Source organism: Nelumbo lutea, chromosome 2, assembly GCF_056320005.1.
Source record: "Nelumbo lutea isolate HS-2025 chromosome 2, American lotus-T2T, whole genome shotgun sequence".
NCBI lineage: Eukaryota > Viridiplantae > Streptophyta > Magnoliopsida > Proteales > Nelumbonaceae > Nelumbo > Nelumbo lutea.
The window spans coordinates 29,861,343-29,932,686 of record NC_142685.1 but is presented as its reverse complement, the minus strand read 5'-3'; the positions used below and the strand labels follow the sequence as shown (position 1 = coordinate 29,932,686).

General features: G+C 35.7%; 5 protein-coding genes and 2 long non-coding RNA genes across 10 annotated transcripts in view; 4 read left to right on the top strand and 3 right to left on the bottom strand.

Moving 5' to 3' along the window:
- Nucleotides 1–4,065: 4,065 nt before the first annotated feature.
- On the bottom strand, nucleotides 4,066–5,752 carry LOC148869547 (uncharacterized). Its single transcript, XM_088971800.1, has 5 exons — nucleotides 5,424–5,752; nucleotides 5,284–5,333; nucleotides 5,085–5,166; nucleotides 4,631–4,695; nucleotides 4,066–4,519 (listed from the first exon to the last, which is right to left on the bottom strand). The coding sequence occupies exons 1-5, from the start codon at nucleotides 5,476–5,478 to the stop codon at nucleotides 4,307–4,309; spliced, it is 465 nt and encodes a 154-aa protein (XP_088827926.1). The 5' UTR covers nucleotides 5,479–5,752; the 3' UTR covers nucleotides 4,066–4,306.
- An 8,789-nt stretch (nucleotides 5,753–14,541) lies between these two features.
- On the top strand, nucleotides 14,542–15,879 carry LOC148869546 (uncharacterized). The gene is made up of 3 exons (XR_016107038.1): nucleotides 14,542–14,839; nucleotides 14,923–15,006; nucleotides 15,322–15,879. It is a non-coding gene; the product is annotated as an uncharacterized LOC148869546 (long non-coding RNA).
- Nucleotides 15,880–23,803: 7,924 nt separating this feature from the next.
- Nucleotides 23,804–31,178, top strand: LOC148869545 (E3 ubiquitin-protein ligase MBR2-like). The gene is made up of 7 exons (XM_088967541.1): nucleotides 23,804–23,919; nucleotides 25,149–25,347; nucleotides 26,754–27,413; nucleotides 30,101–30,199; nucleotides 30,280–30,420; nucleotides 30,510–30,720; nucleotides 30,820–31,178. Exons 1-6 carry the CDS (start codon nucleotides 23,885–23,887, stop codon nucleotides 30,666–30,668), a joined length of 1,293 nt encoding a protein of 430 aa, XP_088823667.1. The 5' UTR covers nucleotides 23,804–23,884; the 3' UTR covers nucleotides 30,669–30,720; nucleotides 30,820–31,178.
- A 112-nt stretch (nucleotides 31,179–31,290) lies between these two features.
- Nucleotides 31,291–33,347, bottom strand: LOC148869544 (protein CHLORORESPIRATORY REDUCTION 6, chloroplastic-like). The gene is made up of 4 exons (XM_088967542.1): nucleotides 32,887–33,347; nucleotides 32,345–32,461; nucleotides 31,970–32,190; nucleotides 31,291–31,883 (listed from the first exon to the last, which is right to left on the bottom strand). Exons 1-4 carry the CDS (start codon nucleotides 33,092–33,094, stop codon nucleotides 31,677–31,679), a joined length of 753 nt encoding a protein of 250 aa, XP_088823668.1. The 5' UTR covers nucleotides 33,095–33,347; the 3' UTR covers nucleotides 31,291–31,676.
- Nucleotides 33,348–43,461: 10,114 nt separating this feature from the next.
- LOC148869543 (protein RGF1 INDUCIBLE TRANSCRIPTION FACTOR 1-like) lies at nucleotides 43,462–45,053 on the top strand. Its single transcript, XM_088973424.1, has 4 exons — nucleotides 43,462–43,735; nucleotides 43,825–44,070; nucleotides 44,171–44,311; nucleotides 44,535–45,053. Exons 1-4 carry the CDS (start codon nucleotides 43,733–43,735, stop codon nucleotides 44,877–44,879), a joined length of 735 nt encoding a protein of 244 aa, XP_088829550.1. The 5' UTR covers nucleotides 43,462–43,732; the 3' UTR covers nucleotides 44,880–45,053.
- Nucleotides 45,054–56,915: 11,862 nt separating this feature from the next.
- LOC148869542 (uncharacterized) lies at nucleotides 56,916–64,029 on the top strand. Of its 3 annotated transcripts, none has more exons than XM_088973217.1 (10): nucleotides 56,916–57,201; nucleotides 57,312–57,493; nucleotides 57,819–58,000; nucleotides 58,098–58,382; nucleotides 58,482–58,540; nucleotides 58,644–58,680; nucleotides 58,781–58,852; nucleotides 62,395–62,719; nucleotides 62,807–63,211; nucleotides 63,493–64,029. In XM_088973217.1, exons 1-9 carry the CDS (start codon nucleotides 57,048–57,050, stop codon nucleotides 63,179–63,181), a joined length of 1,671 nt encoding a protein of 556 aa, XP_088829343.1. In that variant the 5' UTR covers nucleotides 56,916–57,047; the 3' UTR covers nucleotides 63,182–63,211; nucleotides 63,493–64,029. The 3 variants fall into 3 exon arrangements, with proteins under 3 accessions (XP_088829343.1, XP_088829342.1, XP_088829344.1); XM_088973216.1 differs by having other exon boundaries at nucleotides 63,490–64,029; XM_088973218.1 differs by having other exon boundaries at nucleotides 63,340–63,520.
- Nucleotides 64,030–69,044: 5,015 nt separating this feature from the next.
- Nucleotides 69,045–71,344, bottom strand: part of LOC148869541 (uncharacterized) — a 6,376-nt gene continuing 4,076 nt past the window's right edge. For both annotated transcript variants that reach the window (XR_016108028.1, XR_016108027.1), the window contains one exon: nucleotides 69,045–69,251. This is a non-coding gene — a long non-coding RNA (uncharacterized LOC148869541). The remainder of the gene's footprint in view (nucleotides 69,252–71,344) is intronic.

Sequence of the window (71,344 nt, the reverse complement as noted above, 5' to 3'; positions counted from 1 at the left end):
TAATTGAAATATAATACAAAATTTAATGTCAACCTAAAATCAAACTATTTTTCTTTTTGAGTCGTGGGTTAGTGGTTTGGATCAAATGGATTAATTGATGATATAATAGTTAAATAATAAATATTCAAAAAATAATAAAAAAGTAGAAGTAATCAAAATAATATATATTAATTATGTCAAACAAAAATTAAGTGTGGTAAGTAAAAACTATGAAATATATAATTTAAAATTGATATGAAAGTAAAGCTATTTTCTTATTTAAATGATGGGTCAATGATCAAAGTTTTCAAAAAAATTCATGATGCCATAATTGAATAATAAATATTTAAAAAAAGGTAGAACACAAAAGATAAAAAAGTACAGAGTTTTGTCAAAGACATTTCAGAACATTTCTAATGTTATATAATCATCATATTAAATAAAAATAATTGTTATAATACAAATTATTTTTATTTAAGAAAGAAATGGAATACAAGTAGTAGTAGTAGTAGTAATAGTAATACTGATAAAAATAATTTAAATAATAATTTAAATAATAATAATAATAATAATAATAATAATAATAATAATAATAATAATAATAATAATAATAATAATAATAATAATAATAATAATAATAATAATTGTTATTGTAATTTAAAGTTTCTGCAAATGCACATTTAGTATAAGTATTTATGTTTATTTTAACCATATTATGATATACCTAAAATTAAAGTAGTTAACAGGAAAAAAATCCATAGTGCAACAATGTATGTGCTTAATTACTAGTTATTAGAAAAGTATGGAAAATTGAGCTCTAGCCTTAAACCACAAAATAAAATAATTTCATAATGCTAATCTCTATACTGGGCAAGTTATTCTCAACTTATTTGTCAACGGTTGGAAATTATATAAATATTCTCACCCAAGTTTTAGCATTGAACCAATGAGTTGGATTTTGCTTATCTTGAATCCTTTGCTGCCCGAGCATTGCTCCCTGCTTTTAAAGTAGTAAAGTAGTAAAGTTAATATATGCACTCCATCAGCACAAGAGGGAAATAAAGAAAATTTTGTACTTATGGGTCCATCTTGTTGCAAATGGATTGGATTGGATTTCCGTAATTTGGATTTGGATCGGGAATAAATTTTGGATTTAAATTATTGGGTATTATATATGGTATTTTTACACCTTGTATTTACAGTGTACATATTTGTATTTGCACTCTACCCAAGGGTAAATTAGATAAGAGTGTAAATATAAATAAGTACATCGCAAATACTGGAATTGGCATGCAGTCCTTCAGTGTAGAAGATCAAAAACCTTTTTCTTTTTAGTAAAAGTAATGTAACTTTGGCACCTATATGGGCAAGGTGCTACATGCTAGACCCAATTAACCGGGTTAGTGGGTTAATGGTCGCAAGGTACGGATATGTATGGGCCTATGGGCCCTCTAGCACTTACTATAAAGCTTGCCCTTTTGTGGGTTTGAATCCATGCCTTCTCAAGGGAGGGATGTGGATGACCAATGAGATAGCAGGTCATCGGCTACCCATGTGTTGGTATGCTGTAAAATATCAAAGTCCTTTTTATTTTGTTGGGTGTACAAGTAAGAATACAACTTGGATTGGGCTTTTGTTAAAATTTGAATGAATTGGATCGAAGTTCCGAGCCCTTTCGATCCCACCCGATGCAATATAATATGCTAATTTGGGCCAGCACTCTTGGTACAAGTGACGAGAGTTTGGCCCCACGGGGTGGGGGTGGGGTGGGGGGGGGGGGGGTGGAGTGTGGCAGAGTACATATATAGGCCCAGAGACTTCCCTTCTGTGGGTTTGAATCCATGCCTTCTCATGTGGCATTAAATGTGTTCTCCACAATGTTGATGGGTCACTTCCAAACAGGATCTTTATCACATTTTTGTGAGCCCCACTTAGGATTTGATTAGTTCACTTAATTTTCCCCGGACAGGAAGGCAAATAACTGCATAACCTGCCTAAGCTGCACTGCATGATAGAGCAGGTGGGGGTCCAACTTTGGGCTCATCATTTATCACACCAAGAAACACTTGGTACCCGTTTCTGAGGGCTTTTTACATTGTGGGTTTTGGGTTTGGCTTTACAAGTTGGGCCCACTTGGGGAACTCTGTAAATAATGCTTGGTGAAAATTTTGGAGAGTAAAATTTAATCATCATGGAGCAATTTAAATGGCTCACCTCAAAAAGCCACCTCCACCTTAGCTTCTTGAAAACGGCTGAATCAAAGCATCTACATATAAAAACCCCAAGCCCTTCCAAATGGGCCTTTGAATGCTAAGCTTTTTGAATGCTAATATCTTTCTTTTTGAATGCTAATATCGTTTTTTACCCCCCCCCCCCTTCAAAAAAGAAAAAAGAATGATAAACATTTTACTTAATTGCAACTTAAGTAATGGTTTAAGGCCCATTACTTAGGCCTCATGCTTTAGTTGAGTTACCTAACAATAGATGCTTCCGAGTGACACGAAAGGAATTGCAACTTAGCAATTGAGGTGGGAGCTTAAAACGACAGCCACCTCTGGCTTTCTGTATTTTTCACCAAGAATTGCTTTTGGCCTTTCTCTATCTCAAAGTCAGTGGAAGTTTCAGACCGGCAGACCCCATCTGGTCAGATAGTTGTGCTGTTAGCCCATCAACATGTAAAAGTTGGGTCCATAGTCTGCGGTTGTGGGAATAGGGATCTAGAATTGGAATTGTAATGGTCTATTCTAATTCCAACCGTTTGATTGGAGCAGAATTGGAATCCAATTCTCATTTTTGGTGGAATAGAAATTCTCCATTTGAATTCTCGAATGAGAATTCCATTCCAGTCAATTTCCGTTCTGATTCCCACCATGAACCAAATAGACCCAATATCTGTCTGGATTTTGTAATGCTGATTTTTAGAGCCTTTGCCATAAAGAATGAAAATGAATGTTCTTCTGGAGCATGATATAATGAAGCATGTCAAGCCCTGAATAGCCCTAATTTCCTACTAATATCTCTATGAAAATTCACATATTCATGCACCTTTACCAGAAGTTAAGTGTTGTCCCAACTCCTTTGGCCCATGTTGTACTTGTGTTGCACATGCAAAGACAGGTCCACCGGGTGACTCTCTTCCTACCCAATCTCATTCCTTTGCACCATCAACGAAGTATGGCCCGATAATGTAATAAAAATCTAAATATTAGGTGGCAAGTCCTGACCCGACCCATTTTGAGTTGTTGAATTCGGACCTTATTAAAATACCCATCCCCATCAAAATTGGTCAACCCGAGCCCAACCCAACTTGATTCTGGGTTGTCTTGACCCGGTTTATATATGTCTCAATTTCAATTAGTGTCTCAATCAGGATTTTGTCTCCATTGAACCCGTTCTTACCTAACCAATTGCCACCTCTAACTAAGACAAAGCTGGGAGACCCATGGATGAAGGCGACGCTACAAACAATTGTGGTCCAATAATCTCCAACTTGTGAGGGGACCGGGTTCAACCATTCCATGTAGGAGATACAGTCCTGACAAACATACAATGTCTACATGCATCCTCACCTTTTATATATTACCGTAGGGTGTGCTTCTATATCTAGCAACATCATGAACTAATTACATCCATGATCCATCGTTTCACGGTCCACCGGAATCTCCCGTCGGCAAATCAAGGCACGTGTCACCCGGCAGAGAACATGTGAGCCCGCATATAACAAGGACTACTTGCGGCCATGGAGAGCTAACATGAAAGCCCATCCAAAAATCCTTAATGGGGCTTTGCAAAACAAGTTTCTTATGAGGACCATAATTTTGGGCCTGGACTTATAGCATGTAAACCGTCCAAAACACCCAGATTTTAGGGACTAGCAAAAATTGATAGCTCTCAGGACCATCTTATCATTTCCTTTATGTGCCACCAGTCACTACTGCACAGTGCACAAGCATATTTTTGTTATTATCTCATAGTGTTTATAGATCATAGTTACAGTATACATACAAGCTTAAGCCATTAGATTGCGCCTTAATTAAAAAGCAGTTGAAAGATATCTCTCTCTCTCTCTCCAGAGACAAGAAAACATTGAACTCATGTTATTTTGGCACCTTTCAAATAATATAAGATTTGATGGGTACAGAGACTAGTGAAGCCCTAGATTATTATGTACTCAATCATCAAAACAGTGTATGAAATAATAGAATATATTACTATATACAAGATCTACCCTAACCCTAAAAAAACAACAACATTTTCTTTCTGTGATATTTTCCAAACTCTCTTCTCCTTTTCTATCTAAAGAGCCTTCTAGGGGTGTTGCCAATTTTCAGTTATGAATAGGAGGTTTCCTCCCTGCAGGAGAATAATCCATCCCCGCTATGTCTATGATGTCAGGATAGTGCTCCGGGGTGGCTCCTCCGTGCTCGGCAGGCAGCGGCGATGACTTAAGGGAGAAGTTCTCTTCATTGCCGCCGAACCCTTTGTTGCTGTGGTGCTTCGACTTGGGGTCGATTTCAGTACCTCCATTCTTCTTCACACTCTGTAAGTAGAGCAAGCGATCATATTAAGAACAACGAAAGAAGAGAATGGGTCTTTATTTATTGCCTTTATGTTGCTAGAATCTGAGTTTTGTTTTTGTGACAACACAAACCTTTGAAGTAGTTGTTGTAGATGTAGAAGTAGAGAGTGTTTGGGTCATAAGTTTTCTACTCCTCCCTGCACCAACAGATAGAGCACTGCTAATTAAGATTTGATTCAAACAAGGACATAAATGTTTTGCATGCAATTTCTTATATATTGGTCGGTATTCTTTTCTGGGTTTTGAGAGAAGCTTCAAACAAACTCTCATTCTCATCTGGGAGCAGAAATTGCTTTGTAGAATGTAGAATACATTACTGTAATGGTTTTGTTTCTTGCGAAACCCAGTTATCATCAGATTCAGTCAATCCTAAATGCGAGAACTAGGAATCAGAAATGGAGTACAGTAGAGAGATTTTAATGGTGCTTAGGGCTGTGATTCCTAGGCCCAAGGTAATCTTCATGAATGGTCGGTAGATTGTGATGGGTTTCCTGGGCTACTTTAGAAAATCTTCTCTTCATGGTACCTGAACAGTGCCCGTCTCTACATAGAACGACCTCCCCAAGACCACCGCTACTTGCTTCAATCAACCTACTTTCCATCTCCTCCTGCAACCATACCAAAGCATTTCGCCATTAAAATCAAATCTAGAATACTGAAAAGAAATCAGAAAAGTTCAGAACTGACTTCATTTCATCGTTAAAACATGAAAATTCAATACCCACCTGGCTTTTCTTCTGAATAACTGATTTTAACCCTTGTTCCAACCGAATTCCTTCAAACAAAAAGAAAACCAAATCAGACAAAGTTCAAAGTTCAAACAACAACCACACTCTTCCGTTCTCAAGAGCTAAAGCATACATACCTTGAGCCCCAACAAAGAGCAGTAACAGAAGAGAGACTAACAAAGCAGGCCTCATTGCAGAAAAGCTAAGATAAGAATGGGAGAGGAAGAACTAGACTGGAGACTGGAGTTTCAAATCTGAGAGACAGAAGTTGGGGGGGGGGGGGGGGGGGCGGGGGTTCTTTATTTCGTTTCTCTTTCACTCCAAGAGCTTTGAAATGTTCAATACTCAGTGAATGGCGGATAACATGCCGACTTCACAACTTCAATGCCATATATATAGGCCCTTCTTCCAAAAGTTATGAACTTAATAAACAAATATTTTTGTTCTCAAAAAAAAAAAAAAAAAAAGGAGAGATGTAAAAGAAAAAGTACAATAAGCCTTTCTAAATTTCCTTAAGGGCGGATACCCCTCTTGTCTCCTAAAGACATGCTGCATTACTACATCTCACACCCCCCAAGCCATGTAATTTGTCTCATCTCCACCCCAATCAGCACAAGGCCCCGCCAATTGGACGGGCATGATCAGGTTGATTCAGAATTGCAACAATTCTATTTCCAAATCCTTGAAAATTTCTCACAAGTTGATGTGAAATTGTTTTAGTGCTGTCAATTGGTCGGGTCTGATTTGGGACAGGGTGGACCCGTTCTAAACCGATTATTAATCAGTTTTATATATAGACCCAGAACTGAACCCAGCGGCCGAGCCAAATATATTGGTGGGGTCCTTGGCCCCCAAACTTTCCGTCAAAACTAGCAAGTGGAGGCAGGGTTAAAAAACTAGTGAAGTGGGTCCTTGACGCTTTCAAAACTTGAACTGAAAGGTTAAGGATGACTATCTTCTAATGCTTCTCCAACTCCAAAAATAAAAAAAAATATTTATTTATTTTATAAAATCTATAATATACTCAAACCCTTCCACGCTTGACCCTTCCAAACTAATATATATATATATATAAATTTGACTATGATGCCGAAAAGACATAATATTCAAAAACTTATAATCAATCAACGGACATCTTAAAAATGATAGCTAATGGGGTGGATTTTCATTAACATTCATAAAGAATTTTGATTGATTAAAGCCTTTATAGTATATCATATATTATAACAACTTGAATCTTTAATTTTGATAGTATAACCCTAATAAAAATGACAATAAATAGTAAATTGTTTATATACAAATACAACAAGTATTTTAACCAAAATTGTCTTATATATTCTTTTAAATTTATCCTTTTAAACATAAAATGTAATAAAATAACATATAATTGATTTGGGTCTCACTCTGTTGAAAGAGAAAGAACGAGTCCCGACCCAATAATCAAAAATTAATTTGGACAAACCCGACCCATTGACAATCTTAAAATTGTCAACTGCTGGATCTGACTTACTTATGGGAACTGCAATAAATTAATCCGGAGTTTTTGGTAATTATAAAGCATTTTCTTTGCTCAGCCAAAAATCTAGATTTATGTTTTCATCCGAAGAAATAAAAAATGGAATAATGGAAATATATCATTGGATAAATCGGCAACCATTCTGTATTTAATGGAAATAAATGAATTGTGCCACATCAGCAGACAACGGCTCAGGGGAGGTCGCTGCCCACGTGTAGAAGGGGACAACTGGAGTAATTTGACGGCGACAGACGGCGTTGAAACTCGTCGTTCATGACGCCTTATTCGTGTAACTGTCGCCGTTAACCGAGGCTGGTAGTTTTGTGACTTTTGTCTTTAGCTGCCTTCTTGAACACTCCACGTGGATGTCAATATCTCGTCTCTACAACGAAATGACGTGGCATGACAAAGTTCCACGTCGGCAACGTCGGCTCACGCGGTCTGTCTTCGCTTTGTTCAGCAGGGAGAAAACATCTGGCGACTTCTGTCGCGCCACAGTACAGACTTCTCTCAAATCTAACAGCGACAGCTCTTCTATGGTCCGCTTTTCTCTAGCCATTTGATCATCCTCGTGGCCCACGTGTCACAATCGAATAGATTGATTGCATAAGGCGGGGTCCACATAAGTATGGCAACAACGTGGAGATTGGCTTATTCTCCTAACAGAAAAACCGTTCAACATGATCTCTATGTCCACATCTCACCATGAGATTGAGGCCACATGTCTGAGATGTGCGGACACATTATGTTGGAACGTGTTGTAATGTGTTTTATTTTATTTATTTTATTTTTTTTTGTAGGGGTGAAAATTATTAGGTTAAAATTGAAAAATCGAATAAAATTTCGGTTTTGATTCTTCGGTTTGATTTTTTTTGGGTTTTGGTTAATCCAATTCAATTAATTTGGTTTGTAAATATTTTTATTTCGATTTTGATTTTTAGAATTAGAATTTCGGTTAATCGAATAAATTGAATTAATTGAACTTTAATATATAATATGTAATATGTAAAATATAATATACAATATATTATATATTTATATATTAATATATAATATAATAAAAATTGATTCCATAATATATTATAATATATAATATACATTATCTATTATAACATATATAATATAGTATATATAATTAAAAATTGTTTTTAATCAAAATAACCAAAAACAGAATAAAAAAATTAATTTTGGTTATTTCAATTTTCTTTATAATTCGATTTTGGGGGCAGAATTGGAATGCCAAGATAGTTAAAATAGGCCAATTAGGGTTGAACCCAGTCAACCAAATAAATATGAGTTTTTTTTTTTTTTTTTGGTTTAAGGTTCTCACTACTCTCAGAGCCGGTTGATGAATTTAAAACAAAAGCCTGTCAATCCAATTTTGATACATTTCCGGGTCTTTGATCACCGAACCTTTTATTACCTGGTTCGCTCATCTGGTCCAGCCCGGGTTTATTTATGAATATCAGCAGGAATATAGATTATTCCTAAATTCGATATTGTGTATTTATTGTCGAATCAAGCTGGTCCGATGGTAGAACCACCTCAGTACATGAAACACATGGCCGAGAGATATGGCGCCCTGAACCGGAGTACGGATCACAGCGCTCTCATTGTCAAAATGTTTGCCCAAAAGTCGAACACACATGCTCTCAATTTACAAATATTGGCCGACAGAGCGACATCACATTCTTTAGAGAAGACAATGGATCCAATTTACATGGTTAAATGTGTTTAGAAGAAGCCTATTTTTTATCGAGGTCCTAACTCCAAAGTTCAACAAACTTATTCAGTTCATCTGCGCTGTGGTTCATTCTTCAAACTTTAAATAGGGGAATTATTTATCAAAAAAAAAACAAAACTTCAAACTTTGGGGAATCATTTTTATATGGGAAAGTATCTTGTATTTTGGTTGAGTGAGAATTTGCTCTTCCAACTTTAAAATGTAATAATTCAATATCCAAATTTTAAAATGTGAAAAATTCAGTATTCAAACTTTTAAAGTGTGATAGTCTAGTACTTGTCGTTAACCAGTCCGTTATAAGCCGTTAAGTGATATTTGAAAAGTAAAAAATTTCTTTCAAATGCCATTTAATTCTCTTTATGAACTATCCAAACATTGACAATAAAATGGACAGTCCCAAATTATAGATTCTTCTAAACAATCACCTAACTTTTTTGAATAGAAGATGCTAGGATTTGGGACTGTGTTCAGATTTTTGTCAATGTTTGGATGGTCGATAAAGAGAATTAGATGATATTCAAAGGGAATTTTTGACTTTTCAAATATCACTTAATGGCTGATTAGTGGATTGGTTAATGACAGGTATTGGATTGTCACACTTTTAAAGTTTGGGTACTGGGTTGTTATATTTTGAAAGTTTGGATATAGAATTGTCACATTTTAAAAAATTTGGGGGGTCAAATTGTAATTCGAACCAAAGTATAGGGTACTGATATGGAATTTTCCCTTTTTATGTTTTTTGGTGAGAAAAAAATTGAGAAATTAAGGGGGTGGGGGCAATAAAATGCATGTAGGGTTCACTAATATTTATTAGTGAGATTCTGTACTTGGAAGGACACTGAATGATCATCTTAACTATTTAATTATCAGCAGTTTATTGTTATATGCTAGGCCAAATTAACAGGATTAGTGGTGGTAGAGATGAATGTACAGATCCACTAACATTCGAGTCTGGATCACCTGTCAACAAAATACATTCCAACAGCCTATTAACATGATCTGACACCACACATTTTATAATAATGGGTCATAGTTTCGTGGTGAAATGTAGTGTTAAATCAAGTTGGTAGGGGGTTGGAATGCGTTTTATTGACAGGAAATCCCAATTCCTAACTTTCATTATGGTTGTGTTTGTTTTTAGTGAAAAATTCATTGATGCAAAACTCGATCGATGGATTTAAAATTTTAGTGGACCGTTATAATTTTCTGATATGATTGTCAATGTAAATGGGGAGGTTTACATCGATTATGGATAAAAAAAATTAAGTGATGGGGACCATTATAAATTCATATATAAACCTTACATTGAAAACAAATGTGTGAAACTATGGACCAAAAGTAAAATTTTATACTTGAAAACAAATACGAACTGATGATAAAAATTTTACATCTATTCACATTTACACCGAAAACAAACATAGCTTATATGGAAAGATTACCCTTAAACAGATTTAGAATATCTGAATTTGCTTTATCGATAAAGCATGGCTGGGTTGCATGGCCGGGTCTTCTTAGATTCGAAGTGGGGTGGGCTCCTCTTTGCGTGTGATGGTTTGTTTGGAGCTTGAATACAGCTCCGAATCTTGAAATATAAATGGGTTAAGTTGCTGGCATTCACACCAGCAACAAAAGATGCTTTGTTGAACTACTGTTCTCCACTTGTTGTTAGTTGTTTTCTCAAGCCTCAAGTTTCAATCTCTCTTGTCTTGTCTTGTGTGAGTGTGATTTTGGGTCGTCTTTGCTAGACTTAGCTAGACAGCTTCTGGATCTTGTTTCGATGGTAAATGCTTTTGTGAAGGACCGCATTAAGGTTAACTATGTTTAACTATTTGGTAATTGCCAGGTTGAATTGTCATTAATTACAGTTCTCTCTCTCTCTTACAGGCATGAGTCACCCTATCAAATATATGGTTTAAAATAACGAAATCATCGATATTAACAGTGGACAATTGACTATTGTTTTCATCGTGGCAGTGATTGTAAGTTGTAATGTAACAACTGTTGAGGGGCTTTTTTTCATAATTTTAAATTAAAAAGTGATATTCTAATGTTTGATTAGATAAAAATTATTAAAATAAGTGTTAATAATGGTCTGATAGTCTTAAACTGACTCAAAAGTCGAAGTGTTTATTTATCGGATGGTGGGTAGTGATTCGAACATCCGGGTCAAATGGGTCATTTTATTTTAATGTTTTAACCATATCATTGAATTGAAGATATCTGATGTGACCGTTTCTGGTCACGTACCAATGTTTTGTGATGTAAAAATTTTTTATTAAGTACCTCGTTATTTGACCCGGTGGTGACGTGCCTCGGTGATGAGCTACTTGGTGGTGAACTGCTTTGTGGCGAATTGCCTGGGAGCGAACTGCTTGGTGGCGAAATCCTTGGTGGCAAACTGCCTGGTGGCGAACTGCCTAGTGGCAAACTAACTGGTGACGATCTCCCTGGTGGCGAGTTCCCTGGTGACAAACTACCCGGTGGCGAACTGCCTGGTGGCGAACCCCCTGGTGGAGAGCTACCTGGTGACGAGCTCCCTACTAGGCGGCCTGTGACTTAGAGAATGGTGGAGCTCCCTGGTGTAGCGCAACCTGACTGCCCTCTACATGAGGTGGTCTTCTCTCCTTTGTAGGCAGTGGGAGCTGAGGGACTTACGAGAACTCCATCTTTTCTTCCTCTTTGTAGGCAGCAGGAGCTGAGGGACCTGCGAGAACTGAATCAGAGGACCCGGGGGTATTTTCCCGGCGGGGGCTCTCCGACGCTTAAGTTAGCACTCTGATTGTAGAGAGCTTTGAAGATGATATTAGAGAGACGAGAGAGCTAGAGAGCAGGGGTTACCTCCATTTTTTCCATCCCCTTCCCCTTTGGGGGGTGAGGTCTTTATATACTGGAGTCCTCGCGGGTTAGGTGGGTGAAAAGCCTCCAAACGGTAAGACTCGTCACATCCCGTCAGAACCGGGGTACGGTGGTGAATTCCTCGAGGTTGTCAGGCTAGCGCTTATGTTAGGCGGCCAGGTCGGCGCTTGCGTTAGTCGGCGGGTTGGTGTCTGGGCCAGGTTGTCAGGTCGACACCCGTATCAGTTGACGGGTCGGTGTCTAAGCCAGGTCGTCAGGCAAGAGATCTTCCTACGATACGTCAAACTATTCCTGTACCGAGCTACTCTACAAGTGGCGAGTTGCCTGTGGCGAACTGTCAAGAGGCCACACTTAGTTGGCATGAGGTGCCATGTGTCACAATTCCACTGGAGGGCCAAATCTGCCCTCATCAATTGCCCCCACTCCCGAGCTGAGAGTAACTCAGCGAAGGGAGTAGATTTCTTTTGGCCCGTAAGTCAACGAGCTAGTAAGTGTTGATCCAATTCCTAGTGTGGCCCGTAGGCTTTGGGAGTGACTCGTAGTCTACTCTTCTTTGACTTTTGCCCGTGCCGGAGAGGTGACCGGGTCTTAAGTAGTAATGTGGCCTATAGGCTTTGAAAGTGACTCGTAGTCTACTCTTTTTTGACTTTGCCCGTGCTGGAGAGGCGATCGGGTCTTAAGTAGTAATGTGGCCCGTAGGCTTTGGGAGTGACTCGCAGTTTACTCTTTTTTGACTTTGCCCATGCCGGAGAGGCGACTGGGTCTTAAGTAGTAATGTGGCCCATAGGCTTTGCCTGTGAGGTGTCGAGCTATGATTGTGCTGCATTAGCTTCGTAATGCCGGTCACCCACTCCTACAAAAAGCTACTAGGAGCTCGACCTTCGGGGGCAGCACTACTAACTTTAGGTTGCTAGCTCACACGGGAGCCTTGGAAGGCTTGACTGGTAAGGGCGCCTATGTAGTTTGTTGGCTGCCAACTCTCACGGAAGCCACGAAGAGCTCATCTTTGTAGGGGGGACCTTGCGGAGAGGACTGATGAGGCATTATCTGAATTGAAAGTAAGGTTAGTAGAGCTATTTAGTCCGTTAGCTCCCTACATAGTCTTTGAGTTCATAAAAAATGTAAACTATAAAGCGATAGCTTCAATTTCTAAAAAGTGAGGACTTAGCTTTAGTAAGATGAGAACTTTTTGTAGGATGAGAACTTAGCTTTTGTAGTGTGTTCCCACAGACGACGTCAATTGATGTAACCGTTTCTGGCCACGTACCAATGTTTTGTGATTAAAATTTTTTTGGCTAAGTACCTGGTTATTTGACCCGGTGGTGACGTGCCTCAGTGATGAGCTACTTGGTGGCGAACTGCCTTGTGGCAAATTTCCTGGTGGCGAGCTCCCTGGTGATGAACTGCCCGGTGGCGAACTGCCTGGTGGCGAACCCCCTGGTGACGAGCTCCCTACTAGGCGGCCTGTGACTTAGAGAATGGTGGAGCTCCTTGGTGCAGCGCAACCCGAATGCCCTCTGCATGAGGTGGTCTTCTCTCCTTTGTAGGCAGTGGGAGCTGAGGGACTTACGAGAACTCCATCTTTTCCTCCTCTTTGTAGGCGGCGGGGGCTCTCCGACGCTTAAGTTAGCACTTTGATTGTAGAGAGCTTTGAAGATGATATTGGAGAGACGAGAGAGCTAGAGAGCAGCGGTTACCTCCATTTTTTCCATCCCCTTCCCCTTTGTGGGGTGAGGTCTTTATATACCGAAGTCCTCGCGGGTTAGGTGGGTGAAAAGCCTCCAAACGGTAAGACTCGTCACATGCTGTTAGAACTAGGGTACGGTGGTGAACTCCTCGAGCTTGTCAGGCTGGCGCTTGTGTCAGGTGGCCAGGTCAGCGACTGCGTCAGTCGGCGGGTCGGTGTCTGGGCTAGGTTGGCAGGCAGATGCCCATGTCAGTCGACGGGTCGGTGTCTAGGCCAGGTTGTCAAGCAAGAGATCTTCCTGCGATACGTCAAACTACTCCTGTATCGAGCTACTCTACAAGTGGCGAGCTGCTTGTGGTAAGCTGCTTATGACGAATTGCCTCTGACGAACTATCAAAAGGCCACACTTAATTGACATGAGGTGCCATATGTCACAATTCCACTGAAGGGCCAAATCTACTCTCATCAATATCTGCATATGAAAAGCACGCATTCAAATACCACCCAATTTAATGTTCAGTTACCAAGAATATGATGGCAAAAGGATAAACGAATCATAGTTGAGGGGATCAATAAATGTATTGGTGTGTATCCACATTGGGATGTGTTAGCATTTCATTATTGATCCCTTCAACGGTGCCTTTGCCATAAAATTCTTGGTAAATGAACAGCAAATTAAGTGGTATTTGAATGCGTGCTTTTCAGATGGAGGTTACCGTGTCATCGACATTTTAAATTAGGGTTATACGGGGTGGGGACAAAGCAAGGCCCACTAAGTATATACCATGAAGAGAAATCGACATTAACGACAGTTTTTTAGTTGGCACATGGGCGATTGCTGCTAGAAAGTTTAAGTCTTTAGCCCATAATATTAAACCTCGCAAAGTAAAGGCTTTTTCACCTCTCATCAGCTCTTCTATTTTTTCATATCTCTTTCTCACACACTTATACACACACAATCAGTCGATCATTTCTGCGATTTGTATTCTCTCTCTCTACCGGTCCACTATTTTCTCTTTACTCAAATTTTCATAGTCTTCCCACACCATCAAATAACATCAACAATATCAAACTTCCTTGGATTTGAAGTTCGAGTTGGGATGGCAGTTTTCCCCATTTTTTATGGGAATTCAACTTCCCTGATCCGATGGGTCAAGATGGGATTGTTTTGGCAGGATGGGGACGGGGACGAAGATTATTAGGAATCCCTGAATCCCCATCCCCAACCTCGACTATATATATTGTAAATATTAAATGTACATTACTTATATATCAAAATATATTTAAAACATTATTTATAATTAAAATTTTTTTATTTATTTTAAGTATTTTAAAAAATACTATTATCTAAAAAAATTTCGGGGATTTGAGTCCCCACGGGGAACCCATCCCTATCGTGGATCGAGGATGGAAGACAAATTTTATTTCCAACGGGAATTGGGGACGGGGAATATGATTCCCACCCCGAACCCGCTCCGTTGCCATTCCTAAACTCGAGTTTGTTTCGTGATGCCATCATCAACAATAGACCACTTCTTAGAATGCAGTAAGAAGTGGGAGACCTTGGATCTAAAGCTCAAATTTATTTCCCGATGCAACAGATTTCTCATAATCAGGTCACAATCATCTTGATTCAATGGAGACCCTCTCTCTCTAGCAACTGTGTTGGATTTTCTTTATTTTGAAACAACTTCATCGTCTCAGGTTTTGTGCACATCTCACATCTTTATTCGTTCATCATCATTAGAAGGTAAGATTGAAAGCATCCATGACCTAGGATAGTTATCCCCCTTTTTAGGATGAAACTTTTATCGTTTATGTTGATATTGGTAGGGAGCAACTATTGAGAAGATGAACAATGTTGTCACAGCAAAACAACTCAGAAAGTGCAAGACTTGGTTTAGATAAGGGTGAAAGGTGAAATGTTCTCCATTAACCTACATTACGCAATACATCTATGTTATCCTTCTGGTTAACATTTGAAGTCCTCTTAAGTCTTAACTTCTTACAGTACAACTAACAACCTTGAATATTTCTCACATGTTCAGTAGTTCAAATTTGACAAAGTTTTTTTTACAGGTTTCTATAGTATTTTTTTTTTAAAAACGATTTATTCTAAAACTCGGGAATTACTGAAGTTGGTATTTTTGTATTCTTAAACAACATGGTATTTTGGACATTTTATATGTATGTGGGACTTGGTCTAATAGTTTGATTTCATCCTTTGTGTAGGTATTCATCTTTGTTGTATTTTGGGAGAAGTTTCTATATATCAAGTGTTTTGAATTTTGGGAATGGATGATGTAATTTGTATTAAAAAATTTATCAATTTGAAATTAAGATGTATTTGTTTGGGTGATGGTTGAACTGGCTAAGGATGCCATATGGCTACCTCTATGGCTGTCCCCCTTTTAGGCCACGTCGATGCCACGTGTAATGGAAGAGAACGACTAAGAAGGAGTGTTCCACACAGATAAGCAAGCAAACTCTGTTTGGGAAGAAGAAATCTCTTGAAAACTCAGTGGATGCCCTCATCTCGACAACCCCAAAAGCCCTATCCATTTGGGACACGAACGTCCAACTATAAATAGGTATCTTCTGCTTGAGATAAGAGACTTTTGGAACTTCACTCTTTGAATACCTCTTAACACTATCTCTTCGGCTTATATCAACGCTATTTTAACTTGCTAGTTCTGAACACATCCCTCTCTTTCCTACTTGCTTGAGCGTTGGAGTACCTACCCGGGGAACAACTCCTTGGGCCTCTGATCTTTCTCCTGGTTGTAGATCTCAGTGCGCAGCTTCATCCTTTCACCTTGGCTTTGTCCAATTGTAGGACTATTTGATTGTGTCCTCAGTTCGGAACACCTCGGATCGGATAACATCAGTATTAATTTGTGATTCAAATGTTTTGAATGGAGAATAGACTTTTAAATTGCATTTGTAATTGATGTTTTGATTTTTGCATTTCATTCCAATGTAGATGAATGATTTAAAAAATATAGATTATATGAAAAATTATAATCTATAGATTATAATTTAAAAAATTATAGATTATATGAAGGAAAGTAGGAATAATTTTAAAAAAAATTATAGATTATATGAAGGAAAGTAGGAATAATTTAAAAAAATTATAGATTATATGAAAAAAATATAGAGTTAGTGGTGCTAAAAAATGCATCAGAATTATAATGCCAGTTAGTTTATCTTTTAGTGGCCGTTGCAACTGCCGATAAAGTAGTTTCAACGGCAGTAATTCGTTTTTAGTGGTAGCCACAAGTGGCATTTTGTTGATTGTTGGTAAAATTGTAGCGGCAGTTTTGATTGCCACTAAAAGTCATTTTTCCTATATTGTGTTGAAGGGATGTCCTACAACCAATTCAACTATGAATCATTTGGATAACCATTGTTAAATTGTATGTGAAGAAAATGGTTTGAATTAATTAATTTGAATTTTGGTGAGGTTTGGAGAGACTATTGCTGTTTTTATTTTATTTGTACTAAGGAAATGTTTACAAACTTTTAAATACTAATTCTTATATTTATTATTTTTTAGAAATCCAATAAGGTTATATTTTTATTGATTGGCTCAGTAATAAAACATTTGTTTCTGGTTTAAATTTCTTTAGGGATGTAGAAATAACTATTGACCACAAAGCTTTGCTGGATTTGGATTTTGTTGAATTTTGGACAAGGTATTTTTACTTTTTTATTTATACTTGTGAGAAGCTCCAATTTTTTAAGGAATATTTACAAACTTCTCGATATTAATTCTAGGAAAAATTTATGATATTGGAAAGATATGGTATTAAAAGAGGTTTGATCAATCAAATCACACTGTTAATTTTGATAAATACCACCTGATTGGTCACATTTTGTACAACAGTTTTTCAGATATGATGTTTTTCTGGTATCATAGTTGAACCCTAATATATATATATATATATACACCAACTTTTTCTAATTTGAAAATTATTTATTATTTTTAGAAATGTAATAAAGTTATTTTTTTGTTGATTAGCCAAGTAATAAAACATTCATTTCTGGTTTAAATTTCTTCAGGGATATATAAAATGATTTGGAATTTCTTGAGTTTTGGACAAAGTATTTCTGGGTTTTTTTTTTGTACTTGCAAGAAGCTACATTTTTTTTAAAGAAATACTTACAAAGTTTTAAATATTAATTCTTATATTTATACTAATCGTTTCTAATTTGAAAAGTCATTTATTATTTATTAGAAATCCAATAAAAATATTTTTATTGGTTCAGTAATAAAACATTCATATCTGATTTAAATTTCTTTCTATACCAACCACTAACCAGTGAAATGTGTCATCCAAAAAATTAAATTTTTAACCTGGATTTTTAATTTATTAGATTAGAAACAAACCCTAGTTCTGGCTTCTGGGGCATGCTTGGGTCCCATTCAGTAGAATCAGTACAAGCTTTGTCAAATCTCCATTCAGTAATATCCTCAAACTCATACACAAACAGATGGTAGGCAATAACTTTGTCACGTATAATGGTCTCAACCCGCATCCTAGCCAAACAACAAAATTTATATCTCATATCGCATTTAGCTGAAAAGGGGTTGATCTCCATCTCCATTTCTTTTGCCCTGTCTGTTCATCCCTACCATTGCTGAAACCCTCACATGTTTTCTGGTGTAATGTCACATGGAAATGTGCCCCCACCTCGCCCCCAGCCTCTGTGTGTACAATCCCATCCCATCCTCTCGACAATCTTAGCCTTTAGAGGCGTGGCTTGTCCGGCAACCTTGTTGATGAATTGCCCGACCATGCTTCCGACCATTTCGACGCGACTTGACCCTCTTCCGACCAGCTTGCATATCAAAGACAAAACTCTCCAGGCCTTATGTTCTTACTCTTCAGTCAATGTAAAAAACGGCCATGGCTCGGTTTGTTTCGCTCTTTCGGTGGAAAGATGTGCAATGAATATGTGTGGTCTAGACTTCATTATCAGACTCAAATTCGAGACAGACAACCAGCACTCCCAAGCTAACCAGAGCCACAAGGTGGTAGATGGCCTTCTGCCGGCTGTACCCAGGTTTGTGCTTGATATATGCATGATACCCACCCACCAGGAGGTTGGTTCGTAGTCAGACATTAAAGATCATTACCCAATATTGGTCCCAACTATCTGGGTTCTGGGTTATCGGGAGGGGTAGACTGGATATATATAGTCTTAACCCTTGTCATTTTCTGTACCCAGCAGCTTGAATCCTGCCTGAAATTTACCATTATACAAAGTAATGATCCCTTTTAAGGTTTGTAGCATTGGATTCTGGAATAAACATTTAATATGAGTTTTAATCTTTAATCTTATACCTAAAAGATTAATTTGCCGAGAACAAATGTGATCAGATGAGTCCAATCATGGAATATTATTACTACTTTCTGGAGATAAGCAGAAGAAAAGAAAAAAGCTTGGAGATGTAGTTACATATGAAACATTTAATGATCATCATCTCATGCTCAGTTTTGGCCAAGACAATACTAACTCAATAGAAGTGGTCCTGACCATGTATACATGTGACTCTGTTGAAATGTAGCGCCTGAGAGCCTTCATGTGGGTCCTCAAGCTCTATTTGCAGAAGCATCCCAGTTGAGTTTTCATTCTCCTACCAACCACCTTTCTTGGCCTAGCTCAATGTTTGAGCTTACAGATTAAAACAAATAAATCCGGTGTTGTGGCAAATAAAGGAAATTCTTGCTCATTTAAGCCTTAGGACTGCATGGTGGCCATTATCTCCTAATTAACAACAACAGACAGCCATGGAAGGAGGAACAGAGACACCCGTTTGGATCTCCGACCATTCTCGGCAATCACGTCCCGAACGACATCAGATGTTTAATTTTTCAATGCCACAACATTTGACTTTTATTTGGTAGAAATAAGATTTGATATATTAACATAAGAAAGCATATCAAACAACTTTTCCGTTGATGTGTTGCATTTTTGAATTCTCTTTCAAGTAATTAATTAGGCTGAATATTAATTATTCGGAAATCAACAAAACCTTGCCACTTTTCCATTGATTAATTAATTAATTATTTTCAGATCTCTTTTGGACCTGTGGTTTTTGCTTATGTGACTGCTATTACTGGTATACCCACTGTAGGGTTATGATTTTGGATTGCTAGAAGTTATTTATTATTATTTTATTGCTTAAAGTCTTAAACTGAATTATGGTTCAATTTGTTTTTGCACTATACAAATTCAAATGCATGGGAGCATGGTTTTCAAAATCGGGCTGGACCGGATGGTCGGATCAAAAAACTGGGAATCAGTCAGATTGGTTTCAATTTCTCCCAAAACTGGAATTTCTTTAAAAACCGTTGATTTTGGTTAACAAACAGTTGGTTCGGGCAGTAAATTGTTCGAACCGTTCAAATAATTTTGATCATTTTTAATTTTTTGTTACCTGATAACCGGACCCCTGACTAGTTCGATCTCCGAGTCAATTTAAAAAACCATGCATGGAAGTGCAAACAGATAAAGTGTAAATTCTTTACTTTTTGTTTGAAATTTGATCGTGTTATTTATTTGCTAGAAACAAATAGAAAATAAAATGAAATGATCTCCACTTAACATGAAAGATATCATAAGGAAGAATACAAATCATAATTACAAATAAATAGATACAAAACTGAACTGAGTGCGAAATTTGTATTCAATTCAGATTTACACCGTAAATAAACATAGTCTGTTATTTCTAATCTCTAATGGAAAATAACATATGCATTCATTTTCATCTATGGACTATAGGTTAGCAAATAGGTTAATTCTCTTGCTGTGAGAAATGTGGATGTATTCTTTTTGTTTTGGTGGAAGGGATCACGTCTCGAAAATGACTTGGTATGAAGGTTGAGATATTACATATCTTTTCATCAACATGCTCAATTGTAGTGTTTGGACATCACATGCTGGTAAAGGGTAAACCCTATGCTTTTGTTATGATTTTCAAAACCAGACCGAACAGGATGGTCAGATAAAAAAAACCAGGAATCAGTCAGGTAATCAGTTTCGTTTTCCCTCAAAATTGTTGATTTTAGTCAGTAAACTGTTGAACCGGGTGGTTAATCGTTCAAACCATTTTGACTGGTCTTTATTTTTTTGTCAGAACGGTTAGAGTGTTCGGTTCAAACGGTCAGACCATTCGACCTAGTAATTGGACCCCTGACTGGTTTGGTTTTAAATGAAAGAATGGTAGGATCCATCTAATGGACGCCATAAAGGTTGCGGAATGGGTGGGCGAATTTCAAAAATTTCCTACCTTCTCTCAACTGGGAATCATATTCCCTAAATTTAGAATACAGTATTCAAGGATCCTACTTGAACCATAATCAAAACAGATCTGTACCAAAAGATAAATGGGAGGAATATACCTGATCCGGAGAAGCAGTATCTCCCAAAGTTGGTGTTCACGCCCAAAGAATGCTCCAAGATCCGTTCCTGCTGAAGATGACACAACTGTGAATGGAACAGAACCAGCAGGGTGCGTCCTACACACTGGATCATTCACAAGAATCCTCTGGAAGTACTAAACACTGAATCCTTTTCAGTCTTTCTTGCAAGACTGATGTCAAGAACAGATTTCTTGACTTTCTTTTCTGCAAAGATCTAATCTTGCAAAATGGCAGATGGCGGCGGCAGGAGGAGATCTTCAAAACGAAAAAAAAAGCTGAACTGTTTTTTCTCTTTTTTTGGAGAGTATGAGATCTGATCTGAATTCGCAGGAACCTTTCTTAAGATTTTTCTTGGTTCTAAATCTCCTCATTTCTTCTTGATTAAGAAACCTCCTTTTTAGGAGTTATCCCAATCCAAATCAGTATTTGGATAGGGGATAATCTTAATCATTTCTGCAGATAGAGTTAGCTTACTCCTGATCTTATCAGGAGATTACCAGATTCAAATCTAATTTGAATTTGGTCTCTAAGAGTGGATAAGGCTAAAGGCCCAATCCTTTTACTAACTTTAATCTCAAATTCGCCCCATGGATGGGTGATCATATCAGCCCACCTTGAAATGGGCTTTTGGCCCATTAAGTGTTCAGTGTCTAATTACTTTCCAATCTGCTGCCCAGTTGGGTTTCTTTGTATGGCGTGGGACCCAAGCATTGATCTACACACCAGCCACATGGGTTCGGCCCAGCCTTTAATACAAGGCCCAGCCGAATTCACTGAAAAACTCAATGAACCCCTTGAGTCCATCATATGGACCCTATGGGCCCAACACTTACATTAAGTGGTCCCTGGGCCAAGCCATCTTATAAAAACTCAGGGACTGTGGGCAGATGCAAGATTAGCCCATCAGGTATTATCCTCAATGATCTTACACTTAACCTCTCAGCCCTTAATGATCAAGCACTGCCCGACAAGAGAGGACCTCTCCCTCGGCTGCAAGGAACAGTGCCGCACTCTCCTCTCACATGGATCCCGGGAATTAAAACCATTTGCAAACAATTTGAAACCGTACATATATATATATATATATATATAAATATATTAATTTTGCAAAACAAAATTCTAACGATTGAAATCAACTGCCGGCAGTTTGGTTTCCATCAGAGAGAGTGCATTCCCGATCATTACCCTTTGTCCGACAAAGTGGCTGATTCTTTCACTATGATCATCCACTCAGATGAATTCTCAAACTGCCCCAACATACCCAGGTTTTGATCCCCGCTAAGGATCTCACTGATTGGCATATCAAAGGCAGCCTGATCCAACACCTAGTGAAATGTCATAATCGAGTCTAGGGGTCAGGTGTAACTTTCCAGTTTTGTCGATCTATCTCCAAGGTCCAGGGCAATACTGGAAATCTGGTCCAGTTCAAGGATTCAAGTAATCCCATACTGCATGTGCCTCGGGTCTTACCCTGGTGGCTGAGACAGGCCATCCCAACACTTGGTGGCACACCAGTATCAGCCTTGGCAGGATAAATCTCCCCAGACTTATCCAACGGCTGTGAACATTTAAAACTAACACGAGTCTCTATAAATGTCCAGTTTTAGGGTTTTACACAGAATTAAACCAAACAATATGAATCAAACATGCACTTTATTTATTTCCACTAAATAACAAAAGTACATCAAATCAGATTGAAGCTAAGGGCATACAAAACTGTCTAACATTAAAAACTATGGTTTTTGTGGCCTTTCGGAACTCATCTGAAATCCACCTGAAAAAAATATGAAATAGTTTTATTATTTAGTTTTCTTTGCATTTTGTATGTATATATGTATGTATGTATGCATTTTAGGAGATTTTAGATGTTGATACTATTCGAATTGAGGTCCACAAGCAACATATTAAGTGCTTTGTCGAATTGGGCAAGTTGAGCTGGATCTAATGACCTAAACACATAGAAGGTCAGAAGTCCTGAGGTGGTTCCTTATAGAGGTGCACTCCGACGCTCAAGATACAGAAAATGCCTTTGCTTTCTTAGGGATGCAGGAGCGATGGAAGCAGCTTACTCTCTTGATCGTCCATGAAGATAATTTTACTTTTCTCAATCTCATAGGAAATGACTGAAGAAAATAGAAAGAATTAAAGAAAAACTTGTCAAAAAGTGAAAGTTTTCTAGTTCTGAGATTTTAAGACAAAAATGTCGATTCAATTAAATTAGTTTTACTTGTAAATAATAATTATGAAAAAAATCAAATTAAATTTGAATTCATATTTTATTTTTATTGGAGTCAGCCGGACTAAACCTTGATCGGTTGAGTCTCAACACTAACCTTGAAGCTGTCAATGGGTTGGGTCTATCCAATAGAATTGAACCAATCGAACCGATTATATAAGTTCTGACTTTGAGTTTTGTGTCCTAATTGTAATTGAGTTTTGTGACCCCTCAATCAAACACAAACAACGCTAATCATGCATCAGACTGGATTTCCACATGCCACTGTTAATATAACCAGTTTGTATCTCTTATTCACGAGAATCCTACTGTGCTTCATTATAGCTGTACATGTACATTGAGAATATCTTTCATATATTTACAGGTTATCATTTACGAAGAGATGTTTCCGTCGTAAAGTATCGTGTGGGTATGATTCTTGTAGGAAGGTGATCTGAATTACAATATGATGACTAACGAGGTCACATCTACTTTGGGTATAGTGTCACGACTTTGCAAGGAGTGATGCCATTACATCACATCAAATGCGTATGGCTAGATAATGTTTTGATGTGTTTGGTCCAAATTCTAAAATGCATTTTATGTAGTTTTGGATTTTGGGCTATTTCTAGCCCAGCTACATGCTCAACAATAATCACAGAATCACAAAATCTCAAACAATGTATAAACATTGTTTTCAACAGCTTGATCCCAATAGTCAAACTGTATGAACCATTAAATCATGGGTTTTGATTTACACGTATACCAAATCTTTTGAAGGTCATAATTTTGAACTTAGTGGTCTGATTGGGATGATCTTTTTCTTGGTTACCTTTTATTTTAGTTTATGTTTGGTTTGAAGAAAAAGGTAGAGAAAGACATAAAAAAGACAAAAATGATTTAGCCTCGGGCTTGAATTTTAAAACACTGCATACAAATCACTCAATTCCCAATTTCCGTTACAAAGCAAAGCCGTCGCAACTATAACCGCTAAACCCCAACAAACTACAACTAAATTCCCTCTTATATTGAATTTGATTCACACACGATAAAACTTGCTCTGTTTTTTAAACAAGTCCATTTCTATCGTCAACTCATTCCTTTGTTCTTCACATTCATCTCTGTAATAGAATCCTAACCTTCTCCTCAGATGCCACCTCGAAAGAATCCTCCGAAGCGATTCAGGTATGTTAGTTTTTGATAAGCCCATTAGTTTGATATCCCTGAAAGAACACAGATGCGTCTTATTATTGGACTTTCATTTCTGGAGCATTTTGAAAAGAATTGTGTTGAAACAAAATTACAGACATAGAAATTGTGATGCTTCTGTATTTTATTTTCCACGCTTTCAAGTCAAAGTAGTACAGAATTCAGTGCTTCCCTTAGAGCATATTGCTCAGTATAGGTCAGGTGAATTTTGTTTTGTTTTCCAAATTATTTGCTTTCAGTTTCCCAAATTCAGAGTAGGAACCAATTTATGAGTGGTTGGACAGAATTTTTGTATTGTAGTCAACTTGATTATTATGCTCAAATGTGAGACTATTTGATTATCTACAAGAAATTTATCTAAAAAGCAACATTCCAAGCAAGCACAATTAGACCCGTTGATCAATGCTTTAAAAACTGCGTTCTGACCATCAGTTTTTGGGTTGACGGTTTGACTATTGGGTTCAAACGGATGATACGTTATGACAAAAAAATTATAAAATTAAAAATAATTAAAATAAAAAGACCAAAAAATCATTGAATTGATCAAACGGCTTGACAGTTCAACTATTCAGGTCAACGGGTCATTGACCAATTCAATGGTTTTTGGTGAAGGACTGAATTTGGAGTAAAACGGAACTGGTTGCCTGGATGGTTCCCAAGCCAAATGGTCCAACCATCCGGGTCAATGGTGGTACGAAAATATTGTTGTTGATCGCTGGTTGGGTAGGGCTTTGCCTCATTATTAATTGAAAATGTTCACGCTTGAACCCAAATTAGACCTGACCATATCTTGAGCCTGAGCCCAACCCTTCTTTATATAAAGCCTCAATCCTAGGCCCAAACCCAAAGCCCGGCCTGAACATAAAAAGTCCTACTTATGTGTAATTTAGTAAACTAACATTATATTAATTTGATTATAATTTAATAAACTAATATATTATATATTATCAATATATATTTTTATTATATGTAATATTGTGGGGCTTGGGCCAAGCTTATTTAAGAAAGCCCGAGCTCGAGCGTATAGACCTAAAATTTAAGAATGGGTCAGGTTAGGTGTGGTGCTCTTTGGGCTACCTTGCACACGAACAGGTCCAAGTCCATTTTTTTTTTTTCATTTTATTTTTTCGATATTATTATTGTTTTTTGCATTGGATGAGGAATTGGATTCAATTGCATAAATTGTGTATTTGTTTTACATGTAGACGTGGAAGAATTGAAGAAAGTACCAACATTCCAAGCTGCTCTCATGGCAACAATTGTGAGTCTAGTGAGCCAAAGAAATCTGAAGTTGTTCCTGATCAGCCACTGGGTGGAATATTGGGTTTATTTCGAGGAAATGATGGGCTAACGTTGCTTTATGTTGAACCTGACAAGTCTTTCACCATATGTGAATCTGATTATGTGAGTCATTATTTGTTATTTTCACAAATTTTTGTCTACTTGTTTCTTAAAATCCACTTAACATTAATTAGAAAAGAGGTCCAAGATTCTCCTTCATGGTGTCGAAAAATACACTAGTGTTATCGGGTTCAATACGGATTTGTTTCAACCCTAAGCTGGCCTCAGGTGACCTGATACCGACCCGACCCAACCCACAACTGTTCAATTGTATTTTTTATAACACATTCCGAAAATCTAAAATTCATTAATTTAAGTTGGAACTGGAATTTGTTTTATTGGTTTTAAGGTGTCACTTTTTCCATTAAAAAAAAGAATAAAACCAAAATCAACATGAAAAAAAAATTTAAATGTTAAGGCTATAGAATTAGGAGTTAAAAAATTATAAAAATATCCTGTATATATGCAGGAGTACCATAACCTGGCCTGGTGGGTCTGGGTCAACTAAAATCTGAACCCCATGGGTTGAAGAATCAAAGCTCTAACCTAATTCTGAACCCGAATATGGCTGAACCTAATCAGGTGTACCGTTTAACCCAACCCATTGACATCCCTACCTACAAGTTGGGGGGTTAAAAACCTGGACTTCATACTTTCCAATGCCAAACCGTTTTACTATGTTCATATCCTTAGCTTTCTCAATGAAATTACTAATTAAGAATTTCAGCAACTGAAGTGAATAGTAATAGGGACAAGTGGGCATCCTTGCCTTAAGCCCTGCTTGGTAAAAATCATCAAATACCTCCAATAGATTTGGCATAGTAACATGAGAAATCCATTAAGCCAGGAACTCTATCCTCAACCATGTCAAACACTACCTCCTCGATTTCAACCTCCTCAAACCTTAGAAATGGACCATTCCAACTATTAATCATAGGTCTCCCCTACTAACAGGGCACCTCACATGCACATCTCATCATGCATTGAGAACATCTTTTATCAATAATAACGTGTATAAGTGCATTAAATGCTCCGAATGCATGGTGGGATGTGTCTGTGAGGTTGGTGTGAGGCGCCCTGTGTGAGGAGCGGATCCGGTCTCTTAATTCCCCAACTATTAATCATAGCTGTTTGAACGGTGTGAGCACTGACATGCACTGATCGAAGCCAAATTCTCCACTTTTTATCCTTTAATTCCCTAAATAGCTTTGATCAATTTCCTTTTTTATTTTCTACAAAATTATACTGTAATTACTACAAAATTATAATATATATATATATATATATATATATATATATATATATATATATATATATATATATATATATATATATATATATATATATATATCCCTTCACTATCACTAGACACCAAGATATTTATAATAAAATTAATTAATTAATTATTTTTACTTCATTGAGTCTTTCCACTGACTTTTGGCTTGCTACTTTATATTTGTGTTATGCAGACATGGTCATCCCTAATTGGAAGGTCACTCATAGTTGACCAAACATCAGACATACCCAACACAAGTTCACAGCAAGAAAATTCAGGCAATAGATTAAATTATGAACAAAATATGTTGTCTGTCAGATCATGCTCGGAAAATAGTTCAATGGTCATTATTTCATCAAATGCTGTATCCATTTACAGAAGGGAACGGATTTCATTATCAAAGGCCCATTCAAGGAGATTGACTGAAGGCACCCTAGAAGTCTCACATCTTACATTATCAAATATAATTAAGCATATTGGAAGCATCTTTTCTGGTTCTCATTTTGTATCAAACTCAGGAATTCGACTACCACCATCATCTTTCAACTATATTATTTGCCACCATGTTAGTCTTTCTCGAATCCCTCGTGGGCCATCTGTTGTGGTCCAGACTCCCTTGCTTGCTGATACTGGATATGCCTCCCAGAGTAGAAATACTCCTCTTCAATATGGGCAAGCTGCCTCTTCCACAGATGAAGAAGTTGGGTTACAGAATGATGTTGATCTTTTGACACAACGATATGTGCAGTCAGTGGTCTTTATGCATAGATTGGCTAATGACTTGTTAGAAGCTTCAGCTTTGTTAAGGAGGATAACAGCTAGTGGTCATAGACAATTCATGCTTTCATCTGAGGTTTGGAGTTAATGCCTCTTATGTCATCAAATATTCTCTACCAAGTACATTCATTCTCTTTTGTATTTTTATTAACTATAAATTCTAGAGGCATGTTATACAGGAAATATACTTTAGAATATTGTGGCCCTGCGGGATAACCATGCATGCTGCAGGAAAGGAAATGTACCCACATAAATATCCATCTCATCAAATTTGGATCATCTAGGACTGGTAGTAGCTAAATTCTAATCAGGGAGCCTAGAAAATGGCACATCAATGAGAATGGTGTTTTCATTATCTCTACTAAATCCACTAAGGTCTTCAAGGCACTAAACTCATTTGGCTCTGTACTTTGCCAAATTGTATGTAGCATGGAGCTCCCACATGCCACACATACATACACCCACCCTATATTCTGTTCAGAAAGGGTATACAACTACTACAACAGATCTAGTTACATTACTTTGTGCTTCATGGGGCTGCTAGGATGCATTGACTACCACTTCTAGTGTGATGTACTAATCCTACATGTCTGTAATGTAATAATTGTATAGCCAATTTAGGCATAGTGAAGAAGAAGAAGAAGAAGAAGAAGAAGAAGAGGAGGCAAAAAAGGCCTCTAAAGTCTTCTAGCCTACAGGTGTCGTTGAATCTAAAGTGCATAACATAGAGGGAAGATCAATAATTCATGTGGACACTCGCGATGATGTAGGTATTGTTATAGAGGCGAATTCACCTTTGGTTGCAAACTACACAATGGAAACAAATATGGGCCACAAGGAAAATCATACTGAAATGAAATGGTCTAAGATGGCTATAACGTTTTGACTATGGGTGCTCGTCAAAATGCTTCTATGGAGTTTGTTGATTGGAAAGAGATTCAAAATAGCGAAGATGTCAAGGAAGACGAAGTTGAGAAACAATGATCAAGAAAATACTGGTAAGGAAGCAAGTGTGGGTGCAAATGAGGTTGATATACTAGTGCAGAATGGGGCTTCTGTTAAGGATCAAGAATCTTTAGATCATGATGGATTGATTAGTTAGCTTGGTGGGATGATATGGCTACTATATGGGAAGTGGAAAATGACCAACAAATGGAGGTGGAAAATTTGAATGTAGAGGAATGGAGGAAGGTTAGTGAAGACCTACAAAGATTTATCAGTCTCACTTTGGGTAAGTATTAGCCTTACAAGTGAAGTGAATGATTTCAGCATAGTGAAATAGAAACTGCATCCAAAGTAATTCAAACTCAGAACCAAGAAGTTGACGAAATTAATTCAGTAGTGGTAGAAACTCGAAATGGGGAATTGACGGAATACATCCAAAATGATCTCAGAAATACATGAAAAACGTATTTTTTGATATTATGTAATGTTTAACTGACAGAATACTAATGGATAGAAGTAAGTGCAATTGAAAGTTCAGAATACTAATGGATAGATGTAACTGACAGAATACTAATGTTTAACTGACAGGATACTCAGTGTTGCAATTGAAAGTTCAGGGTACCTATCTGTCACTACCCCCAAAGTACAGGGTACCTATTTGTAATTTACCCTAATTTCAATTTAAGAAATATATATAAGTGACATCCTCCCTGACAAATCATATGATTTGGATTTTTTTATTCAGATATTTTCTTACCTTAAAGAAATAACTAAAGTAAAAGTTTCACATTTAAAACGAGTAAATTAGAGATGGTCTTACAGTGTCATTAATTAAAATAAACAGTACTGGCAACTGGAATAACCATTTCCCCTGAAGATTATCATCCATCCTTGTCTTGGCAATATGTTGTAAATGGGAAAGAGACTGGGCCTTTTATTGCTCTACTCTGAGCCTTTTGTATTCCTTGCATGCAAAGAATAATTTGGTGCTATAATATGAGAATGTAAAACCAATTTAACCTACATTTGGGGAAGAAGAATCAAACACTAAACAACATAGCAATTGTCAAATGTTTATTGTATGTCAGGGGTGCGACATGGCACCGGTGAACCTTAAACCCTACTGACCCAACCCGGTTTTTGGCCAGTTAAGTTGAAATTTTCAAATATCAGATTGGAAAAAATAGGGTTGAATCGAACCTCATTTTGGATGGCTGGGTTAGGGTTGAGGCCTAAAGAAACTTGACCAAACCTGAACCTGACTCTATACATGTATGCACTATTATATACCTAATCCTTAAGTACCATTAAAGTTTGGGTAATATCAGTCAACTTTTATAATAGGACACTTTGCTTACAATTACACATTGAAATTCTGAACAAAAAAAAAATGGTAATTAATATAATACCAGTCAACTTTTATAATGAAATTCTGTGTTTCTGAACAAAAAAAGGTAATTAATTCAGGATTTTGTCATGCATTTATTGAGCTAAAGCGACTATATCTGATTATGAAAGCCAAGTTAACCAGGTTGGCTTAGAGTTATACATTCTAAGAACTGGTCATCGGGTTGGGGCTCAGGTTTGGCCAGATTTGGTTGAGATACCCTTGCCTATGGTTTACTTCAACCTGGCCCAACCTGGACAAATTGCACAGATATTTATTTCTTTTTCTGATGCTGATGTTTTGTTGGTGCATATTGGCGCTTACTCCCTCCATGCGTAGTTCAATATACTCTTAATAATTCAAGAGTCGTAACATTTAATAATTCTATCTGTTCCAATTTTCTTACAATTATACATTGATAACATGAGCAGGACACTTTGCTTCTTAGCCAGTCACCCCTGTTTGATATAGAAAATTTGCATGACCACTATGGAGATATGAGGCTAGATGTGGATAACATGTCGTATGAGGTGATCCTATGAACCTTTCCTACATAGTTGAATATGTTCTGTTTTTATTTCTTACATTCTGCCATCACTGATCTTCATAGGAATTATTGGCTTTGGAGGAGCACATAGGGAATGTAAATACAGGACTTTCTGAAGAAGCCATCATGAATCATCTTAAAAAAAGTAGATACATTAAATTCTCAGAAATTGATGGTCCAAAAGAAGCTTGCAGTATTTGCCAGGTAGTTGGTCCTTCTGAGTACTTTTCATGGAAGTGTTAATCTCCATTACTTTGGAAATGAAATGTGAAAATGTTTTGCTTTAAAAACAGGAGGAATACACGGGGGAGGATGAGTTGGGAAACCTGGAATGTGGCCATGATTTCCATACTACTTGTATCACACAGTGGTTGAGATGCAAAAATCTATGTCCTGTATGCAAATCCACTGGTTTAATTACCTTTGAATCTGACATATTCAGAAGCTCATAGTCCACAAGCTTTTCCATCTTCTACATCACAACCTCTTCCCTTTTAACAGAAGGTTTTCATCTCATAAGAATTTATTGTTTTGACCTAATCTTATATTTCATTGTTTCCTTATCTTCTAGTGGTAAATAATCATGGTTATGTGCATTTTCAGATTGCCTGTTGAAGATTGAAGTATTCTGGGTAAGATGGATATGCATAGCAACAGAACACCCACCTTAAGTTCTAGTCCTCATGATTATGAAGCATCTTTAGTTACTTAACATTGAAAAGATAAAGTTGTAAGTACAGAAACAGCAATTAAAATAGCATTTATGCAATAGCCTTTCTGGGTTGTTGTGAGATAACAACTTTGGATCTATGAAAGGCCTATCATACATTCATATAATTTAAAAAACAAAAGGTTGATATGTACAGATTCAATCTTATATCCATTACAGATATTTGGTTATATGTCTATAGTTGAATGTTTGGTTCAGTTTGATCCATCAACTGTAATATTATGGTACTGTTACAATGCAGATGAGTTATAGGTTATTGAATTGCTATATTCCCAATGGTGTCTTAATGTTGCTGAAGCCCTTTAATTATAAGGAAAAGAGAGGAACAAAGAGAAATCCTCATCTTCCTATAATCTTATCTTTCATTTAAACGAGATATATTTATTGTAAAACATACATGAATTCTTTTGTAGTTAAGAATTCAAGAAAGAATAGCAAAGTATATTATACTCTGTCAAACAAAATGATACCTATTCTTCTTTTGTTTTGCCTTTTTTTTTTGGAGTGTGAAGAGCAATACAATACTTCAGTCATCAAAACATTCTACTTGTTATTGAAAAGGATTGCATTCACTTCTCTGTTGTCCTTCCACTCTAACTTTCTTGTTGCATCTTATGGATGTTTCTCAAATTCAATGTCCTCAATGCCAGTACTTACGAACTTCACAAATTTGCTGGGAATTGGATATCCATGCAAGGTCCCACATATTGGAACTACAGAAATTCTCAGCTTATGATGGAGAAATGGGGTGTGCATCAATCAGATCAAACAATTCATCCCCTATACCAAATCCAAGCATTCTAGCCATGTCCCTTGTCTTCAACTTGGACTTTGGAATTTTATGTTGCTTCAACCAAGAGTACACAATAAAAGCTTTCTTCATTGCAAACAATTCCAATGCCTCTGGGTTGAATACAACACCCATTCTCATGCTCATCTGCCAAAAGAAACTTGGGACTTTAGAAATCTAATGAATTGTCTAACAAACAAATAAGTTAATTGACTTAATCAGTAATTCAGTACCTGGTGAGGAACCAACATGGCTGCATAGCGAGCAAGCTCTCCGGCTCGCCAGTCCAATACAACAGGCAACCATGGATAAGAAGCATCAAGCCTCACAAACCATAGTCTTATATCTGGGAATTCAGATAGTTCACGAGGATCATATGGATCCTCTCTTGTATAATTTATGGTAAAACCAACTTTCCGTTCAAGAAGCTCTTTTGGCTCTGCAAAGACACCATCTGCAGGCATTTTCCAGGTGGAATTCTTGGAAATTCCATTATAAGAGTTTAAAATATGTAAAGTTGTAAAAACAGTTTTCAGTGATCATAAAGAGTTCAGATTCTTGGTCTGAAGCCTCACAGAGTCAAAAGTCACAAACGGATGCTTACTTACCTGATGAAAGTGAGCTAATTACTGGTGATATGTTGAGACGCTGAATAATATCATTGTCTATAACTACATCAAAACGCCCTTCTGTGGGAGGCATTGGGGGTTCCACCTTCGGAGTATCTGACAACCAAAGTTCAATATAGTTAAATCTAGTAAAATTCACGGGTTCTAATACGAGTCTCAGTGACCCTTTATCTTCTGTGTCATCTGACATTGTTATTGGATCTATTACAATTCTGTGTAAGCCTAGTAACCCGACCCAGCTTCAGACCTATGAAATTCTAAATTTATAGTTACTTGCTTGATTTATATTCGGCTTGCACAGAGCTATATCAAACTCAAACTGGGGAACACTGTTTTAATCATTTTATAAAATTGAATCAACCTAGTTGTTCACTGGCCCGATTACATAAAGTTCAGGATGTTATGAAATAAAACAAAATAATGAATAGACTGAACTGAATTGCGCATTTATATTTCAGAAGGCAAATATTAAACCAGAAACTCGGAAAAAAGTTGTTGAGAAAAAGAGAGAAAGCTTTTACCATCTTCGTCATCGTACAATGAAAGGTCGTAATTCCCAGATGGATTAAAGGCGACTGAGACTGCAACATCGTGCCTTTGGTTCAAATTTGAGATGGAGTGAAAAGTGACAGAACTCGAAATGTGTTTGCAGGAATTCCATGGATTAAGGGAGGGAACACTTTGTTTTAGTGAGGGGATGAGAGGAAAGAAGGTATTGGTGGCAGCCATATGAGAGGTATTCAGCAGATCATCCGTTTACTTTTTCTCTCTTTATCCCACGTTCGACTGTTATGGTCGGGAGGGGCTTTGTGGCCGAGCGTTCAAATTCTCCTATCCGTTTCGCTCTTTTGACTAAAAGGCCCTCTCTCTCTCTCTCTCTCTCTCAATTAATAGTTGTCTGTTAAAAATATGAAATAAAATTTTGGGAAAAATCCTTAAAACTCCACTCAGTTTGTCCTGATCCTTAAAACATCCCAATTCTGCTGTTAACTTCAAAGGAACGCAGGAAATACCAAAATAAATAAACAAATGCCCTTATAGGGTTTTGGATGCTTGAAAGTTGAAACCAAAAATGTCTTACTTGTGGGTGGCTCACCTGATTTCTGATGAGGCCAAATTACCTATAAAAAAAGGCTTTTATTACAAATCAAAACCATTCAATTATGCTAGCAAAAGGGCAATAGTCCATCATGTTTTTTGCACACAATGCTTGAAGCAAGGTTGGTTTTTGTTAAGAATTTAATCTTCTAATTGAACCTTTTAGAATTCAGTATGTAGGGTTGGGCTACGTTGAACTATAACTGTAACTGGAACCTTTAACAGCTCATTCCATGTACTGAATCAAAATTGTGGAAAAGGACCATTGAACTGAGTGGTTTAACCGAAAAAGCAGTGTTAAAACTTCTTGTTCGACATTAGTCATTAATATAACTACTCATCTCAAGTTATTAAGCCTTGTCCCAGTTATATGGTGTTGGCTTGCATGAATCCTGTTCCCCCATTCCTCTCTGTTGAATGCGATATCTGTGGTCATCTTTCTTTGATTCTTCTCTGCTACTTTTGTTTAGCTGTGTATTTGTCTTTTCAGACCATTTAGTTAATGTATGACTTCTCTTCACCTAATGATAGAATTTCCTAAAAAAGAAAAGGATAAAGATGGATGCAAAAAAAAAGGGTGTTCTTGCAGAGGACTGTGAACATGAACATGTAGATTGTTGATTCAAAATTGGTTTGGACCAGGGTGTCTGCAATGGTGAAAGGTCATGGAGAGCTTGTGTGTTCCTGGGTTTGATCCTGCACCATCTAATTCCTAAATGGAGGGAAAGGCCATGCAACCATCTCGATTACTGGGCCATCGGTGTTATGAGAGGAGTTCAAGGTTCATAAATTCTTGAGGGCAATGGTCCCATGTGTATTGTTGCATTTTGTGAGAATATAGTGGCCTTACCATTGCAATTGCCCAAGGAAATCAGATTAGAGTAGTTGGTTCCTTTATCTTAATTGATGCTGTGGTATCTTGGATGAAATCAGATAAAAACAGTTAGTTCCATCATTTTGATCAATGTTGTGATTAGCCTAGTTTTTCATTTGAGACATCCCCCGCTCCCCTCCTCCTTCTCTGGCACATCTACAGAGAACAAAACTCTCCTCCAATGGCCATTTTTGGCATCAAGGTGACCACTGTTCTGTTGATTGCACAAGTAAATCTTGCCAGTAGCTTTCTTTTCATTTTGGTTCAAGGATGCCTCGATCTGTTTCAGGTATCACTGACTCCCTGTTACCATTCCATCCATTAGAGTCAGCAGTCAACTGCCAAAATCCAAATGAAGCTTCATCCATTTAGCAATATGAATGTTATTATGCCATTCCACTTTGATTGAGCCCCATTGTGATGTAGCAGCATCTCTGACCTTAACTATTCTTGCATGGTAAATGGCTTGGTAGCTCCTTAACTCTCCACAGTCCACATGGTGATTGCTTGACATTGAGTTGTTTTTACGCAGCAGGTCAAGACCAGGGTTACACTATTCATCTGTTGCAGTGGGTATGGTATACTAAGACGTAGTTCTGATTATCTGTTCTACCTAATTATCTGTTCTACCTAATTTATGGACCAGACTATCTCTTCTGTATGAATAATCAGCGTTGGGTACTTGGGCTCCAGTTCCTTGATCTGCACCTAGTGCCAAGTTATAGGTCTGTCAATGGATCTGGGTCCTGGGTCGTGTTAAATGGTAGTCATACCTTGATCCAACCCTACTGTGTTAGGTATATCAAAACCTTAGTTGGGTGTCAGGTTTGGGTCGGGTTAGCCTGACCCAAATTGGGTTTTGGGTTGAGTCAAACTAGGATCTGGGGGTGGAACCGTGAAAGTTGGGTACCCAGTTGCAACCCTACTTGTATTGAGCCCAACCTCTTGGCATAACAGTTTCTCTCTCTTTCTCCTCCTAATCCAATCAAATTAACCTGGATATGGATCACGAATAGATCCACTTTTGATTGGACTAGTCCTTTGTCAACTTCATCAACCAAAATTGATTAATATCCAATCCAACATAAAAACCAATTTGGTTTGAGTATCTCTGAATTCCATGCAAAAAGAATTTAGATCATTTGATGCTTTCTCAAACTTGCATCAAGTTACTCATCAGTTTGAAGAATGGGACACAACTGAGCATTTTTGTATTCAATCTGATCAAATTTGAACTTGGTTTAGAGCTCTGAGATAGAGAGAGGAAGCATTGGAATTTGATCTAAATGGATCCAAACATATAACATCATACAATTAGTGGATCAAAACCACTCATGGAGTGAGTCAGGGTGGCACTCTTAGAGAGTTGATGGGTGAAACACTAGCAAAGATAAAGTCGGTGAAAGTGCGTCCACCTTCATTCCTTTCGGTGCTTCAAGTGGGAACAGAGGCAGCACAAAGTAGCAAAGCCTCCCCAAAAGGGGTGCCATCTGCCATGTGATTTCAGTCCTTGAAAAGGCCAAACATATAGAAAGAAATGGGCCATGTGAGTGAGGCTAACCCAAAGTCCATCTCTGTGGATCCCCTCGTGCGCCTTGCACGCTGAGTCCTCTTAAGTTTTGCCTTTGCTGGGTCCTCTTCGTGCACTGCTCACCCTTTGACCTTTGACTAGAAACACCCAAACAACAAAGTGGAAAAGAAAATTACAAAAAACTAAACATTGTACGCTGAAAGTGGTTTTGGGCTTTGCGCCGGTTTGGGTTGGTTGAGAGAATATTTGATCAGTTCGAGATGCTTCAACTTTGGATTTTAATTGGGCCTCAGCCCTTCGATCCCCTGCACGTAGCTTCACTATATAATATTGCATCAACAAGTACATCCCCCATCACATGCCACGTGCTAACCTCCCTTCTAGTATCTAATCGGGCAGCAATATATCAATTTCTTATTGTTTTTTTACACGTGAGACGAACACTAGCCATGAGCCCAGATAAGGAGTTCTGATCATCTAACGGCCAACAACCAGAGTTGGTTTGATGGTAAGGAGTGTCAACTTACTCAATGGTTATGATGAACAGTTGAACACCCTCGATTTAATGGGCTAAAAGTGCCAGATATTTTCATTGGAGAGAATCCATGTACGTTCACTGGCTAGACCTAGAGGCTGCAAGGGAATTCGAGCTGGTTAGAAGGGGACCACACTATCATGGAAAAGGTGAATGACATCATGGTCCCCCACAAAGCCCAAGCCCAAGCAAACCCATTTTTACTAACAGGCTCGAGCTCCAAAGAAACATGAGATGAAGGCTTCATCCATGGGATTCTGAAGAGTGATCTGACTCAGACATGTGCTGGAGGTGATGCATGGAGCAGGAGCACGTAGTCGCTAGAGCTCAGGTGGTGATGGTTCTATTGGGAAGGGAAGGGAACTGTTGGTCTTGGGCTAGGATAAAAGGTTTTGTTTGAAATTTGACCATGATTGTATTGTTTTCTAAAACTCATCATGCATCTGAATTCTGAAATAGTTTTCTCATTCTCATATAGACAGATGCATGGGGAGTCCATCCCTATTAACGGCTTATTTGGCTCAGTCTCAACTAGGCCTGAAGTCGGCCTCTTTCTAATCCACAGGTCCAGTTACCAAGGCCAGACCATGGTCAAAGGAAGGAGATTTAACCCAAGATAATCGCAATTTAGAACCCTAGCACATTGGACTAGCCAACTGGGGTTGTGTTACTAGTGAGAGAGAGAGAGAGGAACAGTTTAGTTCAATCAATGGTTCACTTGAAATCTGTTGTTCTCTCCCCATTTTATTAGTTTACAGTTTATCATTCTCTCCGAGTGTAATCGAACTGAACAGAGTCAAACCTCGACATAGTCTTATTTTGGCTTGACTATGAGCTTACGTTTGATTTGAACTCTATTTCAGTTTGAATTTTGTTTTGTTAAAAATCGGATAAGTTTGGTTGTGGTTCAAAAATTCGAAAAAAATACTACATTTTTATTGTCATATATTTTGTATTGAATTGAATGTGCTTTTCTTGCAACTATTCAATTTTACCTAGTTATGCTTGTAGGGGGTGTGTACATGGTCAATGTTTTCATTTGCATTTGTTCTTTTTAAAATTTTTGTCAGAAAAAAAATAACAAATATTGTAGCAGTTTTTCTGAAGCAAAAACAAGTCCATTAGGCTTAGTTTGGAAAGAGTATAAATATAAATATATATGAGTGTAAATGCATACAAAATCATGGTTTTTGAATCGCCGTTGACTCGTATGGTCGGACCGTTCAGCACGAGAGCCATCTAGGCAACTGGTTCTGTTTTACCCCAAGCCTAGTCCCTAGTAAAACACCGTTGAATCAGTCAACGATCCGTCGACCCGTAAACCTATTCAATGGTTTTTGACTTTTTTTATTTTTAATTATTTTTAATTATTTTTGTTAGAACGAGGCATCCATTTGAACCGAATGGTTGAACCATTGACAAAAAAACCGGTGGCCAAAATGGTTACATTTCCAGATCATTTTTTAAAACCATGTACACAATAATATAAAATACAAGGTTTTGCGCTCTGCATATTTATGTTTGTCCATTTTCCAAAACTGAACCTTATGTTTCAAAAAACAATTCATGTTTCATGTTTATGAGATTATCATGAAAATGGTTTTAAAAATAAAATATAATTTTGAAGTATATATATTATATGACTTAATGAAACTTGATACCAAATAATCATATGAAAACATATTCTTTAAATCATAAATTCAAGAAGCATTACTGATTTTGGTTAAAAAAAAACAAAAAAACACATACACAACCATTTTTCTGTGGTGTTATATAAACATTCAAGTTTAAATATTTATATAAGGGAATATGCTCCCGGGTCATTTGTTTAGCTTCCCCAAATGACCCAAAGAAATTTTCTTAATTTTATGGCTAACAGGAACATTTATTTAATTAAAAATATGAACAATACAACTATAGGATGAACAATACAGCTATAAGAGGCTGAGCTACATTCGATCATGGAAATAAAACCCAGCATAGAACGCTAACATTTTTTTTTGTAGGAAACAGAATTCAATACCCAACACATCCAACCGGCCGAGGCAAAACAAGAGACAAACAAGCACTAACAAATGAATTGCCATATTAATTGACCCAAAAAATTTAAATATAATAACTTGGGAATTCAAAAGAAAAAAGCCTTATTAAGGGGAAAATCTATGATGCAGAAAAGATATGGTATGGAAACAATTTTGATCAATCAAAACTCACTCATGAATTTTGATAAATAACACAATGTACCTTATGGTGCTTATGATTCTAGTTTTTTGGTCAGTTGTTTTTCGGATATTACATCTTTTCCATATCATAATTGAAACCCTTTATTAATTCTCATCATCCTGTACTGATGGTCAGTTTGGAAGGAGTACAAAATATGTACAGTATAAATACAAGAAAAATAATAAAAATACAAGGTTTTGCACTCTACATATTTGCATTTGTATTCCTTCTAAACTAAGCCTAAGGCTCAGTTTGGAAAGAATGTAAATACAAATATGTACAGTGTAAATACATACAAAATAGTATAAAATGCAATGCTTTACACTATATATTTGTCTTTGTAGGCTGTGTATGGAAACGATGCAAATGGAGTGTAAATCCCGGTTCAGGGTAAATTTGCACTCTAGTTTACTTTTGCCTATATTTGGAAACATTATATTTATGCATTGACAAATGAGAAAAACCACATTTTCTAATGCATATTTACATTGATAATAAGATGTAAAAGTACATCAATAAAAAAGAAATAATTTTGCATTCAATTGGCCTTTTGATAAAAAAGACATACTTTATTGAAATTTGTGTTTACATCCATTACAGCTAAAAGTCTATTTGGTAAGAAGATAAATTTGTCATGCAAAATTAACCCAATTTTACAATTTATATAAACCCTTTTACACTACATATTTGCATAATTTCCAAACACAGCATAAAGGAATAAAAAAAAAAAAGACTTACTCTAAAATTTTAAATAGACACATGAGTTCACATCTCCTGCAATCAAGGTAGCATTATCTTGCAATCGTTCAAAAAAAAAACATAATGTGCCAAATTTTACAATTAATTCAAGGCATGATGTAAATCGATTTTCTTTATTTCTTTATTTATTTCAAAGAGTGGTGTATTGACGTTTTATTGGAGTTGCATGCGACCATTATCGCCGTAGATGTGCTCTCCTTTATACATAGGGCTACAAGTCAGATTACCGATTTAAAGAATTTCAACCATATCTGACTCGAATTAGGCTTTGGGCCCACTGGAAATTCATCAAAGTTTTATTCCAACCTAATTCAAATGGCACGTTTATTCCCAGCTGTATATCTGGAGCATCAGTTGTACTTTATATCACCAATATTCTCAACGCGTGGCTGTGACCAGCAGATACACCGTACAAAATAAACCTTCTTTGATAAAAAGATATTAATTAAAATTAAAAATAAAAAAGCTATTCTCAATTGGGAGAAACTCTAATACAAGGTCCAAGAATCCTCTTATGGAGGGTCTGAATTGGCTGCAGCGTCTGTCTATATGGCAGAAATGGATGGATTCCGTTGGAAGCTCCACATTCCTTTTCTTTTATACAATTTATAAAATTATTATTATTTTTTTTTTGTAAACAATTGACTCTACCATGTACTAAAAATAAACTTCTTAAATTGAAAGATTAATCGAGGGAATTGTATGGTTGCAGACTGTTTTCAATCCATCAGTCGGATCGGAGACCTGGTCACAGGGTAAAAAAAAGCCAAATGGGTCAACCTCCAACCCATTATTTTTACGAAAGACCAGCATTGGCTTGATGATTCAAAACCATTGACCCATTTGGCCGTTTCTTTTAGGTGTCCAAGTCGGGTCCAAAGAAGAACAGACACTGCATCAGGTTTAGGTTTTGGGTTTGTCAATTCAATTTTAACAAAATCCCGACTCAAATTGACCCTAATTGTATTCTTAATTTCGTTTTTTTCTTTTATTTTTTGGCTTAATTTGGAAAAAATACAAATATAAATATATGTACAGTGCAAAGCTTTATATTTTATACATATTTTGACGACAATATTTTATAATCTGTATTTGCACTATATATATATATATATTTGTATCAGTACTCTTTTGGGTACTGAGCCTTAATTTTTTTATATTGGTTGACCCACATTCACCTGAATGGTTAAGCTGCTAACCCATTGAACCAGGCTCAGTTTGAAAGGAGTATAAATGCAAATTTGTAGAGTGTAAAATCTTGTGTTTTTTATTATTTTGTATGTATTTATATTATGCATATTTGTATTTGTACTTCTTTCAAACTGAGCCGAAGGAGTAAAAATACAAATGTGTATGATACAAATACAAGAAAATAAAACAAAACACAAGATTTTGCACTCTATGTATTTGCACTTATACTCCTTCCAAACTGAACTAAAGGAAAAACAGTTTTTACTTTTTAACGAAAAAAAGGGGAATACAGTTCAAGCTCCACGCCGAGTTTTAATTAAAACACTAACCAGAGGAAGCTTTGTAAATAATAATTATTAGAAAACCACAACTAAAGAAGAAATGCGCTAGAGACACGCATGCAACATGTAACATAGAAAAGCAAAACCAATCTTTGGTGATATAAAATAAAAGTAGTTATAAGGGTATAGATCTGCTGCGGCTGAAGAAGGTTCAGTAGCAAAACATGATCTTGTTCTTCTAGCTTAAGGGCCGTTTGATATCATTCTATGGAAATTTTACTTCCCAAAATTCTACAATCAAGTTAGGTGGACTCCATAATCAGGTAGGATTATGGAATTTACTTCAAGAATATGTTAGAAATGAAGTCATATTAAGTAACTTAATTTGGAGTATCTCTAATAAGTGATAAAATGTAGGGATGACAACGAGGTGGGCTTGGAGAGTGTTTTGTAAATTCTAGATCCTATTCACATGTTTATACCTCCCAATCCATATCCGCCTTAAAACCCATAGCGGGTTGGATTTTGAGAATCCAAACCCTCTCCGCACATAAAAATGTAAAACCCTTCCCGATCCTAGCCTCCTTGCATTCAAGGGTAGGGGCAGGTTGGGTCTAGAACCCGCAGAATTTCTTATTATTTCTTGTTATATATAAGCAATAAATAAGTAAAATAATACGAACAAATAATAAAATTTCTAATTATTTGATTAAGACATGTAAAAAACACATAAACTATCAATGTTCATTCACATACAATTCAAAATATTATTAAATTTATATGCTTTCCAATTCCAACAATATCCGGGTTGGAGAGAGTTGGGCTTAGCCTAATACTGTATCCTATCTATACCTGTATGGGTTGTAGAATCCCAATACTTATACCCCCGTCCCAAAACCCATATTTCAAGCAAAAAAAACCACTCCATCTGGACGGACACCCATCAGGTAGGATAGAAATTGCCATTCCAATAATTAAAGAGGTTTAATTATTGACTGGTCACATATATAAGACTATCTACAGCACCCACACAAATCAAAGATCCATTACAACTTACAAGTTTAAGGGGTTAGAAGAATTAGGACATACAGAAAAGGACTTGGATTGGAATGGTAAGAAATGATTTGAACACCATACTCTAACAATGAAAATGACACTGAACAAAAGGGAATAACCAAACATGATTCATATAGTCAATCCCATATAGGTGGGAGACATGTAGAACTCGAACAAAATGCATCTTTTGGCTAATCCTAAATAGAATTTAGAATTCTAAAAAAAAAAAAGAAAAAGAATTTCACAAAAATATTAATGTTATTTCCAGGCTTCCAGCCTTTAAGAAGTGTTCACGGATGTAAAAGACTATAAGCACAGGAAGGTGAGAAGCCATTAGAAATCAATGTGTTTGAGTTAGTTGACATGCGTCCCCAAGGATTCAGAAACTGATGATGAAGTCCAAGTAGAAAGGTACTCTGACTTATGAGTTCTGAACATGAAATTGGATGACTGGGGTTGATCAGGAGGAATACCAAAGAAACATTGATTTTGAAGTTTGTAGGGGAGTGTCAATTTGGGCACAGTGTCACACCCTAAAAAAGGGCACTCTCAGAAAAACACGGAAGTGCCTTATTTATTAATTAATACCTAAGTGGTATCTTCTGTCTTCTCAACATGAGTGATGTGCTCCAATCACTGCCCTCAGAAGAGGGGTATTTTTGAAATAAACAAATAAATGATCATCTTGCATGGTTCACAACTCGAGATAATTAGCTCTGGTTAGAACCTAGAGGCGCCTTAAAGTCTCCACAAAATTAGCATTACGAGCTTAATTAATAAAGTCATTAGTTTCAAGGTGGTGTTTGTCTGTAATATTTTTCAACAGAAACCCGTTTCATTATTTCTTTTTCATCTTTTTATAAGGAAGATAATGGAAAACAAAACAAGATTGTTAAGCAACAAAGCTGAATTACTAAGCATGGTTGCAGCAGGTAGTGGAGTGGTTGAATGTTGCCATGCTTGACGCCCCGAAACCAGGTTTCTCGTGCATGGTTTGGCTTAGCTTTTCCTCAGCATGCAAATCACTAATTCATTAGTGCCATGCTTCCGGTATGGTCCGGGACCCTTCCTTCCTGTGGGTCCCGGACCTTGCTATTTCCTTTTAATTAAAGATCACGCCCGTCAAGCCTGTGGACCTATCTCTTACCTTGACCTCTCACCATCTTTTTATATATATAAGACTCCAGAGATAATGGTAATGGATGAATTATATATGCATGGTTCGATAATTGTATAAGATCAAGTTGATCAAATTGCCTTGGCTTACCCTACTGACAAGATCAGACGGTCACTGTTGTGCCAATTGGAAGGATGATGAGTATACTTAGATAGACTTTCTACATGAGAAGGGAAAAGAGTTCAAGTTCAAGGCTTCAAGCAAAGATGGCTAGCTCCACCCCAAATTCGCTAAGCTAGAAGAATCAAACAGCCTTTTTTTTTTTTTCTTTCTTGGGCAACTGCATTATGAAGATTAGTTTAGATTAGTGCTCTTGAGCCAAGGAGATGAGAAATAGTTTAAAGGGTAGAGAGTGGAAGACAGGAAACAGCGCCCACGTTCCTACTCTCTTTCTTTATTGCTCACTCTCCCCTACAACCAAGCCCTCTTGAGTCTTGACAAAGTGTGTAGTGTATCTCACCAAGGAATAAATATATGCCCCTTCTCTTGTGACCCTCCATAAATACTCTCCATCTCCATACCCAAATCCCTCTCTCTCTCTCTCTCTCTCTCTTCTTTCTAAGTGACCTCAGTTAATAACTAAGTGCAAGAAGAACTCTCTTTGCCATTAGCACTGTCATCGTCGCGTCGATCGATGTGATCATGGTAGGGACTCATGTTCCATTGGTTCCGACTGAATTGCTATTGTCTTATTGTTTCTTTCCTCTGATCGAATTCATGCTGATGTTTTGCAGGGAATTCAGAAGCCTGCGTGGTTAGAAGCCCTCTACACACAGAAATTCTTTGTGGGGTGTTCGACGCATGAGACTGCAAAGAAGAATGAGAAGAATATACTGTGTCTGGATTGTTGCACCAGTATTTGCCCCCACTGTTTGTCCTCTCACAGATATCACAGACTCGTTCAAGTTCGCCGCTATGTGTATCACGACGTGGTTCGACTGGAAGACCTGGAGAAGCTCATAGACTGCTCTAATGTGCAGGTAAATTAGTTCAAGGACTATCAACAACTACTACTAGTTGTTGGGTCATATTGGTTAAATTATCTCTCTCTTTTCTTTGTTAATTGTTGTGTTCTTCTAGGCTTATACCATCAATAGCGCCAAAGTGATATTCATCAAGAAGAGACCCCAGAATAGGCAGTTCAAGGGGTCAGGCAACTACTGCACTTCCTGCGACCGGAGCCTGCAAGAACCTTACATCCATTGCTCTCTGGGGTGCAAGGTAATAGCTAGCGACCCTTAGAATTATAAAGGGTTTTTGTTTATATATTTCATTATCTTGAAATTTTTGTAAAAAATAAACTACATTCTCTCTTCTCTTCTTTATACATTTTCATTTTCAGAAGAATTATTGCAATTGGACCATGAATTTCTACTAGATACTAGAGTATTGAATTGTGGTAAAAGGGTAGTGTTCTAATGTTAATTTTGCTGTTTATCATCAGGTGGACTTTGTATTAAAGCATAAGAAGGATCTCTCTCCTTATTTGAGGACATGTAACTCGTTACAATTAAGTCCAGACTTGTTAGTCTCTCAGGATGCCGGAGAGGAGGAAATGACCAATGAGACGCCGCGTTCGACAATTGTGGACTGCGACGAGCCCATGAGTTCGTCTTCAGGGTCATCAGCATCCGAGAACATGAGCGTCGCATGCACAGACTTTGTTCGAAAGAAGAGAAGTAGTGGGTTATACGTGTGTGCACGGTCAGCTGGTAGGGTTTCAGACGAGGACATGGCCACAAGCATTAGTAGAAGAAAAGGCATTCCTCATAGGTCCCCTCTGTGTTAGAGAGAGTAATTTAATTGCCAAGACCTCTTCAGTTCTTCTCCTTATTTTCTTAACTGACTTCATCAATTGCCTCATCACTTTCTTCTTCTAATCTTCTTCTTCATCTCTCTTTCTCTCTCTCTTTAGCTAGTTTTTATTGATCATAAATTAATTAGTCGGTCGGGGGGTTTGTCTTAATGGCATCACGTGATTTCCAATTCCGAGTTTTCACGCTTGTACATTTCTCGGAGGCTTTCTTAAATATTTAATATATCAGTTCAAGTTGGAATTTGGAAGTACGTCCTGATGCCTGAACTCATTTGCTCACGTTAACTGGGTATTCCAGACTTAGTTTTAGCATTTTCTATGTTACTTTGTCAAGTAATGGGTGGGCGGGTGGGTCGTGGGTTGAATCAAGAATTGAAGTATGTATGGTTCTTCTCTCTCTCTCTCTCTCTCTCTCCGGCTATTTGGGTTCTTGGAGGAGTGGTCTGGATACTGGATTGCAGTCCCCAGCAATCTAATATTCGAAAACTTTGTTTTAAGTACTTTTGTTGTTGCACTGATTCCAAATGCTAAAAAGCAATTCCACTTGGGAGTTGAGACTATGCAATTTCCGTTGTTGGCTCATTCGTAATGACAACTTCAGGTGCTTTTGGCTAGTAAAAGAAAATGGAAAAGGGGGAAGTTGTGGCTTCTCAAGAAATGTATAATAAAATTTTCCACAACTTTCCTTTCCTCGCTTATTTTCACTTTTCAAAGAACCAAACCTCCATTGGTTGAATGGTTCAAGAAGGTTTTCTAGCCTTTGTTACTTGGGTGCATTAATTTACCAGTGGAGAGAGAGAGAGAGACCAAGTGTCCATCAATTCCCTGTATAAGTCCTCTTTCAGAAGATACTAATCCAATTAGTTGGAAGCCAATTGTAATTTGGGAAAGATTAGAACTCAATAACCAGGTTATCTCTGTATATATCTAGCTAGGAATTGAATGATACAATGATTATTTTCTCACTATTTCAATGAGCAACTACAATTTACACGAGAAATCTCCAATTTCTCATGTGCGCAGTTTAACAGTTAAAGTCAGCTGGATGCTCGAGGAGTGCACTCGTGTCTCTATATTTTAATATACTAGTTTAAAGCTAGCTTTGAATTAAATTAAAGGGCTAATGTTCTTAATTAGTTAAAGAGGTACCCTCCAATTTTTGTCACCTTACTCATGGAGATGGACGTCCTAAAAAGTAATTTCCTGAAAGGGAAGGGACTTCCTTTGACTTTGACCGTCACAGACAATTTCGTCAGAGAGCTTGGGGGGGATTTAAACCTTCACTTTTGACCAGTCAAGCCTCTTTGCACATTTTACTTCCACACCCAATATGTTTGTAGTAGATGTAGAGCTAGTTGTTCTAACGGGTTCACTATCCAAAATATTACTGGGCACAAGTAGTCTTATAGTGATGACCATGTTGGGAACTCAGATACTCGGTTCGGGTTGTAAGTATAGGATGAGATCCCACCCGGATTTTTTTTTTTTTTTTTAATTTTTGGGTAGGGGCGTTCAGATTGCTTTAGAGTTCAGATATCATCATTGTGTGGGTGGGGAGAGTATGGTTTGGAGAGGGTGTGCAGCGATACATGTTTCTGTGATGCTTACTATTCCTTCTCTTTAGTTGTATAAAGCTTCTTTATTTTTAAGCTTTTTCTAGTATAGTTCCTTTCTTGTTAGCCAAAGAAATATATATGACAAGTTATACTCATGAAATGCTCAAGTAGATAGGACACTGTACATATTGCAACTTGCAAGACTTTTTTTTTTTTCTTTTCTTTTTTATTGTTAGTGGACATACATATGCTTCAAGGCAAACCAAATAATCTAAACTGAGCAATACCAAATTTAGAATTCGCGGTACACAAGATTCAGAAAGCAGTCAAGGGAATGAGTGTTGCACAAAGCTAGTATCAGGTTTTTGAGAGAGAGCATATAGAGGCCATAGAAGCTTAGACTAGAGGTAGAGGGAGACACTTGCAGACTAAGGAGTGAAGAGGAGACTGGATGTATGGTTAAGAGCTTTTCTGTTTTATAAACAACTTCTGGGGTGTTGGCCAATATGTATGATTTTGATTTATTTTTTGTAAAAAAAACAATTGCCACATCAGCAAAATTAATTGTTTTCACCAATTTATTTTTGCTGACCTGGATTGTTTTAGCTAATTTATTTGAACTACACTTTTATATCCAAATTTTGAATTCTATATGAGAGAAAGTCTGTTGGACTTCACCTAAAAGGTAGGAAGTAGTTTGCTATTATTAACATATAATAGTATAGCTATAAAGTAGTGTCTACATTCCTAAATAAACCATCCCTTATATCACAAGTCAATCCCCATGCTCCCCTTCATATAAAATTTCTTTCTTACCAAGTTCTCATATGGTCATATGACATGAATCCTAAGAGAGAGAATAAGGCCAAGGAACCAACTTAAATTAATTCCACAATTCTCATCCTTCCTATAATCACTAATATTCTGACTCATTCCACAAAGAGTTCTGAATTTTTTTAATCACTCTACAGAGGGGAAAACCCTCCTGAAATTAGTCTCTTAAAACAAAATTTGGGTCTTTAAATTATGTTTGGTTTGAAAGAAAAGGTTGGAAAACCTATACATGGTTTGTAAAGGCTTCCCTTCCTTTCCCTACTTTTTCCTTCAAACCAAACCCAACCTTAATATCTAAATTTTGCATCCAATCCCCTGGTTCATGAGTCCAAAATTACAGCACTACATTTCGAGGGAAGAGAGAGTCCTCACGCCCTCGAATCCCTGTCAAAGGGATCTAATGTTTAACGAATTTAAGGCAAAGGAATTTGGAGTAGGTATTTGATGACATGGACAAAGAAGAGTAGTTTGTAGAGACAAGTTAAACGGAGCAAGCCACCATGAATGATGTTATTGCCAAATATCTTGAAAATGATAAACATATTTTTGTGACTGCAAACAAATTAAGTACTGCTTAAGTCATAAAAAATTTGATGAAAATGTGTGTCATTGACACGGTATAAACAACTACTGTAGTGAGTTATCATGAAGATGGAAATATAGAAAATAATACAAATAATAGGTATAGAGTAGAAATAAAAATAAATAATAATTATTATAAATTTTTTAATCCTAGACTGTATATCTTATTATAAGATTGCCAGGTATGGTCCATTATGATAATGGTTTATGGTTGTCTCTTTCTATACCCTCTGCAATAATTTAGGCCCTGTTTGGATAATCTCCCACTTTTGAGCTTTGGGCTGTGAGAAACAATAATAAGTTAAAAAAGTGCTTTCAGTATTCACTAAAAGTTGCTTTTAAAACACATCAATATAAAAGGAAAATCACTTTTAAGCCCCAAAACAGAAAGCCTAAAATCCGGGCTTTTGCTTTTGGGCTTTAAAAAATACAAACCCTGAAGCTTATCAAACACAACCTTAATAAAAGACAGTACTTTAAAGTTTAATCTTTTGGCTTTAAAACGATAACCTGATTTTGCAACCACATATTTGATATTTCACATGTTTTGTAAGAAAAAAGTGGTAGGTTTTAAATAAAGACAAAGATCTCAGCAAAATAAATAAATAAAGACAAAAAAAGGCAGTTATAAAGGTAGGAAGCTTATACACTATTTTCCATTATTACAGTCATAACGGCCATGTATACAGTTCTTGTTTTTTCCTCATTATTTACTACTATTTTTTTCTCAACACAGAAATTGTTTAGATATTTAATTTGTATAATAATTATTTAGTACCAAAAATTAGATATTATAATTGAGTAAAATTGGGTCAGCAGCTTTTGCAATGGAGATAAATAATAGTTAAAAAAATGTCCATTGTTTTCTAATATTAGTAAAAAAAAATAATGTTGTGGTCCTAAGCCTACTGCCTTTATCAATGATTTAACGAATACTATTGGTAAATTATAATAATATTAAAGAGGAATTATAAATTTCCATCTTTCTCTTTGTCCTGGAGAACACCTTCCTCCCATTGGCAGCATTTGCTTCATGCAGAGAATATATGTGCTTAGATCTCCTGGTTCAATGAGTACAAGGACCATTCATATGTAGCAGACTCTTCCAAAACCCCAAAACAAAGAAGATGGTTAAGCACTATATGTATTATCTCCAAAGCTCCCAGTTATTAGGGTATAATTTTGGCGAATTTCGTCCACTTCGGATTGGAAATTTGTTAAAATTTTAATAGCTTGGTCTAGAAGCATAAAAGCCCGAGAATGCAGTATAAATTCTTCAAATCGGATTCATTTTGCACCCTATCGATTATATTTCTTCTTTTTTTTATTTTTTTGAAGCCTGATAAGGCCAATTAGAAAAAAAAAATACTTTCTTTCTAAATAGAAAGTCCCATTTTTCCTTATCTCTTTCCTCTTTCTTCTTTGTAATTATGTTTCCTGAATGAGAATAATGAACCAGGGCATGCTTGACCTTGGTGAAGCATTTTTCTTTTTGTGTATGTATTTTTTGTAAATGAACCATGTTGGGCTGGGGCAACGCAAATCCCTGACCCATTAAACCTTTGGAGCGGGCTGGGCTAAACACCTTAACACTCTCATTAAAGGGACTTCTTTACATGCTGGAGATCCAAGTAGAGCACATGGAGAAAGAAATCTTTTCTACTCATTTCCATCATTTGACTGGCAAATACTGAATGTAAATGGAGTCCTCACCAGCTCAACAATCGAACCAAATAAACATGCAAGGATCAATTAGCAACATTGTATTTGTACCCAAAAGCATATTCTAAAGCACTATCCCAACCAAACTCCTAAGCATAAAGATTTTCATTTTGCTTGTAATCCTTTCAAACCAATCAGAAACCATATATCTTTAGAATACTGTTTGTGGGACCCAACTGTACTGACAGTTCGGGCACCCACTTGAAATGATACCACTCCATATTTTAAATGTAGGTTAATTTGTAAGGGCATACAATAGATGATAAATAAAAGTTGGATTAATTTGTCTTAGAATTTATGGAGTTTGTGTCTTTTCACACCATAATTACTTGTTGTCTATTTTCGTCCTCTTGTAAAGCCAAAAAAAAAAAAAAAAACAAATAAAGGTTGAAGTAGTACAGCCTCCCAAATATGAAATTACAGATTGCACTCCTCATTCCTCAACAGACTAAACACATGGCCTATACCTAGAGGCTCGGCAGTGTAGATTTGAGCCTTTGATAGGTGAATGCATGAGTGGGTCCCACCAATATTTTTGTATAGGTAAACACATGAGTGGGGTCAAGCAATTGATATATGTGTAAGCCAAAGATGAGAGTGGGCCTGCATTGAGGTGAATGTATTAATGGGTCCACTTGATATTTCATGTTGTATTAAGCACATGTTTATTCTATCATTATTATCGACTTTGCCAAACGGTTTTCATGTCTTCTTAACTTTCTATAAAATCTGTTACAATTACTACAACTAAATGATCTTCCAATTTTCTAGATCTACTTATAAAAGTTGTTATGGTCTTCTGGGTCTTTAGCTATAGAAGATCTTCTGTTGAAAGATTTGCTAAACTCCCCCTAAATAAACACTAGTAGAGGTAAGTAGAGATTTATTTATGGATACTTTGAATTGGGCAATGCTGTTGTTAAACGTGCAAAATGTGTAAATTGAAATCAAAATTGCTGAATGAGTCCCAAGTATAGACTATAGATAGAAGGATGGAGTATTGCCTGAACCTAATAGATATGTTGTGACTATACCCAATAAATCATATGGCCTAATTCTTGCTAAATATGGATTCACATTTGGATTTGGATGGATTAAATATTTACCCAAGGGGATCTATCCAGGGAACTCAAAGTTTGATGTATGCTGGATGGGTCAAGATCATGGGTTACAGCCTACCACAGCAAGCCATCCACTGAACCATTGTCTGGCCCTATGGCCCAAGGGTTAGGGCTTTAAGTCAGATATCCCAATTGAGGAATTTCAATGCCGTAGAACTCGGGTTAAGGTTCGGGCCCATTAGAAATTTAGCAATTTCTCACCCCAATCTAATCTAAAGTTGTACGTAGTCAGAGCCAGGGTGGCCCGTTGCACCCTGATATTTCTGAGATGATCAATTTTTTTTTTTTTTTTGTCTATTTTCTTATGATGTTGTTTTGGAAACAATAATGGAGGGTACCTCCATTGACTGTGTATATAATGGTGTTTTTAAAACTTCGCGGGTTGCAAAGAGTCCCTGGTTTCACCCTTGTTTATCGGCCAAGGTCCAATTATCAGCCCTATACCCGTTAACAAAGATTGCATAGAACTGGGATAGTTATCTCCTATTCACAATAACTTTATCCACACTTACCCATAAAACACTACAACGGAACATCTACCGATGCATAGCACAGGAGATGTTCCCTATGTCATGTGTGATTCCTAGAGTTCTTTGTGGTTAGGAAATTTGAGCAAAGTATTGGGGACTGCCAATGGAGTCAGGTTATTGCCATTGTTCCATCTCTTATTACTAGCGCGCGGGATGCCATTTAAAAATATATTTTGTTTTATAAACTATTGATTAATGTTTATTGTAGATTAAATTATTATTTGAGATTACATTATTTATTGATTACTTTGATATATTTTCAGTATTTATTATATTTTTGTAATTATTGTATTTTTATTAGATATCTATTGTATTTTTATTATAAATTTATTTTTTATAATTATATATTTTTGCTATAAAATTTCAATAATTATTAGAGATTAAATATTTGTTATTTATTAAAAATTAGACTATTAACCTGGTTAGGTTAGGAGTTTGTCGCTTGAAGCCGATTGACTATTAGTGAAAACCAGCCAACTTGGGTTGTATCATTTTGGGTCTATTTTTGGTTTGGTTTGTTTGTTCAAAAGATTTAAACTTAAAAATTAAATTTAAATTTAATAAATTATAGTGGTATTATTAAAAATAAATAAATAAATAAATGATATAAAATATTTTAGACTAATAAATATGAAAAATTTCTCACTTTTTTTGTATTAAAAAATTATATTTAAAATATAAAAATATTAATATATCTATGTTCGGATCGATTCAGTTTTGGTTGGTTTACAAATGGCCAAATCGAAAATGACCTAACTTGGTCGAATTGGAAAATTGCTAAACCAAAACCGATTGGAAATACTAGAAAATCGACCCACTCAAGTTGAGTTTGATCGAATTAATTATTAAAAAATTAAAATATAAAACAATTATATATTATTTTGTATTTTTACTAGTAATTAAGCACATGCGTTGCACGTGAGAAATTTTTCTTCATATAAAATACTTGAATTTTAGATATATCATAGTTAAGATAGAAATTGAAAATTAACGAAAGTAACAATATGATTAAAAATAAAATAAAGTATTTATTAATCAATTATGGCATCATTGATTTAATTTCTTTGAAAAGTTGGATCACTAACCCACCACCTAGATAATAAAATAGTTGTGCTTTTGCATTGGTTTTAAATTAAGGAAAATTATAGTCGAAGCCAACTGTACATTTAAAACTAGGCTACAAGTTGGTCCATAAGTCAACAAAACTCCAACAACTAGCTCTACATTTCAAATTGTAAAAACCCCCGCATGTCATTGGAGGCTTATGTGGTTGTTGCCAACATGGAACTCTTAATCAGATTTGTTCATGGGCTGGGTAGCCTGACGGACCAGCCTGGCCTAGCCCAACTCGATCTAAGTTGGGCTTGGACAATATTTTAAGCCCACAGTTTGGGCTTAAAATATTATGCCTGACTTTTTTACGAGTCGGGCTTAAGCTTTTTCAAAAAAGCCTGGCCTGAGCCCAAGCTTGGCTTGATAATGTTACATTTTTTCTTTATTTTTCTTATCTTTTTTGAAGTAATAATGAGATCTTTACACCAACTAGAGAACGATAGAGATTGAGGGAGAAGGAGATATTGATCAAGAGGGAGAGTGTGGAAAAGAATGAAAAAGATTAGGTGAGAGCAATAAAGAGAGGTTTTTGATTTGGCTACAGACTGAAGATGAGAGAGTGAGAAAGACAGAGGGAGCGGGAGATCAAGAGATGACTGTGAGAGTGATAGAGAAGGGAGGGAGATCGAGAGACAAAGGGAGTGGGAGAGAAATTGAAAACCTACTTTTGATATAGGTTTTTTACTGTGTTCAACATGGACAAAGAGTCCCATGCTAGCAGCAACCTCGTAAGCTTCCGATGACATGGGGGGTTTATAATTTGAAACGTAAAGTTGATTGTCAAAGTTTTGTTGGTTTTTGGACCAATCTGCATCATAATTTTAAACGTACAACCGACTTTGACTATACTTTTCCCGTTAAATTATATAATTCATTTACATTATATAAAATATTATTTTTACTTATTACACTTAATTTTTGTTTGTCTATGTTATCATTTGACTCAAACCACTAGCCTACTGTCTAAAAATAAAAATTGTTTGATTTCTAGGTGACATTAAATTTTGTATTACATTTCCATCATTGATAAAATGTAACATTAGATATGTGTCCAAAATTTTATTTTTATAAATATATAACATTAGATATGTGCCCAAAATTTTCTCTATATATATTTTTTATTTTTGTGATTCTTTGTATTTTCTATTATTAAAAATTTTATTATTTGATTATGACATCATTTCATTTCTAGGTAGATTTTGAATATGGCATTCCATTTTCATCATTAATAAAAAATACTTCTTACATTTCACAATTATTTATTTTAAATTTTTATTATTTAATTATGACATTATTTATTAATCCATTTGACCCTCAAATGGTTGAATTGCTTACCCACCACTAGGAGGGAAGAAAATGGTTTTGTTTTTAAATTACTTTCCAAAATATTTATTTTTATACTATTAAAATTAATATTGTGGATTAAATTACAAGAGTTTAATGATGAGAAAAATATATCTTAAATATAGGATTTAATGAGAGAGAATAGGAAACTATTTTTATTTCTAATTGATTTTAAATTTTACATTCCATTTCCATAATTAATAAAAGTATTTCTTATTTATCGTACTTATTATTGTTTAATATGTATGTTAAAAAATGATACCAATTTTTTTTTTCAATTTCTATTTTTTTTTCATTTTATCTATTTTTTAATTTAATTAGTTAATCGTGGCAACATGGATTTTAACCCATTTGACCCAAAATGATTTAATTTCTCATCACCTAGATGAAAACTCTATTTTTGCTAGGTAGATTTTAAAAGTATAAGCTTTTATGTTATTGGAATTATTAATTTATTAAGTATGAGTTTAATTAATAGAACTTGATGATGAGAAGAAACAAAAGTGAGTTAAATATATGATTCAATGAACATAAATGCAAGTTAATAACCTAAATGTTGGACTTAATGAAAGAGATCAAATGCATTAAATATCTTTAAATTATCTCTTTTAAATTCATTTAATATCAATAACCAATTGGCCTACTTGTGCTCAAATTTTTATCAATAAATTTAAATATTAAAAGATAAATTTTATCCTTAAAAAATTACAGAAATATTTTTAAGGCTATTTGTACTTTTTAAAATAGTATAAATATAAATCGCACGGATCCCTCCCCTATATATGTATGATTGAACTGGATTTAGTTTATTTGACTGCTTAAGGCAAATGTTGATTATCTGTAAAATTTTGCAAAGAAATGAATGCATAGTTATTAGTTACAAGTTATAATCAGTAACTAGACACTTTTGCTTGTTATTGAAGAGGCCAACTGGGCAGTGATTGTTTCTCCAAATTCGAAAAGAGATGGGCCCTACATAATAAATAAGGAAAGTACTGTAACTATTATTATTATGGGGACGACCTTAATTTGCCTGACACGTAATAGAAATTCACAGGGAGAAATATCTGCTACAGTCGTTAGCGTAGGCAGTGAATCAGAGTCCTCGAGGTATTGATGTGTGACTCCACCTTAAATTTGATGAATTGACTTTTTAAGATGGACCCACAAACCTAGCCAAGGTGAAAGGCCGTAATTTCGGGTTTTGTGGAAGGCTAAATTTTACCTCGGTCCACACGAATCTCGCTCGCTTCTTCTTCTTCTCTGATTCTCTCCCTCTCCCGTCGGCCGTCTCGGCGTCTCCCGCTCTCTCCCTCTAAAATATTTAATATTAGATATATCCCTCTTATCTTTTAGTTGACCAAACTGCCCATCACTGCTTTCGTCAGCCAACCAATCACCCGGCAAAATGGATTCAAGCATCACTTTTGTGACGAAACTACCCTTACGCAGTGCCACACAAAAATATGTCCACGTTTTATAATTACGAGGTCTATCGTACACTCGTACCCCTTTGAGTGGATAGCCAAATCATTTTGGCTGGTCCACATAAAGTGCTGTGGATGTGATGGGTCCCGGAGTTCGAATCCTTTCCATTTCAAATCCAATTTCAATATATATTCTAACTCTACCTGCAAGGTGTCGTTTGGATGACTTTCACATTTCTACTAAAGCTTACTTTTGATTGAAAAAAAAGAAGCAAAAGCTAACATAGAAATATTTATGAAAAGAATTCTATTATTTTATCAAAAGAATAAGAAATGCGTTTTATGCTTACCCATATTTTATTTCTTGTAATCAATTCAATTTAGCCTTGACCCCAAATTCCCAACTATATAAGGTTGGTTATACCACTAAATTGAGCCATCTTTTTATTGGTTCAGTCCTAAACACCAATTACAATAATTCATCTTCAATGCCTACACCCAAGTGTTTGATGCATTTTTCTTTTATTGGGTTCACCTTTGATAAAGGAAAAATATGATATGGAAAAAACTTTTTTAGCTATTTATTTGAGGTCTAAGGAGATGCCATTGTAAATTAGTACTGTTGCCATTTTTCAAGACCTGGATCCGATATAAAATGAGAAAACTAAACTGGGTCATCTTTAATTTATTGGTTTAACCAGTAATTTGGGAGGTATTTGTCCAGAAAAGCTTGATATTTAAAAATAAAACCGAAAAAAAAAGCAGTCTATATGATCTTATTTTTAAAAATAGAATTTGTTTGGTATCAATGGTGTTTGTTTAACAAACTTTTATACGATTTTGTGTCAAAAATTAAGATAAAATCTGTTTTAAACATTTTTTAACACCTCAACACCAATAGGCACCATATAAGTCAAATAGTTAAAGAAAACTCCATTGAAAACGAAAATGCATCATTTTTGCCATTTTTCTGAAAAATGACTCGTATAAATGGAGAGAAACATTTATCAATTAAACGACCCAACTAAACATCATTTTCTACGATTTTGTAATAAACGCTTTTATTGGCACCCAACTGGCATTTAGCTGAAGAAAACACTATGGGTGCCAAACAACATCTAAAACAGCTGCCACGTCAACAAAATCTGGAACCCAAAATTCGCAACGTCGTATGCTGTTGAAAGCTTTTATGGCCCGAACAAGTTCACCCATTTACGCCCATATCTATCTTTTATTGTGTCAAAGTAAATAGGGGCAATTACTATTTTACCCCACTTTTATGATAAAGTGGCATTAAAGCAAGGCCAAAAGTTTTTGCGAGTTACCGATTGGAAGTCACATCTCCGCCCCATCAGGAGCCGCCTCACAACACCTCCACAGGCCACAGCACATCCCCGCCGTGTACGGTGAGCATCTCCCGATTATAACACTAATTCCGATGATGTCATCATCGACAAATATTCTTAATACACGGCGGAGATATGCTGTCCGGCGGAGATGTGATCTCTCCCGATTGTTGGATACCGTACCAGCCTGACGGAAATGCCGGAAAATCGAACAACAATAACAATGACAGGTATAGATTCCCATCGTGAGTGTGTCATCATTAGTACTCGGTAAGGGTATTCATGTCATTATGTGGAATTCTACGGTTTTTGTCGTTTCAAATTCAAGGGGTATTTTCGTAAAAGACAATTGCTAATACCAAAGAAAGTGAAAGATCAATGCCCTTTCTCTTTTCCTCTTTTATTTTTAACCGTTAATGAAAACTCGGCAGGCAGCCCAATTTGAATGCAAAGAGATTCCTACCACCCCCCTGTCTCCCAAGTATTTATCGATCTTTTTCCTCTGTTTCAACCGAGCTTTCCGAGGAGAGTCTCCGAGCTGTTTGTCTGAACAAAACCAGAGACGGATGAAGGAACAAGGAGGAACGACAACCAAAATGTTACGCTTCAGATCACAGGCTTTCCTTCTCCTTCCTGCCTTTCTCGTCATATTTTCTACCTTCTTCTCGTTTTCTCATGGGGTTTCTCAGCTTCAACATCTCCAAACGACACCCATAACAGGTACTTCTCTTTCTCTGCAAGGTGGTTGATTTTCGGAGTACATTTTTCTTTCTTAGAACGAAGCTTGTTTGTTTTGGATTAAAAGTTTTTCTTTCTTTCTTCTCGTGTAGGGGTGATTAATGAGGAATATGGTGGGTTGGTTTCATGGTGGACGAGGCCCGTTGTCGAGGAGACAAATGCCAACATTTCGTCTCTTGTATTAGCTAAAGAGAGAACATACAGGACAGACCCTCTTGATGGTTACAGGCATTATACCGGTGGATGGAATATCAGTGAAGAACATTATTGGGCTGTGAGTTTCTCGAATTTTCAAACGTTTACCTCATCTGGGTTTTGCTTGTTTGTTGTGGGCTGTAGCTTTTAAGAATCCCAAATAATTTTTCTTCCTCTGGCTTTGGCTTGCTTGTGTTGGCTCATCAGTTTGTGGAAATTTGAAACAATTCTCTATTATGTTTTCTGGTTACTTTAACGGGTTGTGAATTTTGGGATTGTGTTTGCATCTGACTAATCATGGGTTTCTTTAATTCTAGATGAATTGTCTCAGCAGCGATTTATTTGTTTTGAAGTTTGGTTTCGGCCTTTTTTGTTTCTCTTCCTAAAATTCTTTTCCAATTTAGTCTGTAGGTTTTACTGCAGCTCCCCTGTTTGCCATTGCTGCAATCTGGTTCGTGGTCTTCGGGCTCTGCTTATTGCTCATGTTTTTATATTTTTGCTGTTGTCATCGAAGGCCTTATGGTTATTCTCAAGCAGCCTATGCTTGCTCTCTTATTTTTCTTATTCTCTTCACCATAGCTGCAATGTAAGTCTCCTAACTGTTGGTTGTTTCCTTTTTTTAATATTATATATGTTTTAGTTGATCCTGTGTGATTCATCAATGATGTTTTTCATGGTTTCAGCCTTGGATGCATTATTCTGTACACAGGGCAGAGTAAATTTCACAGCAGTACAACAAATACACTGGATTATGTTGTGAATCTGGCAAATACCATTGCAAGTGATCTTAGAAACGTATCAGATTATCTTTCTGATGCAAAGAAGATTGGAGTGAATCAGGCTTTCCTACCTTCTGATATTCAGACCAAGATTGATGATGTTGGAACAAAGGTCAATTTTGCTTCTGCCACTCTTGAAGAGAAGACGCTGGATAATTCTTATAGGATACAGAATGTCTTGGATACCGTGTAATCAAGCGGCTTTGTATCTTCTTTCTTTCCCAAATGCAATTAATGATCATGCGACTTGTTCTTTTGGCTGAGTTGATGTCTTATTATCTCTTGCAGGAGATTGGTTCTTATCATACTCTCTGCTGTAATGCTTCTCTTGGCATTTCTTGGTTTCTGTAAGTATGATGGTCTTGTCCATTATTCTGAATTATGCTACATCTTTCCAATTATATGATATATTTTCACTTGTGGTCTCATGATTTTGATTATTGGTTGCAGTGTTTTCTATTCTCGGCATGCAATGTCTTGTTTCCGTGTAAGAGAGAACTTCATAGACTTGATTTTCCTTTTCTTTGAGCTTGAAAGCATATGAGCATCAAGTATCTTACTAGATATTGTATGTTTAATTTGTGCAGCTTGGTGGTCATTGGGTGGATTCTTGTTACAGCCACATTTATTTTGTCGGGAACATTTCTTCTTCTTCACAAGTAAGTTCTGTCATATTACATTTTCAATAACTAGTCCATTTATATCTGGGTGAATTCTTGTTATATTTTCAATAAGTTCTTATTTTTCTTTTAGTGTTGAGAAAAATATTGCCCTTGACAGAGTGGGTTTAGGTGTTTTAATGTTTAATAGCGGATGTTGCCCTTGATAGAGTGGGTTGGGTGAAGTTCATAAAAAAAAAAAAAAGTGGTTTCGTGAAACAGGATTCATGTATCTGGCCCCATATACTAATCTTCAGACAAGGCTTTTTTGAATCAAAAGTGTTCTGCATCTTGTGCAGCAATCTCCTTTATGTGGTCCTTTAGTTTTTATCTCCTTTATGTGGTCCTTTACCAGCAAGTACAACAGACTTGCAGAATCAGTTTTTGATGGCACATAATATATATAGTGCAACTTTCCTTGCACATAATATATATAGTTTTTGATGGCACATAATATCAATTTGAAAGTTTCAAGGGAGTGACGTTTAAATAGAGAAGAGGAAGAAAAAAATATCACATTTAGTATTGTCATTTGCTGCTTTGCTTTTTAGTTTTCATTGGCATAGAATCTGTTTCATAGAGAGTGATATCTAAGGGTCCATTTGGTTCACGGGAATAGGGGTCTGCAATTGGAGCCGGAACCAATCCAATTCCAACTGTTTGGTTGGGTGGAATTGGAATCCCATTCCCATTTCTGGAGGAATGGCATTCCCCCATTTGAGGGAAAGGCCATTCCCTCCCCCTCCCTTGGCAATGAGAATCCATTCCATCTGATTCTGATTCGGATTCCAATTCCCATCTGAACCAAACAGGTGGGAGGAATAGACCATTCCGATTCTGATTCCAATGGATTGTGGTTTTGATTCCGATTCCAACTGCGACCAAATGGACCCTAAAATCTGACAACCTTTGATCTTTCACAATTGAAAAACCAGCTTCTGATCTCATTATCTCGAACACAGAAAAGTTTCCCATTATCTCGAACCAGCTTCTGATCTCATACTCTGAAATACCATCCCACAGGCTGTAGCTTTGTCAATTATCATCTATATCCAGCCTATAAACATTTAATATCCATATTCTACTTGAGTTTTCCATTGACAAATTTGTTGCTGCCTGAGTATCAAGATTGCTCGTCATGATTTATCTGTTTCTCTAAGAATATCTTTCACCGAAGTACAAGAAGGGTGGAACGGATGTATCAAATTCAAAAAAGAAAAAAAAAATCAAAATAAAGTTCATTTTAAAACTTAGACACTAGCCTCATGTTCTTTTGATTAAGTAAAGGTTAGTGATTGAAATGTATGAATAAAATTCTACCTATTTTTGTATCTTTTTAGAATATGAAAGCACTTATCCAGTGCTGGACTTTCCCACTCTGCGGGATGCTTAAGGATAGGGCTGCAAGTTGGGCTGGGTTAGGTTGGGTTGAGGCCAACCCTAGCCCAACCCGACCTGCAACCCGATCAACCCAATCCTAACCCTAACCCTAACTAAATTCCTTCAACCCTAACCCAATCCAACCCAACCTTCTTCCCATCCCTTAAAACTTTATAGAATTTCTCGACTTCAGATCTTAACTCAACTTCCACTACATATATTAATCCTATGTTTCATTAGTATTTGTTTGTTGACGTTTTTCTTTTGTTCTTTTGGTACAAAATTCAGAAAAACAAGTGTTAGAAATGACTATAGTTTATTATTATTTACGAGTTATGGCTTACGATAAATCTTGCTTGGACGGCAAACAACATAGAGGAGATGAAGAATAAAATTTTCATAAAATCACAAAATAATTTTATTAAGGTTTTAGTCTTTCTGATTAGGATTAAGTGAAGTGATTATCTTAAAAGAAATACATGATACTATGTGGTGGGGGCTATGCAAATATCATGCATCTAAACAAATCAGTGAATGTTATATTACATATAACATATATTTATATATGATATGTACTATAAAGTCGAGTTCATGAATTTCAATCCTAACCCTAACCCAAACATCAACCCGACCCAACCCAACCCAACTTTTTCGGGTTAGGTTAGGACTAACCTGGCCCAAGTTGCAACCTTACTTAAGGATCAGGATAGGAGTTCCTCTGTTCCTTGCAATGTATAGAACTTATTGGTTGTTACTATTTAGTTTCAAGGACATGTCCACTTAAAACCAATGTTAGAGAAAAAGAAGGTCTGTCTACAACTAACAATGTTTGGAGGATATGCTAGTGTGGTGGATCAAGTTTATTTAGAAAAGGAACAAAGGTCTATGAAACATTTTTCAAGGAGATAGGAAAGAGGCTTTACAAGTAAACTTTCTCTCTCTTAATAATTCAGCTGATTTGATAACAAGCTTTTAGATTTACAAGAACACTATAAGGATTTCTATTCATATGTCTCTAAGGGTAGCAATGTTTTGGATGGATGAAGGATTGGTTTAAGTGCTCCATTCATGGACTAAAAAAAAAGGAAAAAAAAAAGGAAAAGGCTCCTAGTTCAGTGTTACCTTCTTCGTCTAAAGATAAACATTGGATATGATTAAGTTATTTGGAGCAGGCAGATTTTTTTAACTAAGTAGTAGGAAAAAAGATGGTTTTCTTGTGAATGAACATTCACAAGATAAGGTGATATTAGGGAAGAGGAAGAAGCTACTATGTTACAATGGCCAATAAAAATAACATTTTGCAACAAGATAAGGTGAACTTGTATTTCATTAGTTAGTGGGCGTTTGGAAGGAATTTGGTACTTTTCATGGGAAACCAAGGTTCAAAATATGTATACACTCCGATATAGCAGAAGGGGTGTGTCAGTACTTTGACCCTTGTACTTTCTTAATTCTTTAAAAATTGAGTATTGGAAATATTATTATATGTTCTAATTATTAAAAGCAATACTTAAAAAACATTTAAATAGGTGTATCGGGATTTTAAACCTTGTGGGAAGCTTTGTCAAGCAGAATACTTATAGTCTTTTAAGGTTTAACATTAAGACTGATAACTTGTGGAAAATAAGGGCTGATGTGCAAAAAGGGTGGTGGTGAAGTAGGAGCTACATTGAAGAAAAGCCATTAAGTAGTTGTAGACTTGTAGGGTTAAATTTTAATGTTCTAGAAATTTGCTATTCGTTGTAAAAATCAAGATTACTATTTGTAGTAGCCAAAGCACCTTACTAATGTGGCAATTTGACAAAGTCCTTAGCATTCATCAGATTAACTTCTTTTACCAGGATGAAGTTATGAACACGAGTTAATGGTTGCAGCTCTTTGGGGTATAGGATAGGGAGGGGTGGATTGCACAGACTTAACCTTTGGAGCAACTCCCTCGTCTAAATAGACACCCACACACAACAAAAGTAGTTTGGGCTTAGAACTTAAGATATGGAGTATATAGCCCAGCCCAGGCTAGGCTTTGGGCCTATGCCATTAAATAATAAACTTTGAGGTATTTATAATACTTGATTGTGCAGTTTTGAAATTATGCTGGTTATGTTGTGCCTTTTGGTTGCTTCTAACTGGAAAATCCACTTATCCTCAATGTTATGTTCTAGTGTGGCTGGAGACACATGTGTTGCAATGGCCGAGTGGGTGACACACCCAACTGCCCATACAGCCCTTGATGATATTCTTCCTTGTGTGGATGAAGCAACTGCCAATGAAACCTTGACTAGAACCAAGGAAGTTACAATCCAACTGGTGAACATGATCAACGCTGTCATCACCAGTATCTCTAATGTCAACTTCTCGCCCAACCTCAGACCTCTTTATTTCAATCAATCTGGTCCACTGATGCCTCTTCTCTGCAACCCATTTCTTCCTGACTTCACTGATCGGCAATGCGCCACTGGGGAAGTGGATCTCAACAATGCCACACAGGTAAATCAAAAGAACCAACAGTTTTAAGCACAAGAACCAACTTGAAAAAATATATATATATATATGATTCTTCTCTTTTTCTTGCAGGTGTGGAAGAATTATGAGTGTCAGGTTTCATCAGATGGGATTTGTACCACAGTAGGCCGTATTACCCCAGAGTACTACAACCAGATGGCAGCAGCAGTGAATGTGAGCTTTGGGCTGAACCATTATGGTCCATTCTTAGTTCATCTGGTAGATTGTGGCTTTGTACGTGACACATTCCAATCCATAACCACAAATCACTGTCCTGGTCTGTCACGATACAGTGAATGGATCTATGTTGGCTTGGTCATGGTCTCAGTTGCTGTGATGCTCTCTTTGATATTCTGGGTGGTTTACGCTAGAGAGAGGCGGCACCGAGCATACACCAAACAAGTCATTGTCAGATCAGGAGGATATTATGATGACAAGTTCCCATAGAAAATTTCTAGTTTCGTCTATCTTTTTTGGGTAAGCTATATTGTTCTCTTTCATTTGGTTTCAGCCTTTCAGGTTGTGTATATACATATTAGCAAGTTGTAACATCTGTATATGATGCTACGCTTCTTTCTCATGGGCTTTATCCGTGCGAAATACAGTGAAGCTGCATTAATCCTTTCCATGAAAAGAATTTACCAACATAGTGTCTGAATGCTGCTACCTGTGTGTAGTCATGCTCGACAAATACGCTTGAGAGTGCTGCATTCCCCTTGTAAAGTTTCTGATGGAAGTTCTTTGATGAAATATAGCAGGTGGGCGGCTATTTGCTCTTTTGACTCAGGTGCTCCATCTGTATTTTTGTATGTGATACATTTGACAACCCAAACTAGAATTCAGGGTGGTTTGAGGTTCTCTGAGTATTATTTACCCATCGGATCGAGATGGCATCTGCTGTGATCATGGCGCACAAAAATCTTGCCACTGCCTAATAATAAAACATGCACGTACACGGCAAGGATGCAAGAGTACCTCTGAAAAGGGGGGGAGGAGTTTTGAGGCTTTTTTTTTTTTTTTTTTTTTTGTTGGGCGGTTGGTTACATGAATCTGATCTGAGGTCGGTCCACTGGGTCAACTTGGTATCTATCACTATTCTGTGAGAAACGGAGAATTGATTGCATGTTCTTGTTATCAAATGCCTCGGCTGAGGAATATTTTTGTAGCTTTCACATGGGTCATTTTAGCCCATTTTGTGTTCTTGTACTTGTTTGGCAAACCAACCCATATTTTGCATATTCCATGGCGATATGTGAATCTAAGCAAGTCAATAAATGATTTACTGATTCCATCGATGAACTGGACTTATCTTGTAGTCAAGGATACTGTGCAAATGTATGGGTATTACACTTAGATACCTTAGGGAAATGCATCTATACTTCTAAAGATATTTATATATCCTAACAATAAAATAGGTGTATGGTCATGCGTTCTCCTTCCAAGAATCCATATCTCACATACAAAGACCATGAAATGTGTGAAAATGACATCAAAAAATTATAAGAGTGCCACATTAAGACAAACTTCATTATATAGGTTTTAAGGTATTTGAAAATTACGGTAAGTGTTACATCTAAGACAAATTTACTCTCTTTACCTCACTATAATTGTCTCTATGATATTAAAAAATTATAGGATTGCCACATATAAGACAAACCTTCCAATGCAAGTAATTATATGGGATTGGAAAATTACAAGAGTGACACATATATGACAAATTTACTTCATTTACTGCATTATGTAATTGCCTCTATGCTATTCAAAAATTATAGGACAGCCACATATAAGGCAAAAACATTCAAATGTAATTGACTCTCACATTCAAAAATTATAGAAGTGTCACATATAATTATTTACGATTATGCAATCTTATAAAATAAAATGCCATCCATCTTCTTTCTCACCTAATTATCTCTCCTCCTATTCTCCATCTCAACTTTTATTTAATCATTTAATAATAATAATAATAATAATAATAATAATAATAATATATTATTATTATTATTATTATTATTATTATTATTATATAAGCATTTATTTATTTAATAAAAGTAAATAAATTATTTATAAATCAGTAAAATAAAGGTGATTTGACATTGAAATAAAGGTTTTCATAAACATTATTTATTTATTTATTTATCTTACTAAATTATTAATCTATTTAGAAATAATTTACTAACAAATTATTCTCTCCCCTTGAACCCAAAATTTAGGGCTGTCAGTTGATCGAATCTAGTTTGAAATAGTCTATACTAGTCCCATCTCAATAAACTTTTATTTATTCATTTATTTATTTTGTTCAATTTAATAAATTATTATATAAACATTAATTTATTTAATAAAAACTAGGGTTAAACCATTGGGTTGGGTGTAGTTAATGGAGCTAAATTGATTGAACATAATTATAACGATTATGGTTTCATGATTGTCTCAATTAATACTTAGGTTGTTTTTGTTCTTATCTATCCAAAATTGATTCAAATTCAGACTTCATTATTTTATGGAAATATATAATTTTTTAAATTTTTTGTAATTTTTATCATGTTTTGTGTTTGAAATAATAAATTTGATAGATAATAAATAAAATAATATTAGTTAACAATGTTTTAACTTATTAAAAATAATTTAGTATTATTTTAAGTTATTATTTGAATATAATTAGGTCTATGATTTTATTTCAATTAGTGGCATGGGGGAAGGGATTATAACCGAATAAACTGGTTTTTAACTTGTTACACTTAGATTTTTAGAGTCTTGAAATTTTGATAGTTAGTGGCATGGAGGAAGGGATTATAGAATCTTGAAGTGTTAAAATTTGAGCTTTGGTCACATAGACAACTTGCATGGGACTAAATTGAACTTGCTCCATCACCATCTTACATCTAGATATTTAGATATGCCAAAGAGTAATAGAATCCTGAACAAAGTCGAAGAGAGTAGTGAGATCAAAAGGTCTCTCCTTAGTAAAGCAATCACTTAACGAATTATGAAACTTTCAAGTAGAATGGGCGCCCATCAATGTGGATGGCCAAAGGTGAAACAAACCACACAATATGCATAACTCGTACTAGAAAAATCAATGATCAATATTCTCAATATTCTCAATGGCCCGACCACAAAGATAACATATTCGAAAAATCAATGATCAGTATTCTCAATGGCCTGACTATAATTGACAATGATTTGTTAAGAATCGCCAACATAGTCACATAATAAGTGCAATATCTATACAATGGAACTCCTTAAAGCCCAACCCACCATTGGATTTATTTGTAGTTATAGAGGCCCACTTCTTTATGTATAGATGGTTCTTATCAACACAAAATCCTCATTAAAATTACCTTAAAATAGCATTTAAATAGTCAAAACAAGTAATTGACAACAATTTAATGGATATTATATATGTTGGTAAGGCAAAAATGATTAATTTAAGAAGTACAATTCAACTAGCATGTGAAAGCATCTGACATTTCTTGACTACGCATTACTCTAACCTGTAGAGAAGAAATCATCATTCTTTAACTATGCCTATGTACATCAGGAGAGAAACAAATTAAAGACTTACTGCAACCCATATCTTGCCCTGACCAACTATGAAAATTTGTAAGATCTTTAATATAAATGATATCTTACATAAAATTATGACCAAGGATAATAATATCATCAACATCCATAATATCATTAAGTGTAATTTCTCCCGATCCTATTCGGGTATCATCAATATCCAAATATTATTTGTTGGTCCCACTTACACATTTACCTATGCAAAATATTAAAATGGACCCCACTCATGTATTTCCCTATATAAAATAACAATGTAATCCCTATTTATACATAGATTATTATATGACAAATAATATTTCAATATGTGTAATTAGTTTAACATTAATACTCATTTCTAACAAATAGTTCAACACAAACAATCCAATACATTCATCAAATAAAAGCACAACATATTTGAGAAAATAACATTAGTCATGTTGTTTGCATTTTCCTAATGTCCTTTGCCTAAAGCAAGTTACTTTTAAGTTGCAATGTTCTACCATTTACAATATAATTTCATCTTGTACTAATTCTATTTAGCTTGATTTGTTTACAAACTTGGGATCTAATACTAATTGTTGTTTAAAAAATATTGTTAAATATTTCCCCACTTCAATTGGTATTTTTGACTCTAACAATTCATTCTAATATACATCTTGTGTGCATGATAGCCTAGTAAAGCTATGCAACACAGAACATGCAAAAACAATTCATATTTGCTTTTTACATTGGATATGGTGGCATCAATTTCAAGTTTGGAAATCTTACTTTTAGAATGCCAAAGCAACATTCTATTGCATTTCTTAATAAACATGGTATAAAAATGAATTATTCTTCGACAGTTTTAGGACAATCCCCTCTTTCCATGATAATTGTAAGTAATATCTCTCAATTGTAAATAAACAAAATTCCATACATGTTTGCATATTCAGAATCAACCACATAGTATTTTTCTATATTGAACAAAAAAATTAATGTTATTTCAATAAAGACATTAAATTATAATTATACATATTAATAGTTGCAGCATACAACCTATAAGGGGTAAGAAAAGTAAGTTTGTAGAGTCTTAAATTGTTTCTAAGAATACCATCGAGTAATGAGCCATTCACTCACATCCTACCTTAGTAAATATAAAAAGCATGTCAAGTGAGCATGAACACATCACATTTTAAGTTATCACTAATATTTTTTTCTCTAAATGGAATTTGGTTAGTAGTTGGAATGCATACATGGACATTTGTGTCATCTATTACATCAACACATTTTTATAAAAATATATACAACAAGAATTTAAATGCAATTTATTAAAAATTAATTATTATTAAATAAGCGGAATCTGTGGATTGTTACCTCAAACCATGATAATACTTAGAATTGTTTAGAATTTCAGGCAAAACAACATTAATGTCTCTTAGTCATACAATCTCTTTTCCATATTCACGTAAAGCATTCGACACAGAATTAAAGTATCGAGATAATGTTTCCCCTATATGTAAAAACGATCGGTTGTATCTCGAAGTGATTTATTGTATTAAATTATCTTCAATGTCATCCAAACTTGTTTATTAGTAAAGACATATTGATTATCTTTGACTAAATCTCTCTGTTTTAAAGAAGCTATCAAATTGATCAACTCATGTGGGGCATTCTAAACATTTCTAAATACATTTTACCATTGTTTAAATAACATTATACAAATAGTTGGTCTAACATTCGACACAGAATTAAAGTATCGAGATAATGTTTCCCCTATATGTAAAAACGATCGGTTGTATCTCGAAGTGATTTATTGTATTAAATTATCTTCAATGTCATCCAAACTTGTTTATTAGTAAAGACATATTGATTATCTTTGACTAAATCTCTCTGTTTTAAAGAAGCTATCAAATTGATCAACTCATGTGGGGCATTCTAAACATTTCTAAATACATTTTACCATTGTTTAAATAACATTATACAAATAGTTTGGCCTATTTCTTTGTTAATGTATATAATAAGGCTATCTTAAGATGTTTAATTCTTCCTTTAATATAACTGTTATGATTATATGCAATGGTTGTTCTTAACTTATGATATCATCAATTTTTACTTGAACACATGTTAATGTTTAATAATCAATAAGAAATAATATCACATATAATGTGATAAAAAATATATTCATTAAGTTATTTTTAAAAGAATCCATAATCTCATTAAAATCCATTCATCAAGTTGCATTTAAAGCAATCATTAATAAGAAACAAAGTTTAATATATCTAAGTGAACAAAATATAAAAATAAAATAAATTAGTGTCTCGTGCCCTAAGCTTCATATCCATAATCTTAGTAATACATTTCTTCCTAAGTTAAAATGGCAGTGTTAGATACCATTTTTTTGCAAATGGCTTGTAAAACATATTATAAAATTTGTAGTAATCTTGATACTTTAGTTTTTCTATTGTGTTTATGCCACAATCTTAGTAATACATTTCCTCATAAGTTAAAATGACAGCATTATATACAATTTTTTGTAAATGGCTTATAAAACATTTTATAAAATTTACAATAATCTTGATACTTTAGTCATTTTGTTGTGTTTGTATCTATCATCATGATTGTTATGAATTGTTTTTTCATTCTCTTAACTGTTGCATTCAACACAGATACCAATGAAGCTATTTTTTTATTAACAAGTTCAATAAATTCTGGCATAACTTCACCGATATCTAATGTCTTATTCTTTTGACTTTCCTTTCTAGCATTTGAAATAAAAATTTTAACAATATCAGCAATAATATCATCACTTTCATTCACCACATCCTCAATAAATTATTCAGTTTCAATATAATTTGCTTGAAATTTAGAAAAAACTACACCCTATGTGCCAAGTGGTAACAGACCAACCAATAGGAGCTGTCCTCCCAAATATCACATTGAGATGATCATATTCTGAACAACCCATGGTGCAAAACCTCTTAGCCATAGGAATGACCTAACAACGAAAAGAAGAGATATAAATAATTAAATTCAAAACCAAGTTACAAACAATATAAAGTTCTTCCAAAAACATTTGAGTATATCGCTAAATACATGCCCCATGTCTTTAATGATTTTATGACCATATGTTTTTCTTCATTCCAATCATACCTTGTCTGCCCAAATCTCAAATTTGAAAACTCTTTATACCTAAACATTAATTCTTGAACCTTATTGGTAAAAGACTTTGCATTAAAACTTCAATTCAAGTTTAGTGGAAAAACCCATTTTTTATTTCATTCCATGCACTGGTCTTTAAACACCCTCCAGCCATCTTGCCTTTTTGGACTTCTTCAACCAACAAATCAATTAATATGTTTTTTTGGCCCAAAGTCCAATTCACTTGTCTAATTGATGCACTATTAAATATAATATTATTTATCACACTAGTAAGCATCTATAATGCTCCGTTTGGTTTGTAGGAAGATTTGGATGGGATGGGAAAGTGTAAAAAAAGACCTTTCCATTGTTTGGTTTTATATATAGAAAAATAATAGGAAAACACTGTTACGAGGGAGAAGAGAGAAGAGGAAAATGGAAGGAGATGGAGAACTCCACGACTAAAGCTCCGATATGTGTCTATGAACATAGATTTAAGTTCTATCATGGCAAAAAACCATCGATCTGTGTTTGCGTGGATCTGGGTTATGCCATGGCGGAAACATCTTCAACGGTGGTTACTAGTAGTAGTGGTGGTGCAGTAGCGGCGATGGTTACCAGTAGTGGCGGTGGTGCAGTAGAGGTAGTGGTTACCAATAGTGGCAGAGGTTACTAGCAGTGGTGGTGGTGTAGCATTGATGGTGGTCACCAATAGCGGCGGGGTAGAGGATGAAGATGAATAAACTTAAGTTTTCTCAAGTTTTTCCATTGGGTTGCATGGTTTTGGTGTGACCCTGATTCCACAGTTTTGGGATCTCGCATCCCACTTTTTTCTCATCCCATTCTCCTATTTACCTTGAAACAAATGAGAGAAAAAAGAAATATTATTGGAATATTCCCTTTTTCTCATCCCCATCCCACAAACCAAATGGAGCCTAATAGTCATTCATATACCAAACCAAAAGAAAAAAAAGAAAGAAAAAAAACAATGGATTGTAAGAATCAAAAGGTATAAACTAATAAAATATCACACACACTAATACCGTTAAATGGGTGATGAAACCATACTTGTTATGATAATGCCCTTAAGCAAGTAAAAATGCTTATTATAATCTTGAAAATGTTGAACTAAGTGTTGCTTATGTTTTAAATAAAAAAAGGAAATAATGAAATTGGCTCATAAATTAAGACCTCATTAAAACAATATCTGTAAAAGATTATACGGAAGAAAACTATTTAGAAAAGTTTCATAAATAACCAATAACTAGTTAACAACTAGAAGAAGAAAAACACTAACTAGTTAATAACTAAAAGAAGATTCAAGAGTGCAACAATCGGATGTTGATTTTTGTTACTCTAGGAAATATTTGTTAGCACCAAAATATTTGTTATACACAAATGTGGTATCATATATGTGTAAATTAGCAAAATAATTTTATTTTATGCATTGTTTGTCTACTTTGTTGGCTCTAGTGGATATAACAAAACTTACCACTTGATTAGGGTTCTCTTTTACAGGTTCCATACCTGAAAGGATTTGTTGTTCTCTATCCATGAAATGATGAATATGAAGGATTGGCTTCAATGTCAAGCCTTCATTTCTTTTTTTTTTTTTTCATTTTTATTATAAATAGTAAAATGTTATTAATGAAAGCAAAAAGAAAAAAATACAAGAAATAATAGTTTTGAGAGAACAAAGTAACACAAACAAATAGTGTCTATTAATAGGAGATTGTACAATGTAATAATTGATACATCTCTGAGTTTATTAACTTAATTTTTAGTTTAATTATTCTCTGATTTTAAAATTAGTGAGAATCCTTCATGAGAAAATCCTGATTTCATAAATGGATGAATATTATTGTTCACCACTGTGTTTATCTTTGTACAAAGAAGTAAAATTATGTTTGTTATTGAAATCTTAATTCCTTTGAATTGTAACATAAAAAA

Excerpts from the sequence above, each read along its gene's own strand:
- LOC148869547 (XM_088971800.1), bottom strand. The coding sequence starts at position 5,478 with ATGAGGCCTGCTTTGTTAGTCTCTCTTCTGTTACTGCTCTTTGTTGGG. Across the intron at positions 5,167-5,283 it reads TTATTCAGAAGAAAAGCCAG|GAGGAGATGGAAAGTAGGTT; the intron begins GTGGGTATTGAA and ends GTATGGTTGCAG. Across the intron at positions 4,520-4,630 it reads CTACAACAACTACTTCAAAG|AGTGTGAAGAAGAATGGAGG; the intron begins GTTTGTGTTGTC and ends CTCTACTTACAG.
- LOC148869545 (XM_088967541.1), top strand. The coding sequence starts at position 23,885 with ATGCCACCTCGAAAGAATCCTCCGAAGCGATTCAG. Across the intron at positions 23,920-25,148 it reads AATCCTCCGAAGCGATTCAG|ACGTGGAAGAATTGAAGAAA; the intron begins GTATGTTAGTTT and ends TTTTACATGTAG. Across the intron at positions 25,348-26,753 it reads CCATATGTGAATCTGATTAT|ACATGGTCATCCCTAATTGG; the intron begins GTGAGTCATTAT and ends TGTGTTATGCAG.
- LOC148869544 (XM_088967542.1), bottom strand. The coding sequence starts at position 33,094 with ATGGCTGCCACCAATACCTTCTTTCCTCTCATCCCCTCACTAAAACAA. Across the intron at positions 32,191-32,344 it reads AATTAGCTCACTTTCATCAG|ATGGTGTCTTTGCAGAGCCA; the intron begins GTAAGTAAGCAT and ends AAATGCCTGCAG. Across the intron at positions 31,884-31,969 it reads CCATGTTGGTTCCTCACCAG|ATGAGCATGAGAATGGGTGT; the intron begins GTACTGAATTAC and ends TTCTTTTGGCAG.
- LOC148869543 (XM_088973424.1), top strand. Across the intron at positions 44,071-44,170 it reads TAGACTGCTCTAATGTGCAG|GCTTATACCATCAATAGCGC; the intron begins GTAAATTAGTTC and ends GTGTTCTTCTAG. Across the intron at positions 44,312-44,534 it reads ATTGCTCTCTGGGGTGCAAG|GTGGACTTTGTATTAAAGCA; the intron begins GTAATAGCTAGC and ends GTTTATCATCAG.
- LOC148869542 (XM_088973217.1), top strand. The coding sequence starts at position 57,048 with ATGAAGGAACAAGGAGGAACGACAACCAAAATGTTACGCTTCAGATCA. Across the intron at positions 58,383-58,481 it reads CAGAATGTCTTGGATACCGT|GAGATTGGTTCTTATCATAC; the intron begins GTAATCAAGCGG and ends TATCTCTTGCAG. Across the intron at positions 62,720-62,806 it reads ATCTCAACAATGCCACACAG|GTGTGGAAGAATTATGAGTG; the intron begins GTAAATCAAAAG and ends TTTTTCTTGCAG.